Genomic DNA, 71,367 nt, shown 5'->3' with positions numbered 1-71,367 from the left:
TATGCAATGATTGCCACACAATGATAAAGCTCATTGCTAAGATCACTGAGAGAAAAATTGTTGTGAGGGATCGGAATAGGTTCCACCACTTTGAAAATGGGGCTTGTTCTTGTGGAGATTATTGGTGAAATACAACTATCAATTTTATTTCTAAACAATGTGAATTTTCTTTTGGTCAGTGTTGAGAAGAATCAATGTGTAGGGATACATTGAAATTTGGAAGACGAGGGAATGATTTATATTAGTATAATATTATGAGAATTAAAATTTATCATGAATAACAAAGACCAATAAAGTATAATATTGTCTAACATTTTCCCAAAAATATATAGCTTAATTAAAGTGTCTAATAAAAATATCAACAAAATTTAGTCTTATAAGCTTAAGAATGAGCACAAATGAAACAAATTGTATCAAGTTTTTTTACAAATTTTGTAATTATTTCTAAAAGAGAAATATATATATAATACTAAAAACGTCCACGAATTTTCAGAGAGGTGAGAGTGGACAAGCGCAAGAATGGCAGGAAGATTGGCCCCACGTAACACTTGATCAGAAGTGAAGAAGCTGAGCCCAGAAAAGTTTGTTAAACATTTTGAGAACGAATTCACAATCAACCAACCAACGCAGAGATCAGAGCATTATAAACCCAGTAAGCAAGTTATTTTAATGGATACCCAAACCCCTCTTATTTCTCTGTTTTTTCTTTTTCTTTTGTAATTTTGATAAGTATTAGTTTATAAACATTGATTAAACAGTGAACCAATGCAATAGTTTGTTATATTATTTGGTAGATTGTTTAATTTTGGTGTATAAGTTGTTCATTGTGTGTAATCTGGTTAGTGAGAAATGGGTTTTTGATGAAAATTGGAAATCCTCACAAACTTATAATATTTGTGAATTTAAGCGCACATTTTTGTGAGTTTAGAGAAGTAGTTGCCAGAAAAGTTTTTGGGTATAGATATTAGAAGTGAAGTAAAGACATAATTTCTGAATAGCCTAGTGATAGAGTGGCCCTTGATGGGGTGGAACGGAGAAAAAGGAATGAGGAAATCAGTTTAAAAATAAAATTGTGTTTTTGAAGGATTGAGAGGAATAGAAAGTTATTTCACGTTAAAGGATAGGAAGATATCCATTTATGGTGGGATAGACTGTGACTTTTAGCAATGACAGGAGTTTTGAGATTCTTCTTTTTTCTTCATTCATTGAAATTGGGAGGGCGTTTTGAGCTTTTCATTGTTGGGAGCTTATGGCTGTTTTTTTTTTTTCTTTAATCGACTGCTTGTTCATTTTTGTGTAGTTCTTATTATTATTATTATTATTATTATTATTACTTTTGTGATTTTTTATTGGGATGGGATATGAGTATATGACTAACTTCATATTTTTGTGGAACAATGAATTTTACTGCTTTTGTGAATGTGGATTATGGAGTAATTTCAGATTTTGCTGAATTGGAGACTGATGCTGAGATAGATGGCAAGATGATAGGGAGCACAGTTATAAGAGACATTTGTATGACTGAAGGTGGAGAAATGATAAGAGTTTTATGATGGAAGACAGTTGATTGTGAATGAAAGAAATGTGAGTTTGGAGCTGTATGTAGGAATGGAGTTTGAATCTGAAGAGGCTGCTATGGTGTACTATGATACATATGCTAAGCATGTGGGATTTATAATCTGGGTTGGTAATTGTCATCGTTCTAGTCGTGATGGGTCAATTATCCGTCGAAGGTTTCTTTGTAATAAAGAAGGGTTTCGTGTAAATAACAAGAAGACTAAAAGACTCGAGGTAAGGAAGCCAAGGGAGGTTACTAGGCAATGCTTATGGTGAGAAAGATGAAGTCAGGGAAATGGGTTGTTATGAAACTTGAAACAGAGCATAGTCATCCTTTGGGAATTCCTTCTGGCAACGGTAGTCGGTGTACAGTTCAGGCCCAACCACTGGTTAGTTACTCATGTTGTCTTTGGATGGCCAAACATGTTAGTACATATAATTTATGTCAATTGGTAGCATCATTCTTTAAATTTTGTTCTAATTTACTAGCTCTTTGACCGTCTGTATTTGATGTTAGCAAATGCTAATAAGCATTATTGTATGGAAGATATATGAGTTAATGATTTTATAGGAAACAAAAAAGTTTTGAGGAACAATGTTTTTTATATCAATATCTTCTGTTAGTTGCTAGCAAGGGCGGATGCTACTCTAGTTGAGCCCTCAAATTTAAAAAAAATATATATATATTAATATATACAATTTCTACATTTTGGTCAACCCTAACAGAAATATTAATGGGCAAAAATATTAATGTGTAATTAGTTTTTATTTTGGCTCACCCTAACAGAAATTTCTGGATCCGCCACTGGTTGCTAGGTTTAATTTCTCTCTTTGTTTAAGAGAAAACTAAAATATATTTGTGCATTATCCAGCGTCTTTGTTTCACCGCAATTTATAAATATTTACTCCATGATGAGTTAGTACCATTCAGTTGGTACCTCTGAAAGGCTTGAGGGAAGTTTGTCGGTGATTAACTCATATCGATTGAGGTGCAGTAAATGAATGAATAAGTAATTAACAGTTTAAACATTATTATTGGACTTGGCTGAACTTTCTGTGAGGTTCAAATTCTGCATTGTATACTTCGTCCTACAGCATCATCGCTTTTGCACTGTCTGTATTCTGCTTTCTTCAATCTCTCTGTTTCTAGTCTTTAATGTCCTTTCTTGGTATTTAAGCCTCCAAAAGAATAAAGTACTGCATAAATGTCTTAAGCCTGCTGCCGGTGCCATAAATGATCAGATAACGTGTTACGCCCCCTTTTTTCTGTGTGCATATTACCTATGACAATCTCTACTTTCTGTAACTGCTTGAACAGATGGTAATGCTGCATTAGATTAAGTCTGATGGATTGCAAATTATCTTTTAGGAAGTGAATAAAATCTGACGGATCTGCAAGTTTTGTTGAGATCTTGTAGTTTTTGTCTGCCTAACTTGATGTTCCTAAAATATTCTAATCAGACACTTGATTTTGACTTTGTTGATTATTGCAAGAACATGATCATGGTGTCATGCTTGGTTAGTGCTTATTTTCTTCGAGAACTTTTGACATCAGCTGGTTTTGTTTGATAAAACTGTAGTAAATATTGTAAAAGACCTCTGGCTGTTATTGTTTCTGAAGCAGAGAAATGATGAATATTTTCTCTTTTTTTACATGGAAATGTTTACCCTGGAAGTATATGTTTTTACCAATCTTATCATAGGGATTACTTTGAGTTGCTTTTCTTTTCCGCTGGTTTGGTGGAAAATATGTCTTGAACTGTAGGGAATGTCTACTATTTTCCCTTACTAGCAAGAGGAGACACATTTGACTGAAGAGCCTTTGGCACTGGAATTGCAGCTGTTTTTTTCAAGCTCATGTCATTAGGATATCTTGTTTTGATTGTCAAGTGTGATGTGTTTTTCGCAACCAATGATTTAAAATAACAGTAACTATTGATGCAGTTGGAGCATTCAAGAAATTTCTTGGGATACCTTTGCTTTTTCTGAATAGTTAAATGAAGCAGTCATTCATATTGTATTTTTTTAAGTCATCTTTCAAAGCTGTATACATACGGTATCAAGAAAACCCCATGTTTATAATATGAATTTTCTGTGTAGGACGAAAAAGATAAGAAAATTCGGGAGTTATCTGCAGAGCTTCATCGTGCAAATCAACAGTTGGCAGAGTGCAGTGAGCAACTGGAAATGGTTTTGCATGATATAGAGCAGCATACCAATCACCTTAACAAAGTGTTCAGAACATAATTGAGAATGTTGGTGAAATTGAAGCTGAGGATCATGACCAATGAAGAAATTAGTTTGTTCATAGTTTTAGGTTACAAAATTACCTTGTATTCCTTCCATTCTTTCCTCCTACTAATCGGTAGTCAAATGCTTTTTCAGTCCCATTCAAATGCAAATTTTCTAGGTATAGTGTTATCTTTATTAGTGACCAGGGTGTCTGAACCAGTTTATACACACTTCAACTAATTATCGGGATCCATTGAACATTGTACAAGTCCAATAAGTCAGGTAAGTCACAAATGTGATAGATGATCACTTGGTGGGACTCGAACACAAGATTCCTAGATAACCTAAGGTCTTGCCAATTGCCATCCTACCACAAGCCAAGTGGTTTGTACCGTAAAATACAATTTTATCTTCCTAAGGGAAAAAACAGAAGAAATGAAACTTTGTGGCCACAAATGGGTAGAACTCACCTTAAAATTGGCTTGTAAGGGGAGGTGCCTCACAGGGTTATTAACTCACGTGCTCGCGTGAATATTAATCCACATGCCAAGTTATTCCTTGCACTGTGGTCTCTGGGACTCAAGTTGAGTCATTACAATATACTCCTCTTTTAAGATCGACGTTTACAATGACCCATTTTTTTGGTTGGGTGACTTGGGGAATCTTGACTCTAAATCACTATTGGGTGGTTTGATAGTAAAAGAGTAAAAAGAAGATCTAACATGATCTTTTATGTTTGAGTCCTCTTGATGTTAAAAGAGCAAGAGGAAGATCTAACATAGTCTCTCGAGTTCAAGTCTCTACGGTTGCTTATACACCTAACCACTAAAACTTTTACCTGGTCGGAAGCATCTAATATGGTTTTCCGAGTTTAAGTCGTCACAATTGCTAATAATACCTTTAGTTATTAGAGCTTTTACTCGGCAAGTAGTTTCAGGATCTTCAGGGATTAATTGAAGTGTACGCAAACTGACTCAGTGACCTCTGATCATTAAAAAAAAAAAAAAAAAAAAAACTTGACTCTCGGGTAAGGGCCTTCCTAGGTGGGCGAGTTGTTGCTTAACAGTATGGGATTCAACTTGACTCATTATATTTCACTTCTCTTTTAGGTTCAGCATTCAGAAAGACTTATTTTGTTAGTTCTGTGACTTTAGAATCAGCAGCCAGGATGGTTATTTTGTTAGTTGGGTGACCTGAGAATCAATGTCCAGACAAGTTATATTTTTAATGTGGATCTCATTTCATTTCTGTTTCAGAATCAATGTCGTCCATACCAGATGATAAACTAAAGTAATAAGGTAATGATGAAGTTTAACAGCTCCCTTTGAAAATGAGTAAATTATAAATGGATCCACATGTTTCATTAGAGCCAGAAAGTGTTAATCAGTTTTCTCATTCTAATCGTTTATGCCTTATTCCAACCACCATCTTCTTTGTGAGTTGCAACTATCACTAAATTTGTTCAACTTTTTAAACCTTTTTCCCATCAAAATCACTTTAAGTTGAATCTGGTTATAAAAGAAAAACTAACACATATGTTATTGGGTTACTTGTCAAAGTAAACAAGGGTATTCTAGAAATTAAGGGGTAAATCTATTCCTTCAGCTTTTCGTATATTACACTTTGGTCCACTAACATTTAGTAACTAAACATTTTGAGCCATGTTAGTTTGCACACATCACATCAATAATGGACTTTATACTAGAAAGTTTATGGTATTAGAGACGGAGACAGAATTGCACATCAGATTAGGCTACTTTAAATATGTAGTTTAAAATTATCAACAAAAGTATATAAAAAAAATTATATTAATTGATAACAAGTATAATTAAACTTCGATAAATTAATATTCTTGAGAGCATGAAAATTTATTAATTAATTAATATATTATTTAATCGTATAAATTAATAAATTATTAATTTATCAAGGCATTCTTTATTTTCTTTTTCCATTGTTTTGAACTTAATTCATGTACATATTATATATAATTAATATAGTATAGGGAACAGCAGTTGAAAATAACATCATTAACCTAATTTATAAATAGGATTTAATGTGGTATAAGGAATAACTCATAGTTAATAATGTGACATAGAAATTAATCTATAAAAAATTGTTTAAATTATAAAGTTTAACTTTTAACATTATATCTAAAAATTATTTAAATTATAAAGTTTAAGGAATAAAAAACTTAAAAGCAGAGTCACAAAACAACAAAACACAAGGAAATATATTGACTGATTGTCGGGTAAAGAAATCAAAGACATTTTTCTATAGTGGAATCCTTTTTATAGCTTTAGTCCTTATCAATGCGTTTTTAAGTAATATGGGTTGAAGTGTCACTTTTAGATATCAATGGACTACCATAGTATTTTACATTCAGGAACAACCAAAAAAGAAAAAATCCCCAAAACCAAAACTGTATTTTTGGTTGATGGTCCTTTCAGACAAAGATGAATCAAAAGCTGAATCTTACCTAAGACATTGGTCTTCTTTGAAACAAATCCCATCTGTTATTCGTGTCTTGGCCAAATCCAAATCCCCTTGCTTTCACGTTGTTTCTTTAATCCACTTCTTATCCTTAAAGCAAATTAATCAATAAAAAGCAACGAATCCCCTCTCTTTCTTTTGCAAGCCAATTCATCAAACCCTCTCCATTTCTCCTTCAACTCAATTCCCATCTACAGCTCATGGACGAGTACTCATCCCTTCATTTTCTTTTTTCAGTTTCCTATCAAATATTTAATAATCTTTTTTATTCTATTTTTCTTACTTTGGTTTCATTGTTTTGATTTCTTTTATTTAGATCCCCAAAAGATTTCCCGGGAAGCGCAAACAGAAGAACCAGTTTCAATTCTTCATCAACCACAAGCGTCCACGTCACGGCTTTGGATGGGATTGTCAACGTCAACTCTCTCTTTACGATCGCTGTGTTTGTGGGGCTTTCACTGACAACGCCGGGCCAACAGAGCCTGGAGACCACGTCAGCATGCGATGCGAGCATAGAGGTTGCCAGAAATCTTCTAGTGTTTGAGGTTGTGTCCTTCAGCTTCTTTCTCTTCTCGTCTTTAGTGGCTCAAGGTTTGAAACTGGCTCTTAACTTGATCAATAGTAAGAATGTGGATGAAGCCTTTAGAGCCCACATTAATCTAAAGGTTTTGAGGTTTGGGATGATGGCTTCAGCAACTGGGTCGGTGATGGGTTGCTTGTTTCTGATGCTTTCAATTGTTAATGTTATTCAGATCCGGTTGGGGACATTGGGTTGTGGGAGTAAATCTACCATTCATGCTGTTTCTGCTTTGTTTGTTTTGGTTTCTTCTGCTCTTATTGTTTATATTTCCACTGTTGTTTATGCTTTTTTGCACTAGAAAGGTTTTTTATTTATGTTGTGTAAGTTTATCTCTGTGGGATTTTGTAATTGTAATATAAAGATTGATAGCTAGTCTAGCTGCCTCAATACAATTGAAATTTTGATGGTCTTTTCTTTTTCATTTTTAATAATATTTTGCTGATTGTACTCAAAGGCTATATCCCTTGTTTTCATTTTTGTCTTAAAATTATGAACTCTCTTAGCTCAGTTTGGATGCTTGGTTATCTCTAATCTGAACTTCCATCTCTAAATTTGGTTGGCGTTTGCCTTCATAAACTGGAGATATTTGCTTAAACTATATGGTTGTGGTGACTTGCAGTATTGGCCTTCTGGTTGTGTTATATCCCTTGTTTTCATACTTGCTTATTCTTTTTTGTTTTGAATTTATGAACTCTCTTAGCTCAGCATGGGTGCTTGGTTATCTCTTATCTGAACTTCCATCTCTAAATTCGGTTGGTGTTTGCCTTAATCAAGTGGAGAGATTTGCTTAAACTATATAGATTGTGGTTACTTGCAGTATTGGTCTTCTGGTGTAAGGGAAAAGCATAAGCCTGCAGATATGAATCAATAGCCCAACTGATAAGGTTCAATCTGTCTTGTCTTTGGGTTGGAAATACATTTTAGCTTTCTATTTGGTTTCTTGCTTATAAGATTCTGTTAAAACTGCCTTATCAAATGCTACGCTGAATCTGATATATGCATTGATGATGGAGGATTTTGTTAAAATATCTACCAAGACTTCTATTAGACACTTAATTGGCTAATTCAACTTGATTGAATTAGCTTTCTTGATGTCAAATACAGCAAGTCGACTACCTTTTTGCATTTGTCATCTGAACTCTTAAGCTTCTCATTTATTAGGTATTCGATGTGATTGACTGCTTCAGTCGGAATCTCTACCATTTTCGTGAAGATTTGTGGCTTTATTAAGCTGTTGCACTTCATCATTCTGCTTTGTTTAATTTCTACCATCACTCGGGTTTCCTCTGTTAAGCCCCTCCTGTTGAAATGCAAATACTTTTTTATGACAGGTGCAAACTTGAGAGCCTATAGCATTAGATTCTTGCTCTTGCTGTCGAATAAATCACTTCCTATCAGCAAATTCTTATGTTATTAGTCATTGCTTTGATGATGGCATGTATTTTTTATTTTCAACTTTGTTAAAATATCAAATTTACAGCATCGTTGCAACTGATTCGATTGGTCTTATCTTCAAACTAGAAATTATGTTTGTAGTCATTGCAGTATAATTTCTGGGCAATTTCTGTTGATTGATGAGATGACAATACAGTTTTTGAGCCGAAGTTGTAACTCATATTCGTTTCAAATAGCTAGATTAGCTTTAGAAATGCTATAGCACATAAGACAGAAGTTTCAGTGTGTTGAATTCTGAAGGGACTCAATCTAATTTTGCAGCTGTGACATTAACCCTTTGCTGAGAATAATTTTGTCAACCGTGGAAGTTGATGTCTTATGATACAATCAATTTGGTTGATTCAGTAAAAGGGTTCCTTGCAAGAATGATTGTCTTCCTTGTCTTTAGCCTTCCGCTTATGCAAGTTGCTGTAACCACAAAATTTTGTCCTGCATACGGGTAAAGAAAGAAACATTATGCTCTTGCTTTCATCAAAAACATCTTCTCCAACAACTTAATTGTCAAATAAGAAATTCATTGAGCATCCAGTCCCATTTTGCCCCACCTGGATTTTTATTATGAGCTTCTTCTTAAACTTGACCACCAAGGCCAAGTAAAATTTGACAAATCGTTTAAAATAGGCAAAAAGATTCGTTCCGATTGAATAAGAATTACCATGTGGTATCGGAATCATTTCTTTGTATATGAAAATTTGTCGCCTCGATTCATAAGTAGACGCATTTTGGGTTGGGTCTTCATAACCAAATAAATATATTTTGAGGGAAAAACACTTGTGTAAAATCCAAAAGTAAACCCATGTACGTTTAACCTAAATCGGACAACATCTATTTAATTAGACATAAGATACAATTATGATAAGAGCAATGTTAGTTTTATAAAGACAAATACAAATAGGGCATACAAAGACAATTGCAACCCTTGATTTTCATGATTTCTCTCTCTCTCTCTTTTTCCGTTTTTTCTTTGATTTTTTCTTCTCGTTGACATCACTTTGTATGAGTTTTTGTAAGGATAACATTTTTCTTATGATAATGGACTCACTAACCTCACAAAGTCTACAAGGTGGTGAGTTTCTCTCATCCCGAAGACTAAGCCTAAATTCAATTCATAAGGCTCGAGTCCTTTTAATTAAATGGGAGTACATTTTTGTGAAGCTCAAATGTGAATTCGAATGGGAGATATTAGAAAACTAAAGAAAACTGACCTTAACCCAAATTATTCAATATTTACCATATTTACTCTAAATTGAAATGGATCACATAAAGAGATGTTTTAAAAACCGACTCGGTCAGTGACCCGGACAGATGACCAGGTCTCAGGTTAACCGGTTAAATCAGTTCGGATCGGACCGGTGACATCATTTTCTTGATCTCATCACCCAATCAATCATTGTTTTAAAATCCAGACCGGAGGACAACCCGTTTTGTTACTCGGGTCACGGGTCAACTGGTCCAATCGATTGGATCGAGATGTCAGCGACAATTTTATTTTTAAAAACTTACATATTAATCCCTCAAATTTTAATATATTACAAAAATTCTCCTAAAAAAGTTTTAATTAATCCTTAAAAATTTTATTTATTTCAAAAATGCCCCAAAAAATTACCAATTAATCCCTAAACTTTTACATATCTCCAAAACACTCTTATAAAATTACAAATTAACTCTTATAATTTTGAAATATTACAAAAACCCTCTAAGATTTTAACCGGATTGGAGAAGTTGCTAGGTCCGGTCCGACCGATCGGTCCAGTCCGGTTTAAAACAGAGCATGAGAGCAATCAATTTGGTTTATTATTTTGGATATGATTTTGAGAATAATATTGGATAGTTGGATAGGGGAGTATTACGAGATAAAATTTAAAAATTTATGAAAAAGCCCTAAGTTTGCTAATTTAATTAAACACCCTAATATATAAAATGACAAAAACACCTCCACCACCTGCAGTGCCAGATTCCGGCCACCATCGTCGGAATCTGATCGAAAAATCGCGTTATAACACAGATTGATCGGATCTGTGTCGTAACGCCTCGTTATGGCCTTTTTCGGTCAGATCTATCACGGATCAGACCGAAAAAGGCCAGATCGGTAAACTTTCAGCCATTTCTGGTCAGCAGGTAGGCCATTATACAGATTTCAGCTACCACTGACAATGATTGTCAGAATCTGGCAAGTATGGGTCACGCGAGTATTTTTGCTTATTTTTAAACTTTTTTTTTAGGGGTATTTGATGAAATTAATAACCTTATAGAGTCTAAAATGGATTAAAAAAATGGGCTAATATTTCTGGTTTGAAACATCAGATCATCATGGTTGTTAGTATCCTACGATACCCGATACGTATCATACAATACGATTCGATACAAGTCGCCAACGATACGTATCAGAGAGTGTATCCTAAACCATTCGATACATTGATATGTATCTTACGATACGATACGTATCCGTTTGTATCCTTAAAAATATCGATATAAATCGATACGACTTTATTAATTTGGGTCAAAGGTCCAAAAAAAATTTCGGGTCGAAATCGGGTCACCTAACCTGATTAACTAAAACCTGTCCAAATTTACCTATTTTGCATAGAGAAAGTGAAGAGTAATATGTATTGACCATTTTACATGATAATAATAATATAAGTAGAGATATAGATATTGACATTGATCTTAAAATTTTGTGATTAATTTTGATTATGTAATCTCGTAATTTAAAGTCAATAATACCACAAAATTCTTTAATTAATCTTGGGGATTATATTAATTTTTAGAAAATTTTGATGATTTTATTAATTTTTTTGAAAAAGGCGTATCTTACGATACGATACGATACACGATACATGATTCAAAAAATTAGATTTTCGATACACGATACGATACACGATTTGATAACCATGCAGATCATAATAATGAACCAAAGACGGTTTTCTGTCTACTTCTTTTATCTCAATAGCTCATGAATATCTCACCTCTCATATGATGAAACGTGTCCACCAAGTCACCAACAAACAACTTTTTATTTGTTTTTCATTAACACTCGACATTTAATATTTGTTTTTTATTTTCAATGAAAGCTCAATATAAGTACACCTTCTTTATTTATTAAATTAAATTAAATTATTTATTTTCAATCTCTTCTAATCTTAAATTGCAGGAACGAAGTAGGGTAGAGAGAGAAAGCTTCGACAACTTCTTTCTCCAACTCTCTTTGTTGTTCTTTACTCTTTCACTTCTTCTGTTTTAATTATTAAAACTCTTCCGATTCTTCAGCTTTCCTCTAATCAAAAGGTGCATGCCTTGTACACCAAAACACACAAACACATTCACTCTTCCTTTTTCACAAAATCCTCATTTTCTTCTCTCTTATTAGCTGTGTGCCGCCACTGTTATATGCACCTCCACCATCGCCACCGCAGCAACAACGGCCTGGGTTTTCAACTCCTCTCACTTGTTTTTTCTCCTCTTCTTCGAGTTGGATTCTCTCTTCTTCTAGTGTATTATTTTTGTGGGTTGATTAGCCTCATGTCTTTAATTGAATATTGTAAAAGGGATTTGAATCTGAGAACTTAGGAAACAAAACCGGTTGGGCCGATGTGTTGCTACAGTAACACCGGTCCAACCGCGGATCAGAACGAGTTAATTCTTATTTCCGGTTTTTTACCCTGACCGGCCCGAGTAATCCACCGATTTTCGGTCGGACCGGTTAAACCGGGTTTAAAAACGTTTATTAAAGTACAAAACTAAAGAGAACTATGAAGTACAATGAGAATATTCCATTTTATGATATTTAGCTTTATGCGTTTATAGTAGGCTAACAGTAAGCCCCATCAACCCTTTATTCTTTCTCTTTTGTTATGCTTAAAATCCAAAGAAAATCTTCCAAATCTCCAGCAAGAATTTTGACAATAATGTAACAAAGCATAAAGGTTTATTTTTCTATATATTGCTTAACCATTTCCATAATAACATGCTGAACTATTAACGCTGCTTTCTATTTATCAAGATATACCAACAAGAGTGAAAAAAACTCAACCATGGCACAGCGGCTTGTAGTCTTCGAAGTTGTTTCATTTGCTTTCTGTCTGTTAACTAGCCTAGCCATGACCCTCAAGGTATGTAACTACGAAGAAGAAAATGCTAATTAATATTGATAATCTTTCTTTTGTTGGGTGATTATTTATGTAGTTATTTCTCTACGGTTTCAGTCAGGAACTTGCAGCTGCAAGAAATCAACACAAGCTAAAAATCCCACCAAGAAATGCTAAGATGATCTTCGCTGCTCTCACACCATGACCATAAATTTCCAAAGAAAAGCACTAGAGGACCTTGAGAGTTCAAGCTCACTCTTGGCAATAGGCATGGCATAGTTAAGAGTTTATTTGCAAACGAGATTGTTATCAATGTGATCTAATCTATATGTACTTTACTGTCTACATCCACTAATTCATACTAAGGAGGTTCTTTACTTGCCGTCTCTTGAGACGACGCTTCAAGCATGAAAAAGTTATCTCCTCATTTTGCATCACAACCTTAGTTGCAATTTCCTATTGTTCTTAGTTTTGAAGCAGAAATATGAAAAGGGAAGTCATAACACATTCTAGGCTAGGATTTTTCTTAATTTTTTTCCACAAGCACCTATAGAATAAGTCGGCTTAACCTACAAGCTCGGGCAACCCCTAAAAGAAAAGAAAAGAAAATGCCACTGGTACACTTCACTCTCTACAGATTAAACAGGAGCGTATGAAAGAAATTGCACAGAGAAATTTACAATCCCTAGCAGTGAGAAACTGCCACCCGCTTTGTCTCTATTTCCTTCACACTTTCAACTATGTCATCAATGTTCCTTGAAAGGTGATGGGAATGATCCTCCATATCTCTCAAAACCATTTCAAGCTGCTCTTGGTAAGCTGCAGATCGCTTCCGTTCCCGCTGTAACTCAGCAGTCAACTCTCGTATCTTTATATCTTTCTCGTCCTGCAAAATGAAAATCCCAAAGAGAAAAGTAAAAGAAGCATGGTCAATTTTACTGATAACTTTAGAAGATGAAAAGTTCTCACTTTAGTAATAAACATTTTATGATTGAACAATTTATATAAATAATTTGACAAGTCAATAAGCAATCTAGACAGGCATTTATTAGAAGTGATTTCTCTTTTAGCCTCAACGAGACTGAATTGACATATGAAAAAACAAACTCATCACATAAAAGGCAGTACATAGTTGCAAAACATACAATTCCCAAAAGGAACACCAAAATAAAGTCTGCAAGTTACGTGGCCCTGCAATTTGAGATCATGTATGAAGGATATGGTGACATTTCATGTTTTGCTCATACATGACAAATCTATAAAAGCACCATCCAATCTCAAGTGAGACAGTCAACAGTAAAAATTTTTCAAACTCGCACATTGAATTAAAAGAAAAAAAAAAAAAATTGGTCTATTTAAGATTGCAGATCTTCAAAAATTAACTTTAATGTGAAATACCTCTTTCAACTGTGATAGATTTTGCTTATACATGAGAAATCAGTTTGACCAGTCTCAGATGAGAAATTCTGTAAAATCATCTTCAAAGCTGATTTTTTGATGGCATACGAAAGATAGAATGGGATATCAGAACATCAGAATTATTTTCAACACGAAACATCCCGTTTCATGCCGAAGAGGCTTGAACAGGATAGTAACTCAGATTTTTTTCAGTTCTAACACAAAAAAGAGACTCAAGGAAATATTGTATACACTAGTTTTAATTATTTGGGATGTAAAGAAACAAATATAACTAGCAAGATGTTTTGCCAAAGGAAAATTTTGAAATTTAGCACATTTGATTCACTTAACTAGCAAAGGAACATTTTTGCGCAAATTTGAAACAGGATTTTTATTTTTAGCATTTAAGATTTTGGAATAAGAGATATGTTTTTCATTTTGTATAGATTTTAGTACCTTTGGGTTTTCGGGACAGCTTGTCCATTCATGTATACTTTATATTTTTATAGAGAATCTTTGTTTCCAAGCAAAAATTAAAACAAAAAAATATTGAACTTTAGCAAAAGATCAAAATAGCAACAAACAAACAGATGGTGACCTTTCTTAGCACAGGCAGATCCAGCAAACTACTACTTTCTATCAGAAGAGCATCTTATAAGAACTAACTTTTCCAATGAGTATAATAGTATAAACTTCATACCAAGAATTTGATAAACATATCCATACACCGGGAAAAAATTGCATAATGGAAATAACAAAAACAAAAAACACACTAATTTATAAGCATAATGCATCCAGATGTTTGCAAAGAAACCTAAATTTGAGATCAGTCTTATTTAAAAAATTCAACCCTAAAATACAGTGATGTAAAGTTAAGACTTGCAAGAACACTCACCGGAGTTTGAGATAGAAGCACACTCCGACGACCATTGACAGGTATAGTGACCAATGGGTGGTTATGCTCCTTTACAAATCTTGTTACAACCCATTTCCCTGATTTTTCTTTCTTCACTACGATCATCGCTTTACAGCCTTCTCTGGTAATAGCTCGAGGCTTCCTATTCTCACTTCTTCTAGGCCTTAACTTTCGAAAACCCTCTTTATTACACACAAGTCGACGCCAAACTACCTTGCCATCACGCATTGATCGGCGAAACGCATCAACACGCATAATGAACCCCAATCGTGTGGCATACGCATCATAAAACACCTTCGCGGACTCCTCAGATTCAAACTCCATACCCACATATGGTTCCACATCCAAACTTCCTTCGGCTGTAACTACCTCTTTCCCATCAGAATTCTCTATCATTTCCCCATTCTCTCCTGCAGAAGGGTTTTCATCCACTGCCAGAAAACACAACTAACCCTCAACAAAATTCTACTCACATATATACACAAGATTAGAAAACAACCCTAAACCCCATTTAACAAAAGAAATATGAATATAACAATAATTGAAAAAGAAGAAAACTTTCCATAGATTTTTGTTCTTAACATATCCTAGATTAGTCTCCCAAAATTCTCATATATTCTCCTAGAGTATCAGTTTGGAGCTCTGCACCTTCTATGACTATAAACTAAACAAAGATATGAAATTTAACAGAAATTTATGGTGACAAAAATAGAAGAATAAAATTGAAAATTGGAAATGGAAAATGTAAAATGGCTCACTTGTTAGGTAAAGTGCAGATCCAAGTCCAAATCCAGCGTTGAGACAGAAACTGAGTGATTGGGTTCAGAACAAGTCTTCAGTTCGAGTTTGAGACAGAGAGAGAGAGAGAGTTGGGAACTGGAAACTGGAAACTGAAAGTACAACTAAATTGGGCCTGGGTGAGGAATAATTTGCTACACTCCTCGAAAGCTGCACTCTCTGCGTATCAACACTAAGATGTTGCCAACTCAGCGTTTAAAGTAGTATAGCTTTTGCTTGCTGATTAAGGGTGATCAAGAAAATAATATTACCATAAATAGATCAATTGAGAGTCAGTTTATATCTTAATCAATTAAAATTATTTTCAAGAAGATAAAATAAATAAATAAAAAAGTATATCTATACTAATATTTATATAACCTTCGCATATCCTATTAAAACATACGTCGTAAATCATAATTTATTAATCATTTACCAATGCAAATATTTTGAAATACTTTATGTGCAGATTAAATATAAACGTTCATGATTTATTTTATAAATTTAATAATTAAAAATAAGTATTCAAATACTCACTTTTGAATTTTGATTTATATATTAAAAAATTTCATTATAATTAAAAAATAGTAAACTAAAAAAAAGTTAAATTTTAATATTACATATAATCATTTGTGGTGATGAAAGTGATAAACACTTGAGTCTAAGCACATATACGTAAGAGTAAGTGAAGTAGTGTATGTGTGTGTTTGAAGTTCAACTGGACGGCGAAACTTGTCATTTCACTTGGACCCTCAAACTTCTTGTCTTTGTATGCGCATGAAACCTGCAGATTTTGGTGGGTTTGTGTTCCCAGTCTCCTTGATTCTGATTCAGTAAGTCTTTAGATCCTCCTTTCTTATCTCTTATTTGCTTCTAAATATTCTATCTTTTATTCCTTTTTGAATGAGGTTGAATCTAATGCTTCTTATTCAAGGAGCAGTCTTGTCTAGCATTTCTGAAATGAAATTTCTGAGGATGAATTGTCACTTCAAGTATGCACAAAGGCTGTATTTTTGGCATTAAAGTTACAAACTTTAATAATGACTGTAAGATTTTTAATAAGGAACTGTGTTTGAAAAAGTGGGTTTGGTTTTGCCAGGAGTTTAAAGCTTTGTGCATGTGATATTCTATTGAATATATGTACCTGTGATGTTCTGTGAATGGGTGATATTTTTGTTTTAGCGACTTATTCATAGATTGAGTTTAGTTGTGGATGGTTTTTGTTTGCTGGGTTTTGACCTTAGTCTGTGTTGATCAGAAATTCACACTGGTCATTATTAAGTTTCATTGTTGTATTTAACCTTCGTGTGTTACGAATCCGTAGGTGGAACACTTTGGAATTAGTGCTTTCCTTTTAATTTCTTTCTGTTTTGGATTATCATAAGGCTATATAATGTTTCATATAGAGGGACTGCTGTTTAATGTTTCATATCAGTTTTTAATTTTGGGACTTTGCTTATTGGTGCAAACTATGTATGTGGTTCTCAAGTTTGACCTAGTGTTTCCCCGTAGTAACCTATGCTTTCTAGTTTCAAGAGTTGGTTTGACATGTTTTGGTTTCTGCTTAATCTTTAGTTTCTCATTATATTGTTTATTGGACTTGAAAATGCATTCACCATTAATTCATCATTTTTTGTTCTACTTTTTAGGTAATTTTCTGCTATATTAACAATTGGGATTGGGATCCAAATTGGATAATATGTGTTTGATCCATATTTAAGATTAAATTATACCTCTAAGGTGGTTGAATGGCTTATGTTGTTCTATGTGCTTTGTAAAGCTTGCCTATGTGGCTTAACGGCTCAACTTAAAATGCAATCAGTCACACACTATAACTGGAGAAAATTTTTGCCTAATGGTGCCACTTGACCTATTATAACTTACGTGGCCTTGTGTTTGAGAATTGCAGATCTTAGTTTAGGTTTCAAGGCTCTTCTTTTCCAAAAGAAAATAGCTTTAACACTAATTGTATGATATGATAAGATTAATTTCTCTAGTTAGTATTACTTAATAAATTTAATAATTTGGATGCCATATTAAATTTCTGCATTGTATTAAGACAGAATTTTTATGTGTTAAAGTTATATGTCAAATGGTTTTGTTTTACAGTGGAATTGGACACAGAAGTTGCAGTAGGAGACAGCTCTGTTATAGAAAAGTCCGGTGAACTAGAAGGTGGTGAAATTCTAGAGCCATATGTTGGTATGGAATTTGAATCGGAAGATGATGCCAGGAAATTCTATACAGTGTATGCCAGACGGGTAGGATTTGTAGTGCGTATTATGCAACGTCGTCGTTCTGGGATTGATGGGAGAACACTTGCTCGTAGACTTGGGTGTAACAAGCAGGGTTTCTCTCCTACTCACAAGGGTGCACTTGGACCTGAAAAGAAGCCAAGACCAAGTGCACGAGAAGGTTGCAAAGCAACAATATTGGTGAAGATGGAAAAGTCTGGAAAATGGGTTGTTACAAGATTTGTAAAGGATCATAATCATCCTCTGGTTGTCACTGCCGATGGATACAGTACAGTGGTGAGTTTCTATCTTTTTCTACTTCTATCTATGAAGTTGGAGTGTCTTTGAATCTTGTTTTGTCATCATAGTTCAAATATTAAGATTATTGAGTTTCTTAATCTGTTGTTTTCCATCTGCTTGTTGAAACTGACTAAAAATTTATAATCTAGGGCTCCCCTCCAAAAATACTTTGTTATATGATGAATGTGACAGTGGTTTCACCTATCATTTATTTGCATAACATCCTTAGCCTGTTAACAATGCTGGGACTCTTTATTTAATTATTTGCATACTCGATGTATAAATTTGAACTTGCTGTAGGTTCTCAGAATAGCTTTCAGTTTCTCAACATGTGAGAGATAGCTGTAAATTCAAGAAGTTGAAGGAAAGAAGGAAAAGAATAAGGTATATTTTGTTGAGCAGATCGGTTGGACATTATTTAGCTTGTTAAAATGGTGCCAACTGCATTACAATGGTATCAGTTGGAGAAACCAAGTCCAGGTAGATTCTTGCATGTCATCAGTGGCAAGAGTCATTAGAAAGAGGACTTGAAACTTGAAAGGGGAATGTAATCTTTCCAGTAAATCAATCTATTGATTTGGGATGCCTTAGATCCAAAATTAGTTTTGACAATATACACCTACATTTATGTAGTATATGTTAAATTTGTTTGATGTTTTGTATTTGGACTCAGCTGTCTCTGAAAATTTTTACAGGGTGACAAAGACAAGAAAATCGAAGAACTTACTCGGGAGTTGGAGCGTCAAGACCAACTATGTGCAGCATACCGAGAAAAGTTACTCACTTTTATGAATAACGTTGAGGAGCAAACGGAAGAGCTGTCCTCAAACATCCAAGTTATTGTTGACAATATCAGGAAAGTTGAATCTGAAGTGCTGAAACTTTCCCATCATAGCCATAGATAACATTGCCATTCATTGAATCTGAGGGTTTACTTAGGAGCAAGATTTGTGAATAAGTTTATGAGACCTGTCATGTACATTACTTACTAGAATCAGTTTCTTTAACTCCAGATGGTTGATTACTTGATATTTAATATGGTGTAAGCTATTTAAAATTGGTTTATTAGATGGAATGGAAGCTTGTGTAAAAGCTAAAGCATTTTTTTTTTTTTTTTTTTCTTGTTTTCTTATTGCCTGAACATTTTCCGATGCCAACATCTACAAATTTTTTTTTTTTACTTATGTCGGCTAACAAAATTTTTGCAGTATTTGATGTCTAAAAATTTAGTTGAAATTTTATCTTTTAACATTAGTTTACTGCTGGTAACTAATATGTTAGTACTGCGCTGGAGACTTTGTTTCTGCAAAATTACCGATGGAATCTACAAAAAGAGCAAAATTGTTTACTACAAACAAATAATTTGGGTTCTCTTTAGCATTATTAAGCATGAACGCTTAGAATAATTTGTATCACAATAAGTAATGAACACAAGAACAAATCTGTCAAATAGAATTGAAACCTCTCCTTATTCACTATTTAAGCATTGGAGAAGGAGAAAAATCATCTCCAAAATTGTTTATTACAAATGAATATCAGCACAGAGACAAACGGCCAAGAAAGCCGTTATCTTTTATCACAAGTAGATACAACTTTTTTCAAGTATCAATAATCAAACAAGCATCTATTTCTAAACGTTTTATCAGAAATGATAAAACTATGCATCGACCTTCTAAGACTCTAATGACTGACTAACCAGTGGAAAATAAAAATTCAACTGAGGTACATGAAAAGATGGAAATTCAAATCCGTGGAAGACTGCCAACAACTACAGTCCTAGAATATACCTTCACATCAGATTCTGTTAATACTCATATAAACAATTTTTTGTACAAAGCTCGTCTCCGAAACAAGCCCAGGAACAACAAGATGACTCAACCCTAACTTCTTTACATTGACAGTATGGAGGTTTCAGCCTTGTGCTGGGATACCTCATCACTTGTGTGACACAAGCTCAACTTTATGCTAGAGCATTTAACTTTTTATCAATAAGCTCAAGTCAAGCTTCAACCGGCTACAATCATCATAATATATAGAGCATAGGTTCTCACATGCTAACAGCCGGACTATTGATTTTGAGTAAGTCTTTGAACATTGTTCTCGAATTCTTTTACACTATTAACAACTACTTCAACTTTCCTTGATAAAAGTTCTGTTTGCTCATCAACATTATTCAAGAACCCGATTAGCATGCCCCGATATAATTCACATAATTGATCTTGATGCTCCAGCTCCATAGTGAGTTCCTGAATCCTCCTATCTTTAATATCCTACAAAAAGCAAATGCAAAAACATATTAATTTCAAGATCAAAATATTATAATAAAAAGGTATAAATAGATCCTTAAATATACAGCACAATCAAAGCATATCTCCTTCTAGTCAATAAACTAATATTGCAGTGAGGCAGATTCCACAACTATATCCATCCCAGCAGAAAAGTTGAATATTCATAACTTCCAAATCATTGAAACATAATGTTGGGTGCATCTGTATACTTTTTTTGCGCTTTCATATGCTTGTTCTCTTCCTTGATAGATTTATGATCATTCTTTCATGATAATAAATTGGGAAAAATATTCTTAAGGAAGAAAGAGCATTTTATGACTGAAAGCGAGCTCTCGGTAATAATTAACAACTTTCCGTTTCATCATGCCAGAAAAGAATTAACATCTCAAAAGAAAAAGAAAGGAGACAGGGTAAACCCAATTATACAAAATATTAGCCTCATTGCTTGTGTTTGTGTTCCACATCCTATAGTAGCATAACAATTCCAAAGAGAATAGCATCCAACATGTTTATTTAAACTCAAGACTGCCATCAATCAGTAATTACTAAGACTATTTTCCAAGTAAAATCACTCAATTATTCTACCGAACGGCTCAATGCCACAGTAGCAACATCATTTATGCGATCCCTAATTTTCCAAAATGAAAAATTGTATCTAAATTTTATAGCGAACAGGATTTCCTGAAGTAACAAGATACACCAAATAACATCAATTTCCTCCACAATCACAAAATTTTGTTTCTTCATAAAAATTTAAAAAAAATAAAATAAAATAAAATTAGAACTAAAACTCTAATGAATGATCAGACAAAGTTCGAGCAATTAAATTTGAATAATACTAAACTTTCCAAATGATATCCCAAATTTCCTATCCCAAGTGATATGTCATATTTTGCGGTTTTGATGTGTAAATAAAGAGTTCAGGTAGCAAATGATAGTGTTAACAAGAAAAAAACCTCACCATATTATTAGAAGGAGGGATTGAAGAAACAACAAGAGGATGAGTATGATCTTTGACAAATCTGGTAACTACCCATTTCCCAGATTTATCAAACTTAACCAACATCATAGCTTTGCAACCTTCTCTCGTACTACTTCTCGGTTTCCTCACCGGTCCAAAAACCTCTCTTGCTTTTACATAAAACCCTTGTTTGTTACACGAAAGCCTTCGAGATAGTATCTTTTTATCAACCTCTGATCGACGGCACTGATCTATTCGCATTACGAACCCAACACGCCTCGCATACTCACCGTAGAACTCCTTTGCCGCTTCTTCTGACTCGAATTCCATCCCCACGAATGGTTCTGGCGCGTGCTCTTCAGGGTTGACTGAGTTGGTGTATGGATCCTCCATTGCTAGTTCATTTTGGAGAAGGAAACGAAAAGGGTTTGGAATTGAAGATGGGAAGTTCGTAAAATCGTTGAAAAAGTGAAGCATTAAAGTGAGTGGTTGTGGGTTTGACTTCGAAGTTCGGAGGAGCTTCGGTTCTGTGTTACGGTTGCTTTCTAATTAATGATGTCTTACAAATCAAACTAAACTACAAGTCGGTTAAATGTCTTTGAAATGAACGACAGACCGATGTATTACTACTTTAACCAAGTGATTGTCCTCCTTTGAAGTTTGCATGCGCCAAGACCAAATAAAGACTTTGATTTAGTGATTTCAGTCCGGTTTACTTCTGTTACGGGCCGAATGACGTGTTCCCACCTAAGGCTTGCCCTAGCGAGAATTTATTCCCCAAAAAGTTTGAAAACGACAATCACCCATCAACCATTAATTTTGTCCGTTAACTTGAGCCGAAGAAGGATAGGATGGTAACTTTTCTCTCAAACCCACCCATTGCCGGTAATTGCCTCCAGCCTTTTGACCTGCCTTTTGCTGGAATTCTCACTAATTTTGGCAAGAAGAACGTCCCTAGCCTTGATCTAAACCTTCACAAGCCCCATTTGACTGTTTTTTTTGTCACAATTGGCCGGATTCACTACCTTTGCACAACCCACTCCCATCGCACGCTTGCCATGTTCAGGCCAAATCGCCCTGAATTTGACGTCGTTGAGCAGCCCTACTGCCACCTACAGACTTCCCACAACCCCCATAATAAAACCTCTCTCTTTCCTGAATGATTCCACCCCCACCTCCAGCCGCCGCGCACAGTTGACTCGCACGATTTGAACCTTTTTCCAACTGATCCCTGCATCGACAACCCTAGCCACCACCACCCTTTGGCTCACCGACTTCTCCTACAAAACCCCTAACCTTCCCAGCCCCAAAAGCCCACCGTTCATCGTTTGCTACTCAACCTAGAGTCTGTTGCATTTTTCTAAAAGTGGCTGTTGAGGATTGTTTGTTTGATGAAATTGAAGTTTAGGGTTTGTTTGAGAGATTAATTGCAGTGTTTTTGTGATTGAATTTGGTCAGAAAACTAAATTTGGTTGGAAAACCCACATTCACCGTCGATCATCCTCCCAGCCCAGCTTACCCACCAACAGTTCATGAAAAATCCCCAGCCAACCCATCTGTCTCCCTGCATGTTGTAGCTCCTGTTTGCTTGGGAGTTGCAATATGCAATTTTGGCCAAATCTCGCCTGACCAGGTACGATTTTGACCAAATTGCTTACTATCAGCGCGATTCCAACCACCTGAATAAGATGTGGGATTTGTATTCAAAGAGGAAAGGGTATTTTTGTCTTTATAGTTACTGTACCATGTTAGATAACAGATTTTATTAACAAATCTTAACAACGAGTGGGTAATTTTCGAACATATATTAATGGTTAGTGGGTAATTAGTTACAGTAGGAGCCCTATAGCCAATCAATTATTATACAATTAACTCTTTGTAATAATGTTTCATTATTTATCAATAAAAGACATATTCTTTTATATCATATAAATCATAATTGTGTGTATTGATATATGTCCTTAAGACGGTAGAATCGTGACGAGGGTATCAAGTGTTTCAAATCTTGATAGTGAGAACCTTATGATCATATATGGTAGCCATTCTAGAAATGTTTGTAACCCTAGTATTATTCTGACCAAGGATACAGATAATATAGTAAGGTTATCATAGTATTGAATGACTTTGTCGAAAGACAATGACTAATCTCACATGTCAAGGTTATTTGCTGATAACCTGGTGCAACACATGGGTGCTTGTTGTAGGCAAGTTCACTAGACAGACCCACCAAAGGATCCATATGGATGGTAACCTAGTGTCTATAAAATAAATCTTCCAACGAATGATGGTGTATGTGATCCTTAGACTTGAGATCACTAGAGCGCCTTGTGCACCGATTAATGTATTTTGACACTAGCCCAATGTAGTTCTATTCAGAACTATCAGAGCGGTAGTGATTGGCTACATCGAGGAGTGTATCAAGACTATGGTGGATCGACAAAAGATTCATCGCTCCCGCGTACGAGAGAAGTTATCTCACTGCGCAATTCAGTAAATGACAATGACACTAAATCTGTGGCCACAGTGGGATTGAGTTGTTGCTCAATCCAATTTATAATTCCGGTCATTGGTCTAGTAACTGAATACAAAGATATCGAGGATATCTGAGGTTGACACTATTTATGTACCTCAGCCTTGATGGGATAACGAATGAAGAAATGATTTGATTGCACAGTAACCATATCGTTGATAGGTATCTATTTCGCTAAATCCGAATCAATCGGGTGACCATGATGCTTTGCTAGGGGCCAATCGTGGTCTGTGTGTAAAACGATTAATTGGCGTTAATCGCGATATTGCTCACTGCCGATATGATAAAGAGCCTACGGGTCATACACTTAGAAGATAATTTAAGAATCAATTTGTGAAAGAGTTATTTTCATCTTTTAAGACGAAAGAGTATTTTGGTAATCTCACAGTGCAATTAAATTTGTTAAAGTTGTTACCTGTATTTAATTTTAATACTAAAATTAAAATTAGTAAGATTATATTTAAATATATGTGCACATATATTTAAGTGGATTGTTGTTATTATTTAATGTTAATGCATTTTAATATATTAATTGATTTTAATAATTATTATTATTATTCTTTAAAATTAAATAACCATAAAAGGGGTGTTTGGTTACAAGGATGGATTAACATGAGAATCCATGACTATTCCTAATAGGATTACGGTTTTAATTAAGTGACACTATGTAAGTGAAATTTAAATTAAAACAAAATAATTCATTCATTCATTGAATTAAAAACAAAACCCTAGCCACCCTCATTCTCTTTCTCAAGTTTTTGCCTTGAGTGAATCAAGGAATTTTTACTTGATTCTTGAAGCCTTCAACTTGTTCTAGCAAAACAATTATCGGTTCTCCAGATTGTCTTCATATAGACAACGTAAGTGCGATTCTACATTGAATCGGGAAGCGAGATCAAATCAGAGATATTTGAAGGAGCCTCCAAACATACGTAAGTATTCTAATCCTTGAATGAGTTTATTTTATACAGATTTTGCTTACAAACATGTAAACGGTTATAATCTATATCCGAATCTTGGCAAAAGGTAATTGATTTACCGATTGAATTTTTGTTTTTCCTCCGCATTTGGTAGATTAATTACTAACAAAATTGTCATTCTCAAACTTTTTGGGTAGTAAATTTTCGTTCGGGCAAACTTTGGGTTGGAACATGTCATTCGGCCCTGTTGAAGGACTTCAAGCCCAGTTGAATTTTTTGTTTGATTACAAAAAGGAGGAGAAAAGTTGAATTGAGTATGTTTGTTTATGTTGCTTATGCAAAGAAGAAGTTGAAAGTTGAATTTTTAAAGTTGTGTGAATTTTTGAAGTGTTGTGCAATGATTATTGGTATATGCTTGTTGTGAGGGGGAGCTTTTGCTCAACTTGTTTGGTTTGGCATTGGTTAAGGAAAATGTTTATTTTAAGGGGGAGTTTATGCTTTTTGTTTTAAAATCATTATGTGGTGCTTATATTATGTGAAAACTCAATTTTTTGCTTAGTTTTGTCATCAATCAAAAATAGGGAGATTGTTGAGCCCTCATGTGTTTTGATGTACCAAAACTAATCAAAAGATTGGTTGGAATCTAACAAAAAGCAAAGGTATAACTTATGTCATAACCCATATAAAATTGCAGATTTCTTCTAAAAGGAACACTCGTTCAAATCCCCGTTCCTCCCTTGATGAAATTCCTAAAAAGTCGTTCAAAAATGAACATCATCGTTCCTCATGCTCGTTCACGGCTCTTCCAAGTTTATGTTAAAGATGTTCAAGCTATTCCAAACTAAATGATCAAATCGCACACCCGTTCCAAGCATAACTGAAGACTTAAACAAAAGGTTGAAGCACACATCTAAAAACATAACGACTAGAATGAACGGTCGTCCATCAAGCCTGTTCCATAATGAACGACACTGTTCCAATCGTCATTCATGCCTCTAGAATCTTGACTCAAGTTTGTGATCACAAAATGAATGTCTGTTCCATGTGGTGGAATACCCGTTCCAGTCAAAGCCAAGTTTAGGATTTGAAATTGTGAGCTGAAAACAAGCTTTGGAATACAAGTGTCAAACCCGAACTCCCGTCCTAGAACTTAGTGAAGATCGTTCCTCAAAAGAACAACATCATTCCAAGAAGCCATTCATGCTTTTGGAAATTTTGGACTCTAATGAATAAAAGTCGAACGACCGTTACAGTGGTGGAATGCCTGTTCGCGATAGGGGAATGTCATATTCAATAAAGGGAACGACCATTCCAAGACCTTGAAGTCAACAAAAAATTGTTCATTGGTTTCAGGAACGACCGTTCGCGATGGTGGAACGCCCGCTCCTTTGAATTCTGCAACTTTGCAAGAGTGCATTAAATGCAACAACGATTCTATTTTTTTCAAAGGTTTTAGTGAGATATAAATTCAGCGATTTATTGCTCAAAGAACAAGAGACAAAGTGAGATAGAAGTGACAATACATCAAGAACATTCTCACATAGTACCTAAAGCTCAAAAATCCAATTCATGACTCTCATTTGCACTCATTCTTGAATGTCTTTAGAGAGTACCTTGAAAGCTTATTGTGTGTATAAGCCTAGCTTAACGACAATCATTCACATAACTTTGCCATTAATTTTTGGGTGAAATCCTATAAATTTAGAGGCGAAATCATGTCAAACTATTGTAAAAGCAAAATCCTATGAAAACTAGTATAAAAGCAAAATTCGATTATAGTGAAACTTCAAGGAAGTTTTGCTTTAAAGTGGACATATGAGGTTTATGGATATAGCTCCAAACCATTATAAATCACTAATTTCTTTTCCCTATCTCTAGTATATATTCCTTATTGAATGTTTATATTTGTCTCATGCATTTAAGTCACATTTATTGTTCATAGCATATTTGTTCATTATGAAACTTCATTTATTGCTCATTCATTATTGCCTCTAGTGTTGATTTGGTGCTCATATCATTTGGTTAGTTGGAGTTTTGTTTATTGGCATTAAATGTGCTATTGTATAATGGGCTTTGTACATCAATATCTTACATTCAGATAATGTCATGGGCTTACCTTTGAAGATTTCATGAGCTTATATTTGTTTAATGCCATATGCTTTATTCGAAGTTCCAAGACGTGGTCATTGGGCCAAAAGTGGAGCCTTGGAGTCTGATTTATGGCTTTATACCCTAATTGGATCTTTATTGTAGCATTGAGCCTTCTTGACAAAAGTGGTCATCAACAATTATTAATTTATTTTAAGAAATTATTTGTTTTTAATATTGATTATATAATTTTAAAATATATTTAAATACTTATATTGAAGAGATAAAAATAAGTCATTTTTTGTCTTTATACATATCATCACGATTTGAAAATCTATTTTACCAGACATAATATTAAAGATCTTAAAATCGAAGCAATTTTATAAATTTGCGTTACCAAAAGCATTTAAAATTATTTCCAAAACTAATTATTTTCATGCTTAGATAAAAATTGATTAAACTTAAAGCTATAACAATCCCAAAGTAGACCTTTATATCATTTAAAACAGTTAATTGAATACAACTTTAAACATTAAAAAATATTCAAATATCACTAAGGGTGAAAGTCAAGCTGAGCCGCTCACGAGTGGCTCGAGCTCGGCTCGACACTTGACAGCTGAGTTTGAGCCAAGTCAGCTCGACTATAGTGTCGAGCCGAGTTCGAACTTGGTACTACTCGGCTCGTGAAGCTCCCGAGCTTTAACCAACTTGAGGGTTTATTTGCTAGGTTTGAAAGTAACAGGGGCCTATAGAATTTATGATATGTTTTAGTTTTTAAAAATTAGAGGTCCACCCATATTCAAATGAAGTCAAAGTCGATTTGGGAATTGGGATTACTAAATTAGAAGGAAACCCTAACTCTAAAAGCTTTCTCCTTCCTCGATTTACTTTATTTAAAGCCATTTGCCATTCGTCGTCTCTCTTTCGCCATTTTCCCTCTCCTCCAACAAATTGTCGTTCTACTTCTTCTCATGACTCTCATCTCACTCTTAGCTTAGTCTCAGCCTCTCAAATCTCAATCTCAGGTGTTGTTTATTTTACAACCTCTTAATCTCAATCTTAGTCTCAGTCTCAGGCTCTCATCCTCTCACTCTCACTCTCACTCTCAAACTCTCAACCTCTCAATCTCACTCTCGTGATTCTTATCTCAGTCTCAGTCTTAGCCTTTCAATCTCACCCTCGTGACTCTCATCTCACTCTCACTCTTGTCTCACTCTCAGTTTTAGTTTATACATGTTTGTTCTGCATCTTGCTGAATGAGCTCTCATTGTATGTAATTGGTGTTGTATTGAATTTTTTATGCTAATCGAGCTCTAGTTTTTTTAACACTCGATTGAAATCAAGCTTTATTGAATTCGAGTTGAATCGAAGTTGAGTTCAAACTTCCAACAGTATTTCGAGTTTGAGTTCAATTTAGCTCTGTCAAGCTCGATTGGGCTGAAACTCGAACTCGGGCTAGTTACTGTAGCATACGAGCCAAGCTCGATTAGCCAAAAACTCGATTGGCTATGCTCAATTACACCCCGCATATCACCCTGCGGGCTGACATTGTTAATAAATACTAATTAAAAACCTAAAAATTTTAATCACTTCTTTTTTTAATCTTTCCCAACATCCCCGAACCCAATCCATCCCGATCTTCTCTCGCAAACCCAACAGCCCCTTTCCATCTGCACCTCCCCCATGTCTCCCCCCTCTCCTTGCTTCTCCCCTACACCACCCTCTTTTCTTGATTTTTATTTTGAATTTTGACTTTTTTGTAGTTGTGATTTTAGTTTCAAGCATGGTTTTGCCAAATTTTGAATGGGGTGAGAAGGTGGTAGAGGTGAGTTTGACAGATTCAACAAAGCTACCAAAATCTTCTTCTTCTTCTTCGAAATCAAAATCCAATCTAGAATCAACATCAATTATTGGGTTTTCATTTACTAGGTCGTTGATTTGGCTGCTAAATTGGAAATTTGTTTGTGGAAAGTAACTAATCAAAGCAATTATTGGGTATATCTAATATTTTAGTTTATTGTGGAAGTTCAAATTATTATTATTTTTCAAGCATTTGGGAAAATTTAGGCTCCATTTGATACATATATTGGAAAAACTATTCTAGTTTTCCTAATAAAGTCAACACAAAATTTTTGTTTGGTTCACCTATTTCCAAAATATAATTCTAAATTATTCAATTTCTTTTAAACCCCTTAAATTTGTTAATTTAACTAAACAACCCAATTTTTTTTAAAAAAAAAAATTGACAAAAACACCCCAGTAACCCAAATTTACCAGATTCCGGCCACCACTGCCGAAAGCTGACTGGAATCTGGTGTAATAGTGCACTACCGGCTGAATCTGGCCGATAGTACGCTAGAAAATGCTAGATCTTTGGCCGTAGACAGTTGTCAACGACGGCCAAGATATGGTCGTCGTTGACCATCAACAACGGCCTTATCTTTGGTCGTCATTGATGACCAAATATGGCCAGATCTGGTCATCAATGGCCAGATCTAGTCATAGATCTAGCCTTTTTCTGTCAGATACACGGTGAATCTGGTCAGAAAAGGCCTTATCGACGCACGACCGGTAAGATCCAACCGTTCATGCGTCGATACGGTGACTCTGGCCACCCTCCGGCGGTGATGGCCGGCTGTCCATATTTAATGAGTAGGTTGTGAGTGTCTTTGTTAACTTTGAATATTTTATTATAGGGGTGTTTAGTAAATAAATATACATAAGAGGTATTTTATTAATTTTTAAAATTTTAAATCGTAATACCCACCCAATTTAATTTTTTTTCAAGATATTATTCTAAAAATTATCCAATAATGAACCAAACGAAGCCTTAGAGTTTTGTAATTGATTTGTTGGCTACTGTGGACAACAAGAGGAAAAAGGGTGGATTGTGATGAGTACAAGAACTTCATGGGTTGACTTGGCTACCAACGTTATAGCCAAGAAGTTGAAATCGAAAAAAGGGTGGACTTTGTTCAACTAATATTGCCTGGTTCTTCTGGTAGCGGCAGCCGGAGGGTAAGATTGAGTGGTGAGGTGGGATTTGATTGGTGAAGAAGAAGTAAAAAGGAAAAGAGAAAAGAAAGAGTCAAATTTAGGGGTAAAACGGTCATCCCATAATATTTTTTGATTAAGGTTATAACAGAAGTTGACGAAATGGTGGTATCAAATATTTTTCAAAACCTTGAGGGTGGTTTGTTAATAATTCCAAACATAGCATCTGGGTTTTAGTTTCTGAAACCTCAAGGGTGCTAAGTTAAGTAACCCAATATTTATATGAATTTAGCTAGGTCCATAACCTTCTTTCACATCTTTCGATGTGATAGCTCGTCATTAGTTAGATCGTAAGTAGACAGTGAGACCCATAAAAACAGACAGGATTTTTTTATAAATTAACTAATAACGAATTATTACATCGTAGAATATGAGATAAAGTTATGAGATTAGGTGGATCTCACAAAAGAATTGTCTAATTTAAGTGCAGTTTTTAGCCCAAAAAAGTGTTGGGCCGAAATGGCAGCCCAGTAAATAAAAAAGATGTGATAGAATACATCTCGCCTCTATCATGTTCATGTCTCACCCAACGCCCCTTCAATCCTAGGGTTTCTACTTCTGCTGCTCCCTGTAAGTTCATCATCACTTGATCTTAACTCTCTTCCCTTATTTTTTTTTTCCTTTCTTTTTCTTGGTCTTTATATTTGCTTGCCTACAAAACAAGAGAAAAAAAATAATAATTCAAAGTTCTAAATTTTGGCTGCTGCTGCTGCAATTTCATTGACTTTAATTTCGGCTCTGTTTAAACTCTTTCTTCTATATCAAATTTGCTTTACTAATCAACTTAGTTGCCTTTTTTTTTGCTTTATTTATGTATTTTGTGCTTCAATTACTGCTATAATTCTTCTTATATTTATATGAGCAGGAGCTTATAATTTCAGTTATCGACTTTTTATTTTGTTAATTCTTTTTTAGTACAAGGCAATAATGAGTTGGTATAGTCAATTTAATTTATTGTAGCTTGAGAACGGCTAGCTTTGCTTTAGGTAATGCTTTTAATTTAGGGAAGGTAAGAATGTTCAATTGGGTATAAAAAAAGCCTTTTGGTTGCCGTGGACTTGTATTGTCTATATGTTTCATTTTGTGGGTTCAAAGCAATTTTTGTGTTTGTGTTTTTGATGGAAAGTAGAAAATGGGGTTGTTTGATTTTCGTATCCTGCTTGCAGATTTGTGATGGGTGAATAGCTTGTCTATTGTTGAGTTATGAGCTTAATGGAGAGCACGTCTAGTCAAGCTATTGATTCAGATGAAAGTGAAAGGTATTTGCATGTTGAAGGGTATGATGAGCATGAGTTGGCTGATGATGACGACCTTTCGAAAAATATTGTCTTATGTACAGGTGAAGTTGACAAGATCTTGGAACAGTCTTTTGAAAGTTTACCCTCAATAGGAGATGATGTAGAACCCTATATTGGTATGGAGTTTAAGTCAAGAGATGATGCTCGAGAATTTTATGTTGCTTATGGAAGACGTACAGGATTTACTGTACGGATCCATCATAATCGTCGTTCACGCATAAATAATATGGTAATTGGTCAAGATTTCGTTTGTTCGAAAGAAGGTTTTCGTGAAAAGAAATATATTTATCGGAAAGACAGAGTTCTTCCTCCACCACCTATAACTCGCGAAGGCTGTCATGCAATGTTAAGGCTAGCTTTAAGAGAGGGAGATAAGTGGGTTGTCACCAAATTTATAAAAGAGCACAATCATGCACTAATGTCTCCGAGTAAAGTACCATGGCGAGGATCTACAAAAAGTTTTGTCAGTGAGGTAAATTTTCTTTACTCTTTTTGCTAGATAGAATGGAAATACATTTGAAATTTCTTGCTTGTTAGGTGTCTTCAGTTTTTACATTTGACCTGTGATTGGATTAGTGCTTTTTTAAATTGAGGGTCAAAGGCCACTGTTAAATATTAACGTTAGTGTATAGTTTCTTAGCAAGATATTTTATGTATAATTGATTCTCGTATCAATCATTTGTTACCAGTTAAGCAACGTAGTAAATTCCACTGAACCCGATGTTGAGCTAGTACTAAGATATTAAAAAGGTCTAAGGACTTTTACTCTCTGGTTGCCTCAGTTTGCAATTGTGGACCTTTGACCTCAGCCTATGGTGTTAAAATGTCACTGCGGTCTAAATGGTTTAGTGGAAAAGAGTCTCACAATCAAAGAATACCAGAGTTATTGTTGTTAACTGCAACCTATAAAGATAAATCTTAGACTATGATTAATATCCTATTTTTCAGCTTGACACATTGTCTAGAGGACCAAAAGTATCTCACCCCATTGAGTGTATGTTTCCCCTGAGCATTTTTTTTTTATTTCACCCAAGATGGCGCCGTATATGATTTAGTGTTTTACAGGATGAGAAGGATCATGATTTAGTGTTTAACAGGATGAGAAGGATCATGATTTAGTGTTTTACAGGATGAGAAGGATCGGAGAATACGAGAATTGACCCTAGAACTCAACAATGAGAGACAAAGATGTAAACGACGGTGTGCAGCATACCGGGAACAATTACGCATGGTGTTGAAATTTGTTGAGGAACATACGGACTACATGTCCGAAAGAGTTCAAGATATAGTGAAGAACATAAGAGAACTTGAAGATGAGCAACTGGAAGATTCCGTTTGCCCATATATGTAGTGCACTTCTTAGGTAAGAGTAGATATAATTAGACCACTGTACATTTATTTACTTTTTATTGTATTTTTTTTTTTTTTTTTTTGGTAATTCCAGGTCCACTTGATGCTGATTTCACTGCACGACTTGAGCTCAGCATTTAGGGCCTCTTACGTTCATTTGTTTGATTGTATCACATTTTATAAGAATAAGATTCCATGTGCAATTGAAATAAAAGTGGTTATTTAAGCTCATTGGAAGCAATGTAGTTGTTATACTTTAATTTCAACTGTAATACTAATAGTTAAAATCTATTTCAGAAATTTGACAGAATTTGAGCCAGAAACTTGCCATTCATATTATTCCTCGCCGACTTTTGTTTTTCAGATTCTGGCACACTTGTTTGTTTAGAATTTGTGACATGCATGCTATGACTCTAGTGCAACTCTCAACATTCAGGGCACAAAATTACTGGATTTTGTGATGCATCTGTCTTGGTAATAAAATTATACAAAACGTTGTGGTCCATTGCGTAAAGTTTTGATCCATGTGTGGATGTAGGTAGAAATTATTGAAGTTGAGATGGAGATGAATTTGTATATATGGATGTGATATTGGTTTAGAACTAGCAGGAGCAGAAAGAAATGCAGATGCTCTGTGAAGGATGATTGCTAATTGACCCATTATAATTTTCTAATCAAACACTTTTGTTTTAGAATATGAAATTTAATAATAAAAAACACTTGTGAAATTTCAATCACCAAGTCAGTAGTTAACAATCAAAGTAAACCAGAATAGTATTGAGAAGTATACACCTGGTTGTGTGAACTGAAGAGGGGTATTCAGTAAGAACGAAGGGCATGAAAATGGAGGAGTTTGAGAAGAGAATTGTGAGGTTATGAGATTTTCAGAGAGCCATTGAAGTTTAAGAAGCTCAAACCATTAATCATTAAAAAATTCATTTTTAAAGTTTAAAGAAAATGACGATTGTAATTAGAATATAAAAAAAAAAAAAAAGATCGAAGAAGTAAATAATATTATGAAAAATTATTCACAAATAATTAAAATATCATTAATATTAATGACATACAAGAGAATCATTAATTAATTAAATTCTATTTTCAAATTGAAACAAACTAAATTAAATTCATTGTAATGCAGCAAATCCACCACCTTTCATCATCTGTTTAAACTCAGCATAATCCACCATTCCATCTCCATCAACATCCACTTTCTTTATCATTCTCTTACAATCTTCAAGGGTTCTTCCTTGTTTGAGCCCCAGTGATGCCAAAACCGATCTCAATTCATCAACGGTTATGTATCCATCTCCATTTTGATCAAACACATTGAATGCTTCCTTCATGTCTTCTTCCTCGTCTTTCTCATTCATTATCGTCTGATACAATGCTCCAAACTCATCGATGTCGACGAACCCGTCTCCATTCGTATCTATTTTATCTATCATTTGAACCAAATCTCCATCCGGAATAAATATTCCCAAGTTCTGTAAGGAATCACTGAGCTCCTTCTTTGTTATTTTCCCATCTCCATTCCTATCAAACATTTGAAAAACTCTGCGAAGTTCTGTACTNACGGTGTGCAGCATACCGGGAACAATTACGCATGGTGTTGAAATTTGTTGAGGAACATACGGACTACATGTCCGAAAGAGTTCAAGAAATAGTGAAGAACATAAGAGAACTTGAAGATGAGCAACTGGAAGATTCCGTTTGCCCATATATGTAGTGCACTTCTTAGGTAAGAGTAGATATAATTAGACCACTGTACATTTATTTACTTTTTATTGTATTTTTTTTTTTTTTTTTTTGGTAATTCCAGGTCCACTTGATGCTGATTTCACTGCACGACTTGAGCTCAGCATTGAGGGCCTCTTACGTTCATTTGTTTGATTGTATCACATTTTATAAGAATAAGATTCCATGTGCAATTGAAATAAAAGTGGTTATTTAAGCTCATTGGAAGCAATGTAGTTGTTATACTTTAATTTCAACTGTAATACTAATAGTTAAAACCTATTTCAGAAATTTGACAGAATTTGAGCCAGAAACTTGCCATTCATATTATTCCTCGCCGACTTTTGTTTTTCAGATTCTGGCACACTTGTTTGTTTAGAATTTGTGACATGCATGCTATGACTCTAGTGCAACTCTCAACATTCAGGGCACAAAATTACTGGATTTTGTGATGCATCTGTCTTGGTAATAAAATTATACAAAACGTTGTGGTCCATTGCGTAAAGTTTTGATCCATGTGTGGATGTAGGTAGAAATTATTGAAGTTGAGATGGAGATGAATTTGTATATATGGATGTGATATTGGTTTAGAACTAGCAGGAGCAGAAAGAAATGCAGATGCTCTGTGAAGGATGATTGCTAATTGACCCATTATAATTTTCTAATCAAACACTTTTGTTTTAGAATATGAAATTTAATAATAAAAAACACTTGTGAAATTTCAATCACCAAGTCAGTAGTTAACAATCAAAGTAAACCAGAATAGTATTGAGAAGTATACACCTGGTTGTGTGAACTGAAGAGGGGTATTCAGTAAGAACGAAGGGCATGAAAATGGAGGAGTTTGAGAAGAGAATTGTGAGGTTATGAGATTTTCAGAGAGCCATTGAAGTTTAAGAAGCTCAAACCATTAATCATTAAAAAATTCATTTTTAAAGTTTAAAGAAAATGACGATTGTAATTAGAATATAAAAAAAAAAAAAAAGATCGAAGAAGTAAATAATATTATGAAAAATTATTCACAAATAATTAAAATATCATTAATATTAATGACATACAAGAGAATCATTAATTAATTAAATTCTATTTTCAAATTGAAACAAACTAAATTAAATTCATTGTAATGCAGCAAATCCACCACCTTTCATCATCTGTTTAAACTCAGCATAATCCACCATTCCATCTCCATCAACATCCACTTTCTTTATCATTCTCTTACAATCTTCAAGGGTTCTTCCTTGTTTGAGCCCCAGTGATGCCAAAACCGATCTCAATTCATCAACGGTTATGTATCCATCTCCATTTTGATCAAACACATTGAATGCTTCCTTCATGTCTTCTTCCTCGTCTTTCTCATTCATTATCGTCTGATACAATGCTCCAAACTCATCGATGTCGACGAACCCGTCTCCATTCGTATCTATTTTATCTATCATTTGAACCAAATCTCCATCCGGAATAAATATTCCCAAGTTCTGTAAGGAATCACTGAGCTCCTTCTTTGTTATTTTCCCATCTCCATTCCTATCAAACATTTGAAAAACTCTGCGAAGTTCTGTACTCTCCATGATAATATCTGTATAAAGTTTGCAAAACTTCACAATTAGATATAAAAGATAAAAATGAAAAAAACAAGTGTTAAATTACATATCGATGTGGGGTTTCATTCATGCATGCATGGGAAAGTTTGATGTGTTTTATATTGAAGAGAAATGGAGGAGATGATGATGGAAGGATTCTTAGGGATTAAGACGGTTGAAGAAGATAAATAATTGATGAATTGATTAACAAGATATGAAAAATATGTGGTGATGAATTGAGTGGTGTTCAACAGAATAAAGTTTTATGTAATGGGGTTTTTTTTCTTTCTAAATTTAGGGTGGGTTTGTTGAGCAAGTCTTAAAATATGATTAGAGGAATTGGATGGTTAATTTAGAATTTGGAAGATATTACAAAATGGAATATATATTCAAGGACAGCAAAGCTTAAGCTAAATAAAGTAGAGGTTCATTATTAATTAAAGTGGATTTAATGACATCAAAGATTAAATTAACACATGGTTCTTACAACGGCGGAAGAAGTGATAGATGTGGTGGCCGTGGCCAACGTGAAAAACTTCAAAACTTTGTTAGAAATGGTGACAACCCAACCATCCTCAGATTTGTTCAATTGTATTACTCTTGCCATTCATCTTCTCCGGAAACTGAAAATATCAAGTAAGGACAAAAACGCTAGTTCCACTTCCCAGTGATAGCAAAGTAAGATTTCTGAATTATACATATAAAAAAAAAGGTGTTATTTCAATCTTTTCTACAATAATACAAGGGCAAGTATGCACTGTTATATTTTCTACCACTACTTAAAGGGTTACCAGGGGAGGTTTAAATTAATAGTAAAGAAAAAGGGTTTATAAAATAATCTCCAAAAAGTATAATTAAATAACAAAATTCTTCTTGTGATTGTTGTAATAACAAAAATCTCTCTATTATTAATTTTTTTTTTTTTGTTAAAATAAACGATAGATTAACAATATAGTAAAAGTATTCATTGACGTATTATGTTATATATTCTAATAGGACACTTGTTTCTAAAATCTTAAGAGAAATTTTGTATATTCAAAATAAAATAACGAGCAGCTGTGGGCATGTTATTTTGGACCAAATTGTCAACTTCAGATATGGGCCAGAAAGAGGGGCCCACCTCGTCAAAACCCTAACCTAACCCTAATCCTAATTTCTTTGTTCTATAAATATCATCTCCTCCCACATAAACCTTTCCAGTTGCAGGCTGTTCCTTTTGCAGTAATACAAGTTTCAATTCATTTGAAGGGGTGTAAATGGTTTTGTTTTGTTGTTTTGGTTGTAAAGCAAGTCAGCTTCTTGGCTGGGTCTGAACAAAAACGACCCAGGCAATACAAAATTTAGAAACTTGCGACATGGAAATCGCCGGTATCACTCGCCTGAATCTGACCCATCTTGATTTTTCAGGCCCTTTTCCTACTGGCACATTACTTTTTTTTTTTGAATTCTTTCGCTTAAAATAAGCAAACGCACTCTGTCCCAAAACCGTTTATGTTTTAATAACGAATGTTTTGAGGCAATTTCTTCGTTTGCAAAAGTAATTTCCGGCTAACTCGCTCATATGATCTCCTTTCTCTTATGATCATATTGAGCACATGGCCTGGTTTACATCAAAATCAAAATTAAATAAACAAAAAAACAAAACTTTTGTAATTTCTTCATGATCTACTTATCTATATTTCTGTTTGTATTTGCATTAAATAAAAATATTTGTGTTGAATTTTTTAATACAATGGTTTCACAATATCTTGAAGTGGGCAAGTCATGTTTTATTTATCCAGAAGAATGACTTGTAGTTCATGGTTTTTAAATTAGATTGACTTTGTCAGCTACTAGTTATAAAGTTTCTTTCAATGAATTGAGCTCTGCGCTCCAGTGGACGCCTGAATTTTTGACACAATTTCAACTCTTGTAATGCCAGTATGCATAAGCGAAGACACAGACGTTTATTCGACGTTACATAATGTTAGGACAAAAACTCTTTCTTAACCCACTTAATAAGTCACTGTTCCTCTCAGATTACATGGTTGAATTAAGGTACACATTGAGAATACGTGTGTATACTTTGTTGGGATTGAGATAATCCAATACCCATTAAAGACTTGGTTAAGATTGATAAATTTCAATGCCCATTGAAGACGTTTGTTGAGATTGATATATATTCCGATATCCATGAAAGAAATTTATTAATAGGAAAATATATTAAACTACCCATAGAAGAAAAGGCAAATGATAAGTTTGGAGCTTCTGGAATGTCACCATCCAACTTTGTCAATTGTATTTGGACCAATATCTAACCTCATATTTTTCTCTTGAAAATGAAATGCAGCATTTTTTTTAATGCAGCATTTTTTTTAAAGCTTAATGTGCGTAACATTTTACTCACACAACTCCAGGGAAGATCAACTTATGCCTGTGAAATGATGATTGAGGGTTCACACTTGTCTCAAGATTAACATTACTACAACACAGCATGGTATTTTAAAACAAGGGGAAAGAAAATTAAAGTAGGAACTATGAAACACCTTAAGATCTTATATCACATAAACACTATGACAAATTGACAATAAATAAATAAGATGACGCCTTAGTCTTCTTCTAACATAGAGAACTGATACTTCCATTGTCGGAAAGGAAAAACTAAACAGTTAACACATTGTCCTAATATTGAAATTTCCATGACACCTCACTCTTCTAGGATAAGAAGTGAAGAACATTCATAATAAATTCTTCAAAGCATACCATCTTAGAAAAGAGAATTGACAGAAACTTGCAACTACTTCCACAGTTGGAAGAAGAAGAATAAGTAACCATACTAGTGAAAATACCATAACAACAACTTAAATTATTGTATCTCTATAACACTATGAAAATAGATAAGAGCTCCACATACACAAGCAAAAGTGCGTCATTAATAGAATGAACATCTATTCCTTCCTCTTTGAGACTACCTTCCAATGAAAATGGATATTACGTAGCGAAAACTCATTCAGAGTTACAGTACTTCTTGGAGATTGAATTAACAGTTCTCCAACTGAATTCCATCCATCTCTTGAAGCCCTAAAAGTTTTATATAAAGTTTAATAGGCACACCAAGAGCTTAAGCTATTCTATTCAGGGTGTCTGAATTCTAGTGTTCAATGGAGAGGCTCTAGGTAATTCAATCAACATCAACTTGATACTATCAGTGTATGCTTAGAAGGAAAATCTACTAATAAGATGACCTCAAAGAACAAAGAAAATGAAGGGATCAATTTCACAATAAACTTGGCTAGTTTCTCAAGTTTCCAACACTATGCTAATAACATTTAAAATGATAACAGTTTATATGCACTTCAAAAAGGTTGTGCCAGTATACATTCTTCCTTTACCCTTCAGGAGTAATGTTTCACAATATCATACAAGCTGAAAGAAGAGAAACATCACAATTGACTAAGTAAGGTAAGTCACATACGCCACCGAAACCTTACCAAAATCAAAGATAATGTAATTTAGGCGAAGGCTATTCATTGCATTGGTAAACAAATACTGCAGCTGATCTACACTCAACAAAGGTCACAATTTCCTTTATTTGATGATCATCCAGGATTGCACATTCTCTAGCTAAAATGACTTGTATAATGTTAATGCCAGACCCATAACAAAAATATTGACAAATCCAGGGCAGTTCAGTTCTGCTAAAAATAAGTTTGCATATTCATCAGTTAGATAAGAACCTTAACTTCATGGAGAATAAAATGGACTTTCTACTCGAACATACATACATTTGCAACTGTTTACCAAGGCAAATCTCCATCTATTGACAACTTCATAGATAAAACCGCCAAAGAAAAGACTAATCAAATGGATGAAGATTACAATTTTTTATTAACCCTGAAAACTCTGGACCACAATGAACCAAGAACTAAATAAACTTGAAATTGTATAATAATTCATCCCCATCATGCTTAGTTTGAAGATAATTATTCAACATTTCACAAATTCAATGCCCCTAATTAAAGATAACATAATTAAACTTCCAAAAACTCCAAATTCATATAATTGAAAGCCACATAAAACATAAAGGCAGAGATGAAGCAGTATCCAACAACCAAAAGTTTAAATCTTTGAAGATTATTAAATTTCCCCAAAACTCAAAATGGCAGAGTTTTGCCTAAAATCAAGGGATGTCCCAGGGTTTGGGCTCGGGGACGGCCACGACCATACCTTCAAGATCCTTATTGAGCACAACCTGACAGCCAAGCCTCGAGTGCTTGTTCAAAACTCGGGCCCTAGAGTTCCGCTTGAGCACGTACTCTTCGTCGTAGGACCTAGGGGGAAGCCTATCGAACCATTCCTGAGCAATGTTGACCTCGCACTCGGCGGAGCAGGCGTCGATCTCTTCGAGGCGGTGGGAGGCGGGGTCGATGAGGCCGTGATTGATTAGGGATTTGAGGAGAGTGTGGCCGGAGAGCCCGATGATCTCGCGTTTCTGGCCGTCGACGTCGATGGCGAAGAGCTTGACGATTCTGTCCGAGACTTTGGCGGAGGTGGCGGAGGAGCGGGACAGCAGGCATTTGGAGTGGAGGGAGAGCGATGGGATGTGGTGAATTTGGGCGGAGAGCTTTCGAAAAGTGGCAGTAGCCATTGTGATGAGAAAATGGTGGTTCTGTGAGAGGTGTTTGGTTATGACGAGTGATATCAGGGGTTTTTATAATATTTTTTAAAATATCAGGGTGTCTTTGATTCGAAAGTAAATTTCAGGGAATCGTTTTTAGAATTCTTTATTTTTAAAATTTTGGTAAATAGAAGATTTCTAAATTGTTATTAGTAGATATAATTTATATGTCTTTTTTTTTTTTTTTTCCTCTATTTTCACTTATAAAATATCACAGTAAAACCTCTTTATTGTGGTATTTTATATAAAAATAAACTCTATATAATCATAAAAAATTATATTTCTAATTTGAGATAGTTATAAATAATTATAATAAGTTATAATTTTTTTAATTCTCGTCTTAAGGAAAGTTGTCTCTACATAGTAATAATTATATGTATATTGTAAAAAAAATATGCTATATTACATTAAATGTTTAAGATGAAATAAAATATTTATCTAAAATTGCTTGAGATAATAATTTATACTTTAGAGTTGTTACCACATCTTTTAACTTGCGGGTACATTATTCGTTAGCATGGACATTTTCTTGTTGAAGCCAAAACACTTTGTAGCCTCTCAAGCATGTTTAGAGTTTCTTGGTATGAAACTTTTTGTATTTCCGTGCTATCATCCTCATAATTATTTCTTTTCTCTTTTTGTCTAATTGTAGCAATGATTTATTCTTCTGTTAAAGCATACATAACTTGTTGCTCATTTTGATGATTAATGTAGTAAAGTTATCGAATCTGATCACTCAATTCTACAATGACTCTTTGATTTTCCTCATCTAATTCAATTGTAACTTGCAATTCATTAACAATGGGGGTCTTAATTTTGTAATACTTAAAACAATTGACAATTGTCTGTGGCTTCACATCAATAGACCATGCAACAACTGCATTTATAATTCCATAAAAAACAGTTATCTTTATTGGTTCTAAGACACGATTTTCTATCCGTTTTAAAAATAGGTAATTGAAGCGCTGAATTGAAACCCTAATACTATTAAAACGTGAATTATGAAATAAGAAATTTTTGTAACTACACCTCTATTAAGTTATAACATTCTCTTAGTAATAAAATTAGTTAATCTTATTATTATGTCTATTAAGTTATAATCTTCTCTTAATAATAAAATTATTTAATCCCACTATTATGACTATAGAGAGGTTTTACTATATATCAAATTAATGTATTGTAGTTGCTAACAATAAAAATAATAATAACAATTCAATATTATAATAATAAATTATTACATAGCAGCGCGCTAGTCATCTATTATACCCTCGATTAAAAAATAATCTAACATTACAAATTTAACCTCAGATAGAATAACTAAAAAGGGTAAAAATACTATGAAAAAAAGAAAAAAAAAAAAAAAGAAGAAAAAACAAGACATTAACATATATATTTTTCAACAAAATTTTTAAATCATAAATAAATACAATACTTGAAGTTATGGAAGAAAAAATCATTGAATTGAAAGGACCAATATTAAGAAGTTTTAACTTCCTCTTGAATAATATTAATTTTCAAGTTTGTTTTGATCATCATATGTTGTGTTGATCATTGCTGCAAATGCACAAAACACCTTTGTTTGAAACTCGTTCGATAAGTACAAAGAGATGTTAAAAATCGTGTTCGAACTCGATTGAACACAGAATGGCTGTTCGAGATCGTTTGATTAACAAAACGAGTTGTTCATGATCATTCGATTATTCATTCAAATACCTATTCGAATAACTCGTTTGAATCCCTGTTCGAATAAAAAATATACACCAACTTTCCAATTCATGCTCTAAAAGACAAATATACAACAATTTATAATTTATACCCATTTAATTCAGCATTTAAAAACAAACCAGCTCTCTCACTATATTTATATTTTAAATAAATCAATAAAAATTCAGTAAATTAAAATAAATAGCCATCATAAATAATGAAACTTCAAACATGGATCACAACCAATAAATGGATCTTACATAATGTTAAAACCGATTAATGGTTCAAAAAAAATTTGGTTCCATATCAAATATGATATATATATATATATATATTAGAAGCTTTTTATAGTGATACTTTATATAGGAATAGCCTCCATATAGGCATAAAAAATTATGATCCAAACTTGGACCAGTTATAAATAAGAATAAATTTTACATTGTAATAAGTTATAATTTTTCTAGATCTAATCTTAAGGTACTTGTCTCTACATAGTAATAATTATATTTATATTACAAAAAATATATGATATATTATATTAAAGGTTTAAGATGAAATATAATATTTATCTATAGTTGTTTGACAATGATTTATACTATAGAGTTGTTACCACGTTTTTTATCTTGTGGATTCATAACAAGTCGCTACCATTGACGCCTTCTTATTGAAGCCAAAATATTTCTAGTTTCTCAAGTATGTTTGAAGCTTCTTGACACAAAACTTTTGGTATTTCCGTACTATCATCATCAGCATTATCTCCTTCCTCTTCTTGTCTAATTTTAATAATGTTTTTTTTCTTCAGTTAAAGCATATATGACTTGTTTTTTATTTGGATGATTGAGGAACACATTAATATCCATTTGATTAGTGTAGAGAAGTTGTCAAATTTGATCACTCAATTATGCAGTAACTCTTTGATATCCATTTTTGTATTATCTTAATGCTACTAAAATAATGAATTGAAAACCTAATATTACTAAAATATGAATAAAAATTTTAATACTACTAAAACATGAATTATAAAATAATTTTTTTTTTGAATAAAAATAATAATTATTGTCACTATACCTCTATTAAGTTATAACCTCTTCATAGTAATAAATTTAGTTGGTCCTAACATTATGACTATAGAGAGGTTCTATTGTATATATATGTGTGTGTACAAAATTATTATCATTATATAAATTATCATAAATATTTTAAATGTCTACATATATATTTTGTATCAACACCCATAAATTCATAATAGTATTAAGGTCTATTGTAATATATAATCAATACATATATGTGATTAATTTGTTATATATATATATTCAAACAATTAATTGTATAAATATAAGGAGTTGATTAATATTTTCTCACAAGTTGACATTCCTTTGTATTCATGTAATCTCTATTTTTTTCATAAAACCAAGCCTTTCTCAACATTTATTTTATACATTTTCAACCGATATTTGATGGTAATCTTTAATTGATTTTGAGGAGAAATAAGACGAAAGGTCGTTTTGGGGTTAATATATTGAAGAGAGTATTTCAGTCTTTTAGTATGTTACTTTGGTTAATATGAAATGAGGTTTTAGAGACGATGGTTTTGCCTCTTTAACATCTTCAACATCATTGACAATTATTGGCAAACGATTCTTAACAAAAAAATTGGAGTAGACTTTATGAAAATATATTTTTTTATGAAAAAAATTGTTAGTTGTTTGGATAGGAAATAGTATTAATTTACTAAAAAGAGCTTTAATTTATACGAATACAATCAAGGGTCCATTTGATACTACTTCTTCGAATAGAACTTATGAAAGAAGAACTTATTAGAGTACAAATTATATGAACAGAGCTTTTGTGAAAATCTTGATAGTTGTTTGGTTAGGAAAATATAAAAAAGCTTTTTAATATTAATTTACCAAAAAAAGGTTTTAATATTATAGATCAACAAAGCTATAAAATTGAAGAGGGATATTTTTTAAATTTCAATACTCTAAATAAGTTAAAAAAAAAAAAAAAAAGTTTACAGAAATAGCTAAAAATTTAAAATTATGCAATAAGTTGTAAAATAATTTATTTGAAATTCTATAAACAATTTGGAAATGCAACCAAATAGTCTAAAAATATTTCATAAGTGCTTATAGCTTTAAATAAACTCTTTCGGTCAATCGATAAGCTCAACCAAATATAAGCTCTTTCGACCAATAGATAAGTTCAATTAAATATGTTGTTTGGTTGGACTTATCTATTGGCCAAAAGAACTTATTTAAAGTCATAAGCATATTTGAAATTTTTTAAAAATTATTTAGTTACATTTCAAAAGTGTTTATAAGATTTTAAAAAAAAAAAACTATTTTATGGCTTCCAAGAGAATCTCAAAATAAGCTCTTTTTAAGCTTATTTAAAGTGAAATAATTTCCAAAATATCCATTTTCTATTTTATAAATTTGACTTAGATCTACTCTTGTATATTAAAATCCTTTTTATTAAATAAAAACTAGATTGTTCTTTTACATTTTCCTAACCAAACAATTAAAATATTTTTCATAAAACTCATACTTTCATAAACTCTATCATAATAGGCTCTCTTTTTATAAACTCTGCTCGAATAAGTCATATCAAAAGGACCCTTAATTTGCAACCTTCAACTCAAAACAAAACTTACATCTTGGATTCTAAGAGAAGCATTAAAACTTTTGAGTTTAAGTATGGATTCTTAAATACTTTGGACAGTGTAGTTAAAAACTGCTATGTGAGGAGAAGGAATTCTTCTTGTCAAATGGACAATGATATGATTTGTCCATGACTATAATTTAACCAAAAGATTCTAAATGCAAAACCCACAAAGCTGGCCGCTTAGATTCAAAGTTGAGAACAACAAAACCTGACAAACAAGCAAAGGGTTTGATACAATCCTCAAAACCAAAGCAAGAACAAAACTTCTCTTTTATAAATTGTACTATTCTTTTCCCATATGCAACCATTCTTCTCACCAACAACAATCCATAGATTCTGCAGAGTTTGATTCAGAAAAATGACCATGGAGCACCATTGCCTCCGCCCATGTCCAGCCCTGCAACAATGTCTCAATGCTGTCAAAAATAAACTCACCAAACCCTCATCTGGAGAACCTGATACTGCATTGAAACAATCCATAATCGAGGGAACTATTGTTATTGATCATAAACCAGGGCATTCAGGGCCTGGAAAATCAGCTTCTGTGCAGATTTACAGCGGCACAATTGTCGACAAAAGTAAGTTCAATGCTTTTCATAACAATCAATTTCCATTGATAAACTGCTGATGTTTCCTTTCTATGTTGCATATAATAGACACTGGAAAAGGGAAGTTGAGCGAAAAGGCATACCTTAAGAGAAAGGAGAGTCACAAGCGGAATGGAACAAGGACAACAACTTACACAATCAAAGTTAATGTGGAGCCTGAATTTGGAATTCCAGGAGCGTTTATAATAGAAAATCAGCATAAGCATGAATTTTTCATTGAGTCTGCAACCCTCCAGGCTCCTGAAAATCTGAGTATCTATTTCGATTGCAGGTCTTGGGTATACCCAATGAAACATACTCAAACAAGCCGAATTTTCTTCTCGAACAAGGTAGTTATAATACTCATATGCATTAGCTCTATATTATCGCAGGCTTGCTTTTATCACTTTAACTCCACAACTCATGTTTCTATCCTATGCTAGAATTATCTTCCAAGCCAAACACCTTTTGGTCTGGTGGATCTGAGGGAAGAAGAGCTTGAAGACTTGAGAGGAGATACTCTTGGGGAGAGGAAGGAATGGCACCGAGTCTATGGCTACGATTACTACAATGATCTTGGCGATCCTGATAAAGATCCTCAACTTTTTAGGCCTACCATAGGCGGGACTGAATTTCCATATCCTCGTAGGGGAAAAACTGGCCGTAGAAAATGCCAAAAAGGTATTTAGCATTGCTAGTCCATTGCATATTTCTTTGTCAATGGTGAAATTTTGCTGATTGATCACTTGTTTATATAGCGCCCTTTTCTGAGAGACGGACGCAGCAAATGAACTTTGATGTATATGTTCCTCCTGATGAGAGATTTAGCCCAAAGAAACTATCTGAATTTACGGGAAATGCAATCCAAGCTATTGTACATTTCGTTATCCCTGAGGCAAAATCCTTGCTTCTTCCTGAAGATTCCAGTTTTCAGTCATTTCGGGAGATTAAGGAATTGTTTACCAGAGAAAAAGGCCAAAAAGTTGAGGAAGGGTTGATAGAGAAATTAAGGAAAGTAATGCCTGAACATCTTGTCAAAAAAATTACTCATGCAAGCAAAGGGGGTACCATGAAGTTCCCAATGCCTTCAATTGCAATAGGTGTGTAGCCAAGCCTATACAATCTTCAGTTCTAATTGATAAGAATCAACAGCCGGTAATCTGATCTTGCATTATGTTTATTGTTCAATAGACAATGAGTTCGCATGGAGGGAGGATGAGGAATTTGGTCGCCAAATGCTTGCAGGAACTAATCCAACACGAATCCGCTGCATAGAGGTATCCACTATTCTTCTGGAAAATCGTACAGTAAATCATCAGTTAAACTATATCTATTGAACTTCGCATATTGATGAACAAATTACATAATACTATGCTATTACAATCATCATAAATAAATCTAATCTATTCATTCTTTCACATCAAATCCAATTCTAATTGTAATTGAAGTAAGAATAATACATTATAACAGTGTTTGGGGCACACACTTAATGTTGTAGTTTTACGATTCCTTGCAGCAATTCCCCCTGAAAGGAAAACATGGAGAGATTATCAGTTCAATAAAAGAATCAGACATAGAGAACAGCCTTGATGGCCAGACTATTATCCAGGTAGGCATATCTCTTTCCCCTGTTCACATTAAGTTTAAGATGTTCAGAGATGACTTTCAATATGCTTGGCAGGCAATGAAACAATGGAGGATATATATCTTGGATCACCATGACTATCTGATGCCTTATTTGGACAAGATTAACTCAAAGGGTAATGTATGTGCTTATGCATCCCGGACACTAGTGTACTTAAGAAATGATGCGACGGTGAAGCCATTGGCAATAGAGCTGAGCTTGCCTGAATCTGAAGATTACGACGGTTTCAACAAAGTTTATCATCCAGCAAAAGAGGGCACTGACGCCGCACTTTGGCAGCTTGCCAAAGCTCATGTTTTAGCTAATGACTCAGCTTATCATCAACTAGTCACTCACTGGTGAGTTCAAAATATTTCTGCAAAAAAAACTGTAACTGTAATTATCATAATGAATATATCCCAATCCCTGCTAATAATTTCACTATACTTCAATACATGATGTATTTTCCAGGTTGCACACTCATGCTGTAGTCGAGCCGTTCATCATTGGTATGAAAAGGCAGTTAAGTACGATGCACCCAATCTATCGGCTGTTAGATCCTCATTTCAAAGACACCATGCACATAAATGCATTGGCTCGGAGTATCCTCATAAATGCTGGTGGAATCCTTGAGAATATATTGTTTCCTGGTGAAATTTGTATGCAGTTGTCTTCTGAGCTCTATAAAGAGTGGAGACTTGATGAACAAGGCCTCCCAATCGATCTTCTTAAAAGGTATTCATTCTCAATACAAAATCATTAGAAAGTTCAATCCTTTTATCAAAAAACATACTTATACACATTGGCATGCATCTATTCCATACTTTCCTCATCCTTATGGCAATCATCTTTTCAGGCGTTTGGCCCTAGAAAATGAAGACAACCTCACCGGCGTTCAAATTCTCTTCCAAGACTATCCCTATGGCTTAGATGGACTTGACATATATGCTGCAATCCAGACATGGGTCGTAGACTATTGCTCAATCTTCTACAAAGATGATGAAACCCTCAGGAAAGATGATGAAGTTCAAGAATGGTGGTCAGAAGTTAGAAATATAGGTCATGCTGATAAGTGGACTGAGTCATGGTGGACTGAATTGACCAATGTGAAGGACCTAACACGCTTTCTAACAATTCTCATTTGGATTACGTCAGGCCTTCATGCTGCAGTTAACTTTGGACAATATGCATATGCTGGTTACCCTCTGAACCGTCCCACGCTATGTCGAAAATTCATTCCACAAGAAGGGACAATGGAATTTAGTGAGTTCCTAAAAGATACAGACAAATACTTTCTTCAGACATTACCAAACAGATTTCAATCGGCTATTAGTATAGCATTAGCAGAAGTCCTCTCGCGGCATACATCTGATGAACTGTACTTGGGTCAGAGGCCACCAACAGAATGGACGGACCATGAGGAGGTCCTGCACAAATATGAAGAGTTCAAAAAGAAGCTGAAAGAGATAGAGGAAACAATCATGGAGAGGAACAGAAATCCCAAATATAAGAACAGACTGGGACCTGCCAAGATACCATACAAACTTCTGAACCCAGATTCATCCAATGACAAATACAGAGGAGGCATCACAGAAAAAGGTATCCCTAATAGCATATCCATTTAATATATATCTTCAATGTAATTTCAACTATACATTCAAGAAGAAGACTATATATGTTGTAAAGGTTTGAACAATATATTCAATATGATTTCTCCATTATCTTTCGTTTACAACAATCAACAATACATTTTGGTACCACTGCTAACTACTGAACGAAAAGAACGTGAAAAAAGTAAAAAAGGTAAGAAGATAAACGATAGCAAATTAAATGGATTATAACCACATTGGTGTTATCATGCATCACAGTCACTCACACATAACTACAGGGTAGTACAAAGGATCAATCTCTCTGCAACGACAAAAATGATCATTCGAGCTTTAAAACATTGCCTGAAAATTAACATTACAGCACATAGCATGGTATTCTTTCAGCATAGAAAATTAAGTCCATAAAAATTTATTTGAAAATATATCATCTTAAAGAAGAGGATGGAAAAAAACATGAAACTACTTCTGTTGTTGGAAAGGAGAAGATTAAAGTAAATTGCCCAGCGAAAATGGCCTGAAATAGGATATTTGGAACAACTTAAGATCTAGGGTCTGAATATATACTAAGACAATAGAAAAATACTCAAGGCCTGTGAGCAATCAATTTGATACTAATCAAGAACATATATATATATATATGTGTGTGTGTGTGTGTGTGTGTGTGTGTGTGTGTGTGTGTTTAATAAGGACAAACTTACTTCCAATGAGGTTACCTCAATGAGTGAAACAGATGCAGGACCAATTTCAGAGTGGATTTGGGTAAACAAGACAGGTTTTTTATGTTTTCAATACTGTGCCAATGACAGTAAATCACACAAGTTGAATGGAAAAATACAACAATTGACTAACTCTGCCACAACCAAGTAGATAAACTATAAACACATCACATCATGCTTAATTTGAAGATAATTATTCCACATTTCACAGTTTAATGCACCCTAAATAAAAATAACATAATTAACTCCCAATAAATCAAAATTCATAGAATTCAAAGTCACAGGTGTTGATGCCAGATTTTGACACCAACGATCTCGTACGTGCAAAGCGCTAAGCTAATCTTAGAAATTACATGTGATTAACTGATTTTGAAGCTAGGACAAGGTTAAACAATACTATTGAATGCAAAGACCAAGAAATCAATAAGACATGATTTTTATAGTGGTTCGGATGCTTCGAGCGATTCCTACATCCACTGTTTCTTTTATAAAAGTTAGTGTTACAAGAGATTACAAGAGGTCGCGTATAGCAAACAGCGAACAAAGGTACAATAACTGAGTATTTAGAGAGAATATCAAGTCAGTCTCTTTCTCGTAGGTTGTCTTTGCTATTGATTGTTATGAAAGTAAAGATTAGAGATCCCAAAAATGAGAGGGGGAGTCCTTTATTTATAACTGCTAGATCCAAGGTAATGATTACAAGTCTGCAAGTGGTAGGTGTCGTGCAAGTATTTTCTTGCCTCCCATTGGCTGATAACTTAGGAAATATCCTCAAATTATTTGGGGCTTGGACAGGTGTGCGGTCCTCATTTACTTACAAACAAAACTTGAATCTGATGAGTTGGTGACAGCTATATTCTCTCTGTTTTGGGGCGACGAGGTTCAAGAATTTAATCTTGAGAACTTCATGATTATGCCACGACCTGACTTGTCTCCAGAAATGCTTGCTCGAGCTAACAACAAAGAATAGTCACATCTTTACGGAAGACCTGAAGCTGACTGCTTGATCTTACTAACGAACTGAGTGTAAGACGCGATCTAGATGTTGAGAGTTACATGAGCGACCTGACTTGATTGTTTACAAAGGTGCAACGACCTGAGCTTGATCTTGTTCAGTGCTATCAAAATGTGTTCTGAACTCTAACTGCCATTTGCGACTTGAAAACACTTAGAACATTTTGTTGTTAAAAAACTAACAATCATCTTGTTTGGTGTTCCAGCCTGACATGTTGAATTAAATGTTCTTTTTGAACGACCTCTTTAGATGTTATTCATTGCGTTTGACAGCTTTCTTGGTCAATAAAGTAAGCTTTATCTAACAGATGTGTCTTTACGCGCAATAAATGTCAGCCATATTGAAACAACATTCCCTTTTGAAGCGTTAAATGCGGATGAGAGCACATTTAATGTGGAGGAGATAATCATGTCGGCGCTTGACAGTTTTGATAAAGGAATGCGCCAGTTGATTTTCACGAAGCATGGGGGTTACTCTTCGCACGAATTGATGACACGTGGTCGAAATCAATGGTTAGGAGCATGTTCCCACCAAACGTCGCTTACAAAGGAAATCTAAACGTCATCTTCAACCTTATAAAACCCTAAACCCATCCCAAGTTTTTCAGAGAACTCGAATTTTCAAAGAGGAAACAACGTTTTCATGCTCAAAAAATCAGTTCATCCTCTTCCCAGTTGATGCGCACTCAACGATATGACAGAACATCCATCCCTAGCAACCAAGAGGTAAAGAAATTTCTTCCTTTTTCTCTTTTTCATTTCTATCAAAAAAACTTAGTTTTTACAGTAATGATGGTCATGGCGTCTGGTAGACTTAGGTGATGAACAATTCTAGGCAGTGTTCAAAAGAAAACACTTTTAAGAGTAAAAACTTAGGGCACAGATCTTTAGAAAATTATTCTTAAGAGTTTCTTGGGTTTTTTAGGAACTTTGGCGATTATGAAAGAGAAACCAGGGTTCTTTTACTCTTTTGAGTCGTCGTACGAGGTAGATTATTAAGGGTTTGAGTCACCCTTACATGTCGTACCTTTACATATTCAAAGGGCAATGGACATCCCTGAGACGAGAACAGTTGGAGAGGGAAGCTCGCGACCACCGGGCAACTCAGCAAGTCTTGGAAAGGTGATACGATCTACCGTCACAAAGAAAGAGATTTAGAGTGCGATAGACCAGTATGCGATCAACGTGGACGTGTATCGGTACATGTCGCATACTACTCAGGATCTTCTCGAGGGAATGGCTACGATCTCGGAAGCAATCTTCAAATGTGGAGTGAGGATTCCTCTCCACCCTTAGAGCAGGTCGATCCTCGACCACTTCCAAGTCGCGCCATTCCAACTGACGCCAAGTGTATATATGATAGCGGTCGCTATGTATATTGCATTTGGCGAACATGACCTCGGGGAGCCAACGGCATAAGAGCTCACTTGCACCTTTTATTTAAAGAAGAGCAAAGACAAAGATTCATACTATCTCTCCAAGCGATCAACAATCAAGGGAGGGATATTTGGTTACCCTAGTAACGTGGGAGCTTATGAAAACAAATATTTTTTCTTCCAGGAGGACGGAGTTTGTAAATTTAAGGAATCGCTTTTAATTTCCAGATTGCTCGTCTTTTAACTTTAACTTTTCTTTAAATATTAAGCTAATGAACTCTTTGCTTCTTTGTAGGAAACAAAACGACCAAGTTATCGGTGCTAGCTAACCCCAGCCGTATCGAAGTATTTGGTCGACTGCCCGATCAGAGTTGCGATGTAAAGCTGCTCATGACAACTGCTAATCTTCGGAGATACGAATTTTTCACTCCTATCACATACTTGGATGGTTCCAGTCATAAGTATTTCTGAAACAGAAAAAACCCAAGTCTTTTTAACAAAAGTAGACTCTTTTTACTGACGTGTTTGTATGCTGTGCAACACTATGCAATCGAAGAAAAAAAAAGACTTCAAAGAAGTCTACGAGGTTCACATTCCCTAGAATAAATCCGACTGGAACAATTAGAGCGACCTCTAGTAATGTCCTTGTAACGGGGATACAAATTGGTGTCGAAAGGCAAACACCTGTGGAGCGACATGAGGAGGCTCCCCAGCCTGTTGCTACTCGTCCACTGAGGCAGAAAACCATGGGCTCGAAGACGAAGAGGAAGAGAATCATACCAACCAAAGAAGAAACTGAATTGGAATCATAAGGGTTCAAGATATTGCCAGATAGGCTATAACCTTATCAACTATTCTCTTCGAGGTCAACCTCAAAGGATGCTCCTAGATTCTCAACTACCCCCGAGACTTTACAAGGAAAGGAGGGTGCGACCACGAGCACCTAGAAGGGAGCTAGCGAGGAAAAAGTTGAAAAGGTCCTTACCTCATCAAGGCACGACCCATCTGTTTTGGACCTTTTAGGGCAACTGCCAGACCATCTAAGGCTGATGGTCTTTACCTTTCTTGAATGCCAACTGGCCACGACCTTTGATCGGTACGTGACCTCCCAACCTACCGATCTAGTGGCCACTGCTCTCCAAATACAAAGTTAGATAAGATAACTCTTTTCTCTTCGAAAACTCTTTCATGTAAATCGATCCTTTAGTTTTTAACAAACTAACTCTTTATTCCTTTTTTTGCAATCTTTGCTCGCTTTGAACGTGGCTTATAATAAGATGAAGATCAATTCTTCAGGCAAGCTTCATGAAATGAAGAAGGAGATTGCCAAGTTGAAACAAGATCTTGCGACTTTAAACGAAGCTGCAAAAGTTGCCCGCATTCAGGTGAACGTGTACCTGACAGAAAGGAATTATGTTTTGTAAGCAGTAGACTTCCAAAAGACCAAGCTCCAAAAGAAAGATAATGACAACAAGGAGCTCTAACTAACAATAGTGAGGCTCACTAAGGAGTTCTGCCAAAGAGAAAAGGAGCTGCAAGAGAGCTTAAGCGCGAAAATGCTGTAGAAAAGACTCGAGCTGAGTTGTGGGAAAACTCAAAAAAGGAGAAAAGAGCAAGATAGACAAATCTTGAGCTGGCTCATGGGCGAACTACTTCGCTGACTAAGCAGATAAAGCAATTAAGTTTTGAGGTGGAAAGGAAAGCTGCTTACTGGGCAATACAAGCTATTCACAACTTGCGTTGAACAATCCTAACTTGGACATTTCCAACCTCCCCAAAGAGTACCAAGTTCGTCTTGCTTTAATGATGTTTGTCGAAAAGCAAAAAGAACAAGAGTCTGCTCTAGAGAACGATCAGCAAGAAACAGAAGTCCCTGAAAATCAAGCGAATGACCTAGAGGTCGATGATCAACCGAATGACCCAGAGGTCGTAGTAACCAAATTCAAGGGTTCTAGTGCCCAAGGCCAATGATTGACCTCTTTTATGTTCGCAAAGAGTCTTTTGTATTTGTTTTTCAATTCTATTGTAGCTCCTTTGGTCATTCTTTGTAAATATTTGACAATATATAAAAAAGATTTTTGACCAAATTGTGATAACACTTTTATAGTTTAATACTTCAAAAAACAAATATAGACTTTCTAATCGTAAAACATCATAAAAACTTGAGATTATGACACAAGTGATTCTTTCAGAAGAATTGGGATAATCTTATTCACAACATTTACAATAAGGAAAAAAAATTTACAAGTAAAAACTGATAGAGTAAACTATACATGAGTTTGGAATTACTGATAGTAAGAGTGAAAATGCTCAACATTCCAAGCTCGTGGTACTTCAGAACCATTAAGCCTTTTGAGGTGATAAGTTTTAGGTCGTATCACCTTAGCGATGCGATATGAGCCTTCCCAATTTGGTCCTTATACCTTCGCACTCGGTTCTCTTGTACCAAGAAGGACTTCTTTTAGAATAGGTCACCAACCTTGAAGTCTCTTCTCCTGACTTTAGAATCAAAGAACCTTTTTGCCCGCTACTGGTAGGAAGTTATCCTTAACCAAACCTTGTTGTGGTGTTCTTCAACTAAGTATAGACTCACACATGGAAGTGCTTCATTGTCTGTCTCATTGTAGAATTCCCTCTGAAGTGAACTAGTTCCTACCTCCATTAAGACCATTGTCTCGCAGCCATAAGCTAGCGAGAAGGGTGTTTCTGAAGTAGAGATCCTTGAAGTTGTTCTATATGCCCATAGAACTTCTGGGAGATCATCAGCCTAATTGCCCTTGGCTGCGCCAAGCTTGGCCTTTAAGGTGTACTTGATAGTCTTATTGATAGCTTCAACTTGACCATTAGCTTGCGGTCTTGCTACTGAGACAAATTTCTTATGAATTCATAACTCTTCGCAAAATTGCTTGAATTCCTCATTATCGAACTGTTTCCCATTATCAGAGATAAGTGTATGAGGGATTCCATAGCGGCATTCTATATTCTTGAAGACAAATTCTTTGTGCTTTTTGGTAGTAATCACGGTCAAAGGCTCTGCTTCGACTCACTTAGTGAAATAATCTACTGCGACCACCGCACACTTGACGGCACCCTTATCAATTGGCAAGGGTCCAATGAGATCAATTCCCCACATAGCAAATGACCAAAGACTGGTCATCATTGTTAATTGGTGGGAAGGAGCTCGCGAGATGTTCGCGAATCTTTGACACTTGTCACACTTCTTCATAAAGGTGAAGACATCTTCACGAAGTAGGGGCCAATAATATCCCTGGCGGATAATTTTATTGGCGAGAAATCATGCGACGGTGTGATTATCACAGATCCCTTCATGTATCTCTCTCATGATGCAGTCTACTTCATCACCCGTTATACATTGAAGGAGGGGAGTGCTAAACCCTCACTTATACAACTGATCTCCAATGAGAGTGTAACGAGCAACTCTAGTTCGCAAGAGTCTTGCCTTAGCCTTGTTGTCAGGAAGAACCCCATCTCTGAGATACTAAATAATTGGAGTCGTCTAAGAAATGGATTCATTCGTAGCTACTTTGATTGGGTGAACTGATGCTGGGAACCTCGAAGTATCTAACCGTGATACTATCCGATGCATCAGAGTCCAACGATGAGGCTATCTTGGCCAAAGCATCCACGATAAAATTACTGTCTCTCGGGATTTGCTTGATCGTATAGTGCTTGAAGGGCTCAAGTGCGACCTTGGCTTTCTTCAAGTAATAGATCATATTCTTTTATTTGGCTTGATATTCCCCCAGAATCTGATTAACTACTAGTTGGGAGTCGCTATTGATGTCGATCATGTTTGACCCCATCTCTTTTGCTAGTCACAGACTAGCGAATAACGCTTCATACTCGACCTCATTATTAATAGCTTTGAATCCGAACCTAAGAGCTCCATAAATGCAAGTCCCCTTAGGATTGATAAGCAAAAGACTAGCTATGACTCTTCTTTTGCTAGAAGACCCATCAACATAGAGACTTCAAGTTGACAAGTTTCAAACAGTTTCTAGGATAACTTCACTAGCTGGCTGTTCGGGTTCCTGATTAGGTTGATAAGAGAACTCTGAAATAAAGTCAGTAACAACTTGCCCTTTGATTGCTGCTTTTGATCTATAATGCAGATCGAATTGACTTAGTTCCATAGCCCATTTAAGCAACTTACCCGAAGCCTCTGGCTTTTGAAGGACCTACCTAAGTGGATAATTGGTTAATATATGGATGGTGTGGTCATGGAAGTAAGGTCGCAGTTTCTTGGAAGCGATCAGCAAGGCATAAGCCAATCGTTCCATCTCTGGATACCGTGTCTTAACGTCCAATAGTCGCTTGCTTGTATAATACACTAGCCACTGAATTCCGCCCTCTTCCCGAATGAAAGCTACACTGACCGCATATTGAGAGACGGACAGGTAGAGAAATAAAATTTCCTTGGGAAGAGGCTTGGACAGAAGAGGTGGTATTCCGAGGTGCTCTTTTATGCTCTAGAAGGCTTGCTCACACTTTGGAGTCCATTCAAATCCCTTGTTGGCTCTTAGTATATTGAAGAACAACAAAAAACGATTTGTTGCCCTTGATATGAAGCAACTGAGAGCCACTATCCTCCCATTCAAGCTCTGGACTTGTTTTTTATTGGCAAAACTTTTCATATCTAGAAGAGCTTGGATCTTTTCGGGATTGACCTCAATTCCCCGATGGTTAACCATATACCCCAGTAATTTTCCTGAGGATACTCTGAATAAACACTTAAGAGGATTAAGTTTTATTCTATACCTACAGAGTATATCGAACATTTCCTTCAGAATGAATGATCGTTTGTTTCTAGTAGTTCCTTTGGTGTCTTGGGTAGGTTATGAGATTAGGTTATAAATGTAGTATTTTTCTTATTACTTATGATATGATTAATAATTAATAACTATAATTTTAATAATAAAAACATAGAACAAAAAATAACAGATTTAACATGTATTTATATTAAATAATACTTTCAATTTATTATAAACGGATTAAACTTGTCAATTGTTAGATGGGTCAAATTATAGCTTGGTGTATATTTATTTTTTAGAAGTCTCAAAACCAGTGTCATGTAAGGGCTAGGCAACTACGACAATTTTCTTACGCCTAGGGCTGCAAATGAAGCAAGTTGTTCACGAATAGCTCGATGTTCGTTCGATAATAGCTCGATTCGACTCGATAACAAACAGTTCGCGAACAATTTAATGTTCGTTCAATAAGGTGTTCAATTCAAGTTTGAACAAGGGGTGTTCGTTTGATTATGTTCGCGAACATAACTCCGCTCGAGTGATCCATCCGTTCGCAAATACCCTGTTCGCTTATTCGTTCGTTTATGTTCGAAAACATAGTATACATTATCATATATATTTATATGGTTCTAAGTTTATAAATGATTTTCTATAGCTTAGTGTTAAAAATGCAATTCTTTTGACTTTAAGGTCCTTAGTTCGAGTCGCATTAATATCATATTTATAGTTTTTCTTTTTTATATCATGTTTAGTTCAGTTTGGATGGTTTTTTCTTCAAATAGCATTTCAATTAATAAATAATAAATTATTATGATATATAACATGACAAATTTAATAACATAATAAATTGTATAATCAAGTGATATATAACATAGCAAATCTAATAACATAATAGCTTCATATTTTTCCAAATGTAATCAATAATTAAATATTATGATATAGCATTTCAATTAATAAATAATAAATTTAGTATGGCAAATTGATGAATATTACATATTGTAAAATCAAGTGATATATAGCATGACAAATTTACTAACATAATAGCTTAATTAAATGTAGTATGACAAATTTATGAACATAACATTTTGTATAATCAAGTGACATATAGCATGACAAATTTAATAACATAATAGCTTAATTAAACCTAAGTTATATATATATAAAAAATTAATCACACATATGTATTGATAATATATTACAATAGACCCTCATTTTACTATGAATTTATAGGTTTTAATACAAAATATATATGTAGACATTTAAAATATTTATGATAATTTATGTAATGATAATATATACATGATAATCTATTATAATAGAATTTCTCTATAGTGATACTATATATAGAAATAACCCCCATGTAGTCATAAAAAATTCTGGTCCCAACTTGGACTAGTTATAAATAAGAATAAATTTCACATTGTAATAAGTTATAATTTCTCTAGGTCCCGTCTTAAGGAACTTGCCTCTACATAGTTGTTACAAACAGAGAACTGATTGTAATTTTCTTATATTGTATTGATAAATTATACATCAATATATAGGAAAATAAAGAACTAATCTAAGAAACAAATGATCTAATCTAGGAAATGAATAATCTAACTTCCTATTTTACAGATTTGTTCCTAATATATATTGATTACAATCCTAATATCCTATTATAGATTTATACACTTAATCATGCAATATTTGTAAGATTTTGCATGATTATCTATAACACTCCCCCTCACGATGGAGCATAGATATTAATCATGCCTAGCTTGTTACAAATATAATCAATCCGAACCCCATTCAAAGCTTTGTGAAAACATCTCCCAGTTGCTCTCCAGTCTTCACATATCCTGTAGAGATTAAACCTTGCTGTAGTTTCTCACGATTGAAATGACAATCAATTTCAATGTGCTTAGTTCGTTCATGAAATACAGGATTATAAGCAATATGAAGAACGGCTTGGTTATCACACCACAATTTCGCTGGCAAAGAGGCCATAAGATCAACTTCAGTAAAAAACTGATATATCCATATTACTTCACACACAGATTGGGCCATAACTCTATATTCTGATTCCGCACTAGATCGGGACACAACAGTTTGGTTCTTACTTTTCCATGAGACCAAATTTTCACCAATAAAAACACAGTAGCCCATAGTAGATCTCCTCTCTATCTTGGAACCCACCTAATCTGCATCAGAGAAGCACTCAATATTATTATGTCCATGATTTCCGTACAAAATACCACATCCTATGCTCCTTTCAGATAACACAGAATCTGTTCTAACACTGCCCAATAGTCAACCATAGGAGAAGATATTAATTGACTTACTACACTAACAGAGTACACAATATCAGGACGAGTGACTGTTAGATAGTTCAACTTTCCAACCAGTCTTCTATATCTCTCAGGATCTTCAAACAGTTCACCGTCTTTGGTAAGTTGCGAATTAGGAAATATTGGCATACTGTATGGCTTAGCACTTAATTTTCCTGTCTCAGTTAATAAGTCAAGTACATATTTCCTTTGAGAGAGGAAGATGTCTTTCTTGCTCCTTGTTACCTCAACCCCCAAGAAATACTTCAACACTCCTAAATCTTTTGTATGAAACTGGGTGTGAAGAAATGACTTAAGTAATGAAATCCCTATAGTGTCATTCCCAGTGATGATAATGTCATCAATATATATGACAAGAAGAATAATGCCAACTGCCGATTGTCTGTAAAAGACTGAGTGATTAGACTTGCTCTTTGTCATTCTGAACTTTTCAACTACCTGACTGAACTTTTCAAACCGAGCATGTGGATTCTGTTTCAAACCATACAATGATTTGCAAAGACGACAAACTTTCCCATACTCCCCCTGAGTAACAAACCCAGGTGGTTGCTCCATATAGACTTATTTCTGAAGGTCACCATGTAAAAAGACATTTTTTATGTCCAACTGATGTAATGGCCAAGAATGAGTAGCCTCCATAAAGATAAATAAGCGAACATAAGTCAATTTAGCCACAGGGGACAAAGTGTCAGAATAATCCACTCCATAAATTTGAGCATAGCCTTTAGCTACAAGACGAGTTTTAAGCCTAGCCACTGACCCATCAGGATTTACTTTAACAACAAACACTCATTTTCATCCAATAGGTCTCTTTCTAGTAGGTAAGTCAACCAAGGTCCAAGTACCATTAATATCTAAAGCATTCATCTCTTCTATCATAGCATCACGCCAACCAAGATGAGATAAGGCTTCATGAATAGTTACAGGAAGGGAGACATAGTCTAGTGATGCCACAAAAGAACAAGAAGAAAATGATAGGTGATCATAAGAAACAAATGAAGAGATAGGATAAGTACACTGACATTTACCTTTCCGAAGAGCAATAGGATGATCAAGATCACTCAAGGCTGGATCCAACGACGAAGAATCTTGGGCAGGACATGAATTCTGAGGGTCTTCTTGACAAAGAACACATGTATCGAGAGACTAGATCTAACGACGAAGGGACTGGTATAGGAGGTTCCTATCGACGAGAATAGACAATGCAAATTGGAGGTAGTGGATGGACAAGAGGTGGTGTCGGAGGAGGAACAGTAGGTGGGGAAGCCTCAAGTGTAGGAGTAGCCAGTAGGGATGTGGCAGTGTAGATTAGTAAGTCATCGTCCTCCCCCTGACGTGTATAGGTAGACGAAGTGGGAAAAAAAGGGGTGTTTTCTAAGAAAGTAACATCAGGTGACACCAGATATCTATTAAGACTAGGACAATATCATCAATATCCCTTCTGAAAGTGAGAGTAACCTAGAAAAACACATTTAAGAGATTTGGGATCTAACTTGGTTACATGGGATCGAACATCACGAACAAAACAAGTACCACCAAATATCTTTGGTGCAATAGGAAACAAAGGCTTAAATAGGAAGAGAACACTGTAAGGAGTGGAACCATGCAAAAATAGATGAAGGCATGCAGTTAATTAGAAAACAGGCCGTGGAAACTGTGTCGGCCCAAAACTGTTTAGGAACTTGCATTTGAAATAATAGGGCTCGGGCGGTTTCAAGAAGATGCCTATTTTTCCTCTCGACTACTCCATTTTGGGACAGTGTGTCAACACAAGAGGATTGATGAAGAATGCCATGCTGACTCATATAAGACTGAAAAGAACTCGAAAAATATTCTTTGGCATTATCGCTTCTTAATGTCTGGACAAAAGTATTAAATTGAGTTTTAACTTCAGCACAAAAGACACAAAAATGAGAAAACAAATCAGAACGATTTTTCATTAAATAAAGCCAAGTTACACGAGAGTTGTCATCAACAAAAGTAACAAAATATTTAAATCCAGGTTTAGACATAATAGAACACGGACCCCAAACATTTGAATGAACTAATTCAAAATAGACACTAGAAGTTGACCCATCAGCTAAAGTAACATTAGGCGAGGAATTATGTGACTGATATGTTAAAAAGAGACTAGGATTACCTGTCATATGATCTGTGGCACTAGAATCAATGACCCATTTGGAGGATGAGGAAATAAGACATGTATTTGGTTTATCTGACTCGGCGAGAGCAGTGATGGAAGTAGATGAGGACTTCAATGATTCTTGATACTGAGAAAACTTGGCAAACTCATCAACTGAAATCATAACCGTCTTCTTAGATGTACCACTGGCGGCAACATGAGCTGACTAAGTTTTCTGGGCCTTATTTTGTAACTTTCTACACGTGCGCTTTGTATGATTGGGTTCATGATAGTAGTAGCACACAATCCCTCATGACTCCTGACTCCGATTATCACGATTATTCGAACCCCCTCCTCTATTATTGCTCTTGTTATATGAATGCTTGGTGTCATTATTCTGACTTACAAGAGCACTACTCGACTGAACAGATGGAGTGCTTTCTGTACAAAGAACCCTAGTAAAAATGTCTTGGAGGGAGGTGATCTCAGAACTGGCGAGAACCTGAGATTTAGCATATTCAAACTCAAAAGGGAGTCCAGCTAGGAAACTCATAACCGCCATTTCCTCTCGTTGAGCTTGTTGAACTTTCACATCATCACTCACTAGTAAAAAGACATTAAGTTCTTCATATATCCTTTTAAATTCCATAAAATAGGCTGTAAGAGACCGATCTTGTTTCTCAGCTCGATAAAAGGCTTTGCATACATAAAAAATACGAGAAACATTTCCTTTCCCAGAATACAAAAAATCTAGATAGTCCATCAACTCTTTCACATATTCACAATGATTAATTAAACCAAGTACCTCACTGTTGGTAGAGTTTCGTATCAACAAGAACAACCGGGCATCCTCTCTCAACCATGTTTGCTTTGAATCGTCTTCAGACGGATTTTTTGTGAGATGATCATCTTTACCAATGCTTTGCAGGTAAAGACGAATTGTCTTACTCCAATCAAAATAGTTATCAGACCCATTAAGCTTATGTTTCTTAATTTTTGACATTATAGGAACCATATCAGTTATAAGCTTATTAGCCATGGTAAGAAGACGAAAAATTGATCTCAACACAAATAGCCAACACAACTTACAAACAAAAATCAACAAACTGACCTCAACACAAATAGCCAACAAAACTCTTCAAAGAACGAAATTTGATACCAACAGAAATAAACAAAACTGATCTGAGCTGGCTGAGATACTGAGGAACTGATCACATAGACTTGCCGAAAATATCAAGATAAAGCTGGGATGATCGGAGTACTGTCCTCTGTCACACGCACCCCCAGGCATTGGCGCGTGAATACTGCCGTAGATGAAAATGTGGCACATGAGACTCACGCGCTACTCCTCTGGTGACTGGACTTCAGGGAATGGTCGATCGATAGGAGAGGCTTCTTCCTAGGCAGGCGGTGAGAAAAAAAAGCCACTCTCCAAGGTGACTCACAAATAATGCTCACTTGGGCAGGAAAAAAAAAACGAAATTGAGAAACAACCTAGAATTGCTCTAATACCATGTTACAAACAGAGAACTGCTTGTAATTTTCTTATATTGTATTGATAAATTATACATCAGTATATAGGAAAATAAAGAACTAATCTAAGAAACATAAAATCTATTCTAGGAAATGAATAATCTAACTTCCTATTTTATAGATTTGCTCCTAATATATATTGATTACAATCCTAATATCCTATTATAGATTTATACACTTAATCATGCAAAATCTAATCATGCAATATTTGTAAGATTTTGCATGATTATCTACAACAATAGTAATAATTATATGTTTATTGCAAAAAATATATGATAGGTTACATTAAAGGTTTAAGATGAAATAAAATATTAACCTAAAGTTGTTTGAGACAATGATTTGTGCTTTAGAGTTGTTATCACATCTTTTATCTTGCGAGTACGTAATAAGTTGCCAGTATGAATACCTTTTTGTTGAAGCCAAAATATTTCTAGTTTCTCAACCATGTTTAGAGCTTCTTGGCATGAAACTTTTAGTATTTCCGTACTGTCATCCTCAGGATTATCTCCTTCCTCTTCTTTTCTAATTTTATAATGATTTCTTCTTCAATTAAAGCATACACAACTTGTTGCTCATTTGGATGATCTAGGAAGATATTAATATCCATTTGATTAGTATAGTGAAGTTGTTGAATTTTATCACTCAAATCTGCAATGACTTTTTGATTCTTCTCATCTACTTCATTTGTAACTTGCAATTCATCAACATTAGGGGTCCTAATTTTGCAGTGCTTAAAACAATTGGCAATTGTCATTGGCTTCACATCAATTGACCATGCAACAATTGCATTTACAATTCCATCAAGGACATTTATCTTTTCTGGTTCCAAGACACTATCTTCTATCCATTTCAAAAGTAAGCAATTAAAGTGCTGACGATAATAACCTTTGAAATTTCTAATGATATCTGCATCACATGGTTGGATTTTGGAAGTGCTAGCTAGTGGTAGGAATAAAACAAAAAAATCCTAATGCTACTAAAACAATTAATTGAAATCCTAATAATACTAAAACATGAATTATAAAATAAAAAATCAAGTAATATTCCTACATCATGAAAAGTAAATAAGAAGTCCTAATACTACTAAAACATAAATTATAAAATAAGAAATCAAAACAATAATTCTTATAACTACACATCTATTAAGTTATAATCTCCTCATAGTAATAAATTTAGTTGGTCCTAACATTATGACTATAGAGAGGTTTTACTGTATTTTGATAATTTAATAACATATACAACACATTTAATCTATGATTAATCTATGTATGATAATAATTTTGTATACACACACACACACACACACATGTATTTAAATGATTAATCAAACGATTTTGAACAAGTCGTTTTGCTAATTGAACGATTTCGAATGGTGATTCTGCGTTCGTTCGAGTTTGAACAACCCATTATGCTTATTGAATGAGGGTGTTCATTCGTGTTCAGTTCGTTTGCAACCCTACTTATGCCTCCCTTTAAGTGAAAGCCTCATTAAAAATAGAGTAAACGACTTTTTCCCACCCAAGGTTTGGCCTAATGACACTTTTGCACCTGTCAAGTTTAAAATTATACTTTTCCCACCCATCACGTTTCAAAACGACATTTTTCCCACCCACCGTTATGTTTCATTAGGAAATGTAACACCTGCTCTCTACTACTATTCATATAATGCATACTATGCAAATTATAGATATACATAGCGTATGGAAGATAGTGGGCTCAAACTTTTCTTTACTTATAAAATATAATTCTTTACATATACAAAATACTATGTATTAAAAACTTTCTCCGTAATACAAAATATCATAACTGGTGGACAGTAGTGCCAATACTCTCTGCTTCTCGACGTCTATCCGACCGCTGCTTCTAATTCCTGCAAAACAAGGAAGAACAGTGGGGTGAGCACAACAATGCTCAGTAAGTAAATCCTCTACTACCTGTCCCCACAACTCACTCTTTGGTTCTTTCCTTACTCTATCGTTCTTCTATTTCTAATTCTCACTGTTTTTCTCTTTCTTGCTAATACTTTTATTCTCATTTAACTCTGTTTTGCTCTTTTTATTCTTTCTTTCTCTCTGTTCTCATTCTCTTTTCTTCTTCTCTTATGCTTACTCACCATGAAGGAAAATCATGCTCATCATACTCACCATGAAGGAAAATCATGGTTCTCTCTTATGCTCATCATACTCTCACTAACCATGGAAGAAATCATGGTGTCTGCATGTATGAGATGTATATGCAATTAATGCAAAAGAACTGGACGTTTCTTTCTTCTACTCTCTATTCTTACTAGCTCAAAACCTCTCATTCCATCTCATTCTTTCTCATCCTTTAATTCTCTCTATTATCTCTTTCTCATTTCTCATAATTCTTTTCTACTAGCTCTTTCTTTAAATGTCATGGCCCCATCTTACCGGAGGCACAGCTGGAACCTCATATTCCACTCTTCATGACAGTCACGGCCCCATCTTATCGGAGGCACGGTCGGGACTTCTCCCGCTCTACGTGACTTCTACTAATTCTCTTTCTGTTCTTTCTGTCTCATGCTCTTTGCTATACACTCTCTGGTGTATGTCACGGCCTCATCTTACCAGAGGCATGGCTGGGGACTCATCCCACTCTTCGTGACTCTACTCATTTTCTCTTTCTATTCTTTCTATTTCTCAGTTTTCTCATTCTTACTCATTTGAATGTCACGGCCTCATCTGACCGAAGGCACGGTTGGGCGCTACCACTCTACGTGACTTTTACTCATTTCTTTACCGATCGGACTCGGTTATTCATGGATTCGGAACCCTTGGCCATGTGAGTGTATATTCTTTCTCTCTATCTCTCGAATGTCACGGCCCCTTCTTACCGGAGGCACGGCTGAGGATCACAAAGCACCCACTCTCGTGAAGGTCACGGCCCCATCTTATCGGAGGCACGGCTGCGGATCACAAAGCACCCACTCTCGTGATTTTACTCATTACTCACGGGTTCCCCTTCGCACAACTTACTCTATTCTCTTCTTTTGTTTTTCTCTTTACTTTTAGAGTAGTTCATTCACAAAGTTCCCTACTCTTTCTCAAGCTATACTCTTAGAGTATTTTATTCACAAAGTTCTCCACTCTATCTCAAGCTATTACTCATAATATAGCTCATACTCAACATTCTCTACTCTTTCTCAAGCTACTTCTCAATGCACAATTAATGCATATGGATGGTTCATGCTCATTAATGCACTTATGAAATGCCAAATACCATATTGCATCAAAACAGTCATTCTGCGCAGATCACACTCAAGAAGGCATAACTTGAGTTATACACCTCGGATTACTACGGTTTTAGTCTTGTTTAAAAGCTTAGAGAAAGGGCTACAGCTTTGATGTTTTGGTTTAAACCCAGTTCAATCCGTAAGATGCCCAAAATTCACTTAGAAAGTCACGGCTGTGATAGGGCAGTTTCTCACTTAGGCATTTCCTCAAACAACTCATGTGCATACCAAAGCTCTACTTATCTATAACTCTTCTCTTCTCTTTAACCATCCAAAATGGGAGGAAAACTCCCTCATATAGTCATAATTCCTGCCAAGGAAAACACTCCCAAAAATATTCATACAAAACTCCTCCAACATCAACTCAATTTCAATCTCTCTTCACACATCAAACACTTCTCATAATTAAAGTATATCCAACAACACTAGAATAAATTCTCATCTCAACTCAATTTCTCAGCAAGCATAACATACTCATGCATATATAAATCTCTACTAAATCTCTACTCAAAAGATTTCTCAAATCTTAACTTGGTGGATTTACTTTCCTTGTGCTGAGTAGTCTCTCCTAAGCTCTACTCTTGTTGGATTCCAATCTTCTCTTAACCCTTTTGATGGCATTGAATCAAAACCCTATGAAAATACTCAAAAGCCCTCAAATTCTTGGAGAAGTGAATGAAAATTTGAGAGAAAAAAGGAGGAGGAGTGTGGGGGTGGAATGAACGAAAATAAGGGTTTCAAACCCTTAATACTTTAATTTATAACCACACTTTCCCATTTTGCCCTTGCACTTTCGCTAAAATTCCATCTATGTCCCTTAGTCAATTACCATATGCTCTATTTTTATTGCATTCTCCATGAAATTCTATCTCTTTTCACTCCCCACAATTTCAACTAATTTTGAGTGAAAAGACCATTTACCCTTAATGCAAGTTTAAGGGATTTTCTTCACATTTTTCTCAAAATAACTTCAACAAAATTCAACTAAGGGCCAACCAACCAATATTAACAATATACAAGCTCAATTGAGAATAAATCAATAAACATTCACAATGCACCATAATTTAACTACGTACCTCAAGTGGGCTTACAATATATTATTATATATAATATATATATATATATATATTATTAATATCTAATTGGGAATTAATTGATTACATTTAAATATGTGTTCGCATATATATATTAATTTATTTTAATTGAAGATAATGATGAATTAAAATAAAATATCTAATTGGGAGTGTTTGGTAACATGAGGTGTTTGGGTTGGAGCCCAAGGCAGTTCATTTTTCTTTGAAAAGGAACAAACACAACAGCCCCTAAAACACTCTCCCACAACAGATTCATTTTTGCCTAAAACCAATTTCATTGATTTTTCTTCTTGATCTTAAAGCTAAGGAGGATCTAGCAAATCCCTCCTTAGTTCTTTGTGATTGTTTTTGTGTGGACTACGTGGATTCGATCCTACACTTGGGTCGGTAGCAAAACGTTCATTGACAAATTTGGAGGAGCCTCCAAACATGCGTATGTTTTTCTAAACTCATGATTAATTTTTGCAGATTTCTATTTTAACATAAACTATAAAATTGTACCTTTGATCTTGGCTCAATGGGAACGATCCTTGTTATTATGTTTTTGTTTTCCACTGCATATATGGACCGTTTCCTAACAGTAGCTTCCCATGCACAGAAAGCAATTGAGCGGGCAGCATGAAATGGCATAGAATACCCGGGAAATAACCCACAATACAGTGAAGCCACTCAACATCATTGTCATCAATAAGATCATTCGGGATACGTAAGATGTCATCCTTAGTATCAAGGTCCACAGCTTCAAGGGTGAAATGGGACCCAACCTCTGTCACTCTAACTTTATCTGCCCAAGAGGACACTTCTGATGTGCTCTTACCCACACTTTTCTTTTCTAAAACTGGCTTAGAAACTAACTTTTTTTCCCAGGGCTCTAAAGACGCCCAATTGAGCTGAAAAGCTTCTTAGACTTCGGCATTTTTAAGCTATTAAAAGATTGCAATGACGAACCTACATTATCAGTACATTCAAACTCAAGAAAACCAAAGGAAGAGTTTTTGTGATGAAAAACCTTGGCTCCTTGAATCACCACATTTGAGAAAGCGGATAACAAATACTTATCATCCATCCATGGCTCCAAATCTCCAATCCATAAGGGTTTCCCCAAATTTTCGGAAGTTTGCGACTGCTAGGAGGTGGTGGAGGTAGTGTTCAAAGTTTTAGCTTAGGTTGGATATGGTATGGTGTTATTTGGGAGTGAGGGATTTGGTTCAGGCATTTTGTCAAACACTTGGTGGCAGGAAAAAAATGTGTGATTTAGGTGAGTTGAAAGGTTAAAAACAGCGGCGATTTGTGAAAAAATGCATAGGGTGAAGGGGTTTTGGTGTTAGAAAGGGAAAGGTGGTCAAGAAGGCCAAAAAGTGGTGAGGCAGCAGCAGGAGTGGGCGTTGGGCACGCGCAAGCAAGCAGCAGGCCTACGTGCAAGGCCTTCAGAAAAAAAAAAAAGGGACTTTTATCAAGCAATTGGAGTGCACGATAAAAGCTTCCTCCAAAGTCAACCAAATTCAAACCACCCTTTCCAGGAATCTACAGCAAACAAAAACAGTAAGAAACCACGAAAAAACTAGTGAAAAAACACACCAAAGTCAGGTCCATGAAATGGGCAAAAAAACCGAACCAAAATAGCACGTTCCCGAAAGAAAATATAGGGTTTTGTCAGGAAATAGAGGTTAACAAGGTGCAAAGAACTATGGGGATTGAAGAGCAAGCCAAGAGGAGTCAGTCGTCGCCCTCCATTGCAATTCCCTATTAAGAAACCAACCAGAAAAGCAACTCCAGTTCTACAGTTTTTGTAAACTTTCATGGCAAAATCCTCGCAAAGTGAGCATTGAACATAGGCAGTGGCAAAATGACAAGATAGATCATTTCATGGTCTTTCCAACGGTGGGTGGGTGGATGGACTGATTTTGATGTCGGACACGCTCGGAGGAAGCCGACGAAGTTCCGGTAGCAGGAATGGAGTTGAGAGCAAAAACACTTAGAAAAATTTTCCCTCATCTCCTTCCTTAAACCCTCCTAAACCCTAAAACCCCAAACCCTAAACCCTAAACCCAAACCCCAATCCCTAAACCCAAAACCCTAAAACCCAAAAACCCTAAATCCAAAACTCGAAACCCAAAACCCAAAACCCTAAACTTTTTTTTTTTTTTTTTTTTTTTGAAAAGGTAAGTATTTTATAAAAGAGACAAAAAATGTACAAACACGAGGGACATACCCCAAGAGAATGATTGATAATTCTCAGTTAAAAAAAAAAAAAACACATGGAAAAAACCACAAAGCCGCAAACAACATAAAAGAGCATGCAAGCTCCCCACAAAACAAATCAGGAGGATGCCATAAACCACAAAGCCACAAATCGGCATAAAAAAGCATGCAGGCTCCTCACAAAGCTAATAAGGAAGATGCCATATCGCACGGAGCTGGGCTGAGATCTCATACTTAGGTGCTAAACCCAAAATCTTAGCCTGGATTAAATCACAAATAGCTAAGATAGTATCTTTGCAAGAGCTATAGTGCTGACGAAACACACTATTATTCCATTCAAACCATAGGAAATAAACTATAGCTGAAAGGACTAATTGGGAAAGAAGGTGCCTGAAGTCACCTTTGAGTCTAAGATGCAAGCTAGCTTACTAGAGCAAATGGAGCCAAAAGAGAGTAGGCCATGTAGAGAGCGTCCTTGTAGTAAACTCCTGCCAAACATAACTAAAGAAGTCACAACTGAAAAACAAATGGTCATGGGTCTCTGTAGCCGACATGCGCAAGAGACACGGGAAGGATATAATAACACCATGAGAGCTAAGCCGATCTATGGTGTGAAGCCAACCAAGAGAAGCAGGCCACATAATGAAGAGTGGCCTGGAATATGCCTTGGAAACCACAAGAGATGATGAATCGAGTTCACATCCCATTTGTCCCGTAGCACATTCCAGGCCGAATCAATAGAGAAACGTCTAAACAAGTGACCTTTCCACACAAGATGATTAGGAAGACTTCCTGAAGGATGCACTGTAATAGAGTCCCAAATATGTTGTAGGTTTACATTGCCTAAAGGAAAATCCCAGAAACCATCTCGAATAATATCCGAAACCCAAACATCCCATGGCAAACTAGTAGAAGTCAAATCCTAAGAGGGAGCAAGTCACACAAAGGTCCCTGCGGTAGCTAGTGATCTTGCCATAACAAGGTGTCCCTGCCACCACTAATACAAGTCACAATAAGACCCTGGCACCAATCCTTGCTAAGTAAGATCTTCCTTTAAGCCCATGAAGCCCCAAATGTAACTCAAATATGCCAAAAAGATTGACCATGGAGGAAAACCAAATGGGCCCAAGAGGACCATATAGAAGACCTATCATTAAGAAGTCGCCAAACGTGTTTAAGAATAGCCGCTTTATTCCAATCTTGGATCCTCTTAATCCCCAGACCACCCTCTCCCAATGGATAGTAAATAGAAGACCATGCAACCTTGGCACCCGAAGGGGACAAAGAAGTACCCTTCTAGAGAAACGAGGCTAAAATACTCTCAATTCGTCTAATTATAGCTATCGGCAAGAAAAAAAACATGGATGACCAATAAACCTGCATGAAGAAAAGCACTGACTTAATCAGCTATAGTCGGCCTACATAGGTCAAAGATACCGACGTCCATAGCCTAATCTGAGACATAATTTGATCTAACAAAGGCCTACAATCAGAATGTCGAAGCTGGGTAGAGATCAGAGGAACCCCTAGATATTTGACTAGTAACTGGCCCAACTAGAAGCCCAAAATAGACTGCAACCCAACCTGCTCCTCATCTGTAACCCTAGAAAGAAACAATTGGCTCTTCTCTGCATTAGTCACCAACCCAGAAACCTTGGCAAAAGAATCCAAGGCTGATTTTATCAAGCTAACAGATGAAGCATTTGCTCGACAAAACACCATCAGATCATTCGCAAAACACAAATGAGTAATAGCTGCCTTCTACACCACCAATGATAATGAAACCCAGGGCTTTGAGAGTTCCCAAACGATACCAGCTAACCCCTCAATAGCCAACACAAATAACTGAAGAGAAAGAAAGTCCCCCTGCCGAACACCTTGGGAGGACCTAAAAATACTATGAAGCTCTCTGCTCAGGGTAATAGAGAAATATGGTGTAGAGATACATGTCATGAACCACCTCACCATAAGCTCGAGAATCCCAACAGTACGCAGCCCCAAAAGGATGAAATCCCAACTCACAGTATCAAAAGCTTTCCGAATATCAACTTTAAGGGCACATCGAGGTGAAGTACCCCCAAGATGATAATTCTGCAAAAGCTCCTGAGTCAACAGAATATTATCAGAAATCCTTCAACCTGGGACAAAAGCCAGCGGAGAAGTCCCAATAACATCTGGAAGCAATACTTTAAACCTATTCACTATCACCTTAGTAATGCTCTTGTATAGTACATTACAACAAGATATCGATCTAAAGTCAGTCATACAACTTGGGCTCTCCA

General features: G+C 35.1%; 10 protein-coding genes across 14 annotated transcripts in view; 5 read left to right on the top strand and 5 right to left on the bottom strand.

Moving 5' to 3' along the window:
- Window positions 1-217, top strand: part of LOC116106232 (putative pentatricopeptide repeat-containing protein At5g59200, chloroplastic) — a 1,991-nt gene extending 1,774 nt beyond the window's left edge. The window contains exon 1 of the mRNA XM_031392579.1: window positions 1-217. This exon is cut by the window's left edge and continues 1,774 nt beyond it. Coding sequence (XP_031248439.1) covers window positions 1-128 — 128 coding nt within the window. The 3' untranslated portion in view covers window positions 129-217.
- Window positions 218-6,247: 6,030 nt separating this feature from the next.
- On the top strand, window positions 6,248-7,269 carry LOC116106204. The gene is made up of 2 exons (XM_031392547.1): window positions 6,248-6,487; window positions 6,596-7,269. Exons 1-2 carry the CDS (start codon window positions 6,480-6,482, stop codon window positions 7,155-7,157), a joined length of 570 nt encoding a protein of 189 aa, XP_031248407.1. The 5' UTR covers window positions 6,248-6,479; the 3' UTR covers window positions 7,158-7,269.
- Window positions 7,270-13,000: 5,731 nt separating this feature from the next.
- LOC116106207 (protein FAR1-RELATED SEQUENCE 5-like) lies at window positions 13,001-15,606 on the bottom strand. The gene is made up of 3 exons (XM_031392549.1): window positions 15,472-15,606; window positions 14,693-15,144; window positions 13,001-13,285 (listed from the first exon to the last, which is right to left on the bottom strand). Coding segments are annotated over exons 1-3 (654 nt in total). The 5' UTR covers window positions 15,473-15,606; the 3' UTR covers window positions 13,001-13,084.
- A 593-nt stretch (window positions 15,607-16,199) lies between these two features.
- Window positions 16,200-19,134, top strand: LOC116106221 (protein FAR1-RELATED SEQUENCE 5-like). Its single transcript, XM_031392568.1, has 3 exons — window positions 16,200-16,323; window positions 17,600-18,021; window positions 18,720-19,134. Coding segments are annotated over exons 1-3 (633 nt in total). The 5' UTR covers window positions 16,200-16,322; the 3' UTR covers window positions 18,930-19,134.
- Window positions 19,135-19,705: 571 nt separating this feature from the next.
- LOC116106222 (protein FAR1-RELATED SEQUENCE 12-like) lies at window positions 19,706-21,816 on the bottom strand. Its single transcript, XM_031392569.1, has 2 exons — window positions 21,274-21,816; window positions 19,706-20,294 (listed from the first exon to the last, which is right to left on the bottom strand). Exons 1-2 carry the CDS (start codon window positions 21,748-21,750, stop codon window positions 20,091-20,093), a joined length of 681 nt encoding a protein of 226 aa, XP_031248429.1. The 5' UTR covers window positions 21,751-21,816; the 3' UTR covers window positions 19,706-20,090.
- Window positions 21,817-30,335: 8,519 nt separating this feature from the next.
- LOC116106215 (protein FAR1-RELATED SEQUENCE 5-like) lies at window positions 30,336-32,745 on the top strand. 5 transcript variants are annotated; one of them, XM_031392559.1, is made up of 4 exons: window positions 30,336-30,435; window positions 31,032-31,635; window positions 32,293-32,526; window positions 32,608-32,745. In XM_031392559.1, the coding sequence occupies exons 2-3, from the start codon at window positions 31,069-31,071 to the stop codon at window positions 32,512-32,514; spliced, it is 789 nt and encodes a 262-aa protein (XP_031248419.1). In that variant the 5' UTR covers window positions 30,336-30,435; window positions 31,032-31,068; the 3' UTR covers window positions 32,515-32,526; window positions 32,608-32,745. The 5 variants fall into 5 exon arrangements, with proteins under 5 accessions (XP_031248419.1, XP_031248421.1, XP_031248418.1 ...); XM_031392561.1 differs by lacking the exon at window positions 32,608-32,745 and having other exon boundaries at window positions 31,032-31,124; window positions 31,205-31,635; window positions 32,293-32,586; XM_031392558.1 differs by lacking the exon at window positions 32,608-32,745 and having other exon boundaries at window positions 32,293-32,586.
- An 892-nt stretch (window positions 32,746-33,637) lies between these two features.
- Window positions 33,638-34,231, bottom strand: LOC116106141 (calmodulin-like protein 3). Its single transcript, XM_031392490.1, has one exon. The coding sequence runs from the start codon at window positions 34,229-34,231 to the stop codon at window positions 33,638-33,640; it is 594 nt and encodes a 197-aa protein (XP_031248350.1).
- A 1,131-nt stretch (window positions 34,232-35,362) lies between these two features.
- Window positions 35,363-36,383, bottom strand: LOC116106234 (calmodulin-like protein 3). Its single transcript, XM_031392581.1, has 2 exons — window positions 36,315-36,383; window positions 35,363-35,823 (listed from the first exon to the last, which is right to left on the bottom strand). The coding sequence occupies exon 2, from the start codon at window positions 35,813-35,815 to the stop codon at window positions 35,363-35,365; it is 453 nt and encodes a 150-aa protein (XP_031248441.1). The 5' UTR covers window positions 35,816-35,823; window positions 36,315-36,383.
- A 3,472-nt stretch (window positions 36,384-39,855) lies between these two features.
- Window positions 39,856-40,454, bottom strand: LOC116106236 (rhodocoxin-like). The gene has a single exon (XM_031392582.1). The coding sequence runs from the start codon at window positions 40,452-40,454 to the stop codon at window positions 39,987-39,989; it is 468 nt and encodes a 155-aa protein (XP_031248442.1). The 3' UTR covers window positions 39,856-39,986.
- A 4,721-nt stretch (window positions 40,455-45,175) lies between these two features.
- On the top strand, window positions 45,176-48,775 carry LOC116106223 (probable linoleate 9S-lipoxygenase 5). The gene is made up of 9 exons (XM_031392570.1): window positions 45,176-45,433; window positions 45,512-45,792; window positions 45,886-46,123; window positions 46,201-46,542; window positions 46,634-46,719; window positions 46,959-47,051; window positions 47,124-47,425; window positions 47,538-47,801; window positions 47,923-48,775. Exons 1-9 carry the CDS (start codon window positions 45,214-45,216, stop codon window positions 48,689-48,691), a joined length of 2,595 nt encoding a protein of 864 aa, XP_031248430.1. The 5' UTR covers window positions 45,176-45,213; the 3' UTR covers window positions 48,692-48,775.
- Window positions 48,776-71,367: the final 22,592 nt, after the last annotated feature.

Source organism: Pistacia vera, unplaced genomic scaffold, assembly GCF_008641045.1.
Source record: "Pistacia vera cultivar Batoury unplaced genomic scaffold, PisVer_v2 Contig51, whole genome shotgun sequence".
NCBI lineage: Eukaryota > Viridiplantae > Streptophyta > Magnoliopsida > Sapindales > Anacardiaceae > Pistacia > Pistacia vera.
The sequence above is the reverse complement of the archived record's forward strand: the minus strand, read 5'-3'. Positions and strand labels throughout refer to the sequence as shown.

Bases quoted from the DNA above. Each gene is read 5' to 3' on its own strand.
- LOC116106207 (XM_031392549.1), bottom strand. The intron at 13,286-14,692 runs GTGAGTGTTCTT...TTCATTTTGCAG, and splicing joins TGCTTCTATCTCAAACTCCG to GACGAGAAAGATATAAAGAT.
- LOC116106221 (XM_031392568.1), top strand. The intron at 18,022-18,719 runs GTGAGTTTCTAT...AAATTTTTACAG, and splicing joins CCGATGGATACAGTACAGTG to GGTGACAAAGACAAGAAAAT.
- LOC116106222 (XM_031392569.1), bottom strand. From the start codon at position 21,750: ATGCTTCACTTTTTCAACGATTTTACGAACTTCCCATCTTCAATTCCA. The intron at 20,295-21,273 runs GTGAGGTTTTTT...TGCTTTTTGTAG, and splicing joins TCCCTCCTTCTAATAATATG to GATATTAAAGATAGGAGGAT.
- LOC116106215 (XM_031392559.1), top strand. From the start codon at position 31,069: ATGAGCTTAATGGAGAGCACGTCTAGTCAAGCTATTGATTCAGATGAA. The intron at 31,636-32,292 runs GTAAATTTTCTT...AGTGTTTTACAG, and splicing joins CAAAAAGTTTTGTCAGTGAG to GATGAGAAGGATCGGAGAAT.
- LOC116106234 (XM_031392581.1), bottom strand. From the start codon at position 35,815: ATGGAGAGTACAGAACTTCGCAGAGTTTTTCAAATGTTTGATAGGAAT.
- LOC116106236 (XM_031392582.1), bottom strand. From the start codon at position 40,454: ATGGCTACTGCCACTTTTCGAAAGCTCTCCGCCCAAATTCACCACATC.
- LOC116106223 (XM_031392570.1), top strand. From the start codon at position 45,214: ATGACCATGGAGCACCATTGCCTCCGCCCATGTCCAGCCCTGCAACAA. The intron at 47,426-47,537 runs GTGAGTTCAAAA...TGTATTTTCCAG, and splicing joins CATCAACTAGTCACTCACTG to GTTGCACACTCATGCTGTAG. The intron at 47,802-47,922 runs GTATTCATTCTC...TCATCTTTTCAG, and splicing joins CCAATCGATCTTCTTAAAAG to GCGTTTGGCCCTAGAAAATG.